This window comes from Panicum virgatum, chromosome 3K (assembly GCF_016808335.1).
Source record: "Panicum virgatum strain AP13 chromosome 3K, P.virgatum_v5, whole genome shotgun sequence".
Classification (NCBI taxonomy): Eukaryota; Viridiplantae; Streptophyta; class Magnoliopsida; order Poales; family Poaceae; genus Panicum; species Panicum virgatum.
This window is the reverse complement of record NC_053138.1, coordinates 48,438,973-48,507,824: the sequence shown is the minus strand read 5'-3', so window position 1 is coordinate 48,507,824 and position 68,852 is coordinate 48,438,973. Positions and strand designations below refer to the sequence as shown.

Below are 68,852 nucleotides of genomic sequence, written 5' to 3'. Positions count from 1 at the left end.
CAATGCAAGCATAGAATGATAACGCAACCATGACAGGAAGCATATACTTGATAACTCAGAATATACTTCAAGCAGATATCGGTAACCATAGTCTAATTCTATTACAAACGACCGAATATTACAAGAGAGAGCTAGAGATAAACCCATACCAGACTCTCGAGCAATTCCAGCGACTCGATGACTCCTAGACTTCTCATAAACTCCACTAAGCCTAAAGACTATGCAAGAAGGAACTTGAGAGGTGAGTGAAGTGAGGTGTGTGGTGTGTGTGTGTGTCCTATTCTCTACCCCCTCCCTTGTATTTATAGGAGGGAGCCACCGGCCGCAGCACCCTAAATCGACCTAAAGGAGCAACAGGGAGGTGCCACGTGGCAAATTTGAGGCGGTGGGGCCCATGGGCCTGGTCGGCCGACCTATAGGTCGGCCGGCCTGCCCTGGCCGCCAACCGCCCCCAACTGCTGGGGGTTGGGCTTGTCTGGGCCTCCTTGTCTGATCCACACTGGGGTTGGCCTGTCTTGACTTGTTTTGCTTCGGTTCTTGGGCTACACTTGGTCCATTTGAGCCTGAATCGGTACTCTGATATTTTCTGTGATTTTTTGCGGGGCCAAAGTGTGCTTGCAACCAGCATATTAACTCAAAAACACAACTTGCATATTCTAGAAGGTAAAGTGTTGTTTAGGGACTTTATTGAATATAAGTACGTGTAACAAATGCAAACTCTCATGATTTTCTGATCAAGTTGACGCCTGAAAATGGTCGTTAGTGAGCGTCAACACCTAGTAACCAATTGGCCCGGCAAGTGGACTTTACCCCACTCTCTCTTAGGGATAGGATGAATAAAATGGATGTGGGACGAGGTTGGTTCCCTAGTAAACAATGTAACGCTACAACTACGACTATGAGGGACGAGGTTGGTGCCCTATAGTCAGGGAGAGTGGCCCTGATCCACGAACCGGTAAGAAAGGCAAACAGTTGCTTTGGGGTGACTCAACAGTGCTCCAAGCGTGTGTGTTAGGTTTACCTTGCAAGGATTGAAATTCGGTTCGAACTGTTCCGCCGCTCACGGATATTGAGCCTGCTTAACCTCTTTGCCACATAGAGTAAAAAGTGGAACAAAGACGATGGTTAATCTTGTTGGATGCAAATAATTTCTCTAAATATTTATATAAATAGGTACAAATCTAGAATGGTTAATGAAACTAGAACTTGAAAGCTAAAATTTCAAATTAAGGACCTACTCTTTATTGCTTTTCAGCAAAATAAACCCCAGTGCCTTCACAAACCTTGCATGTCTAGTTAAAGGGATGTTATACCCTTAGTCGGGTAAGCCTTGCTGAGTATTAGTATACTCAGTCTTGCTTTTGACTTTATTTTCAGGAAATCTTGGGAATACTTGGTGAGATTGACGTCATGTACGGGCTTCATCATGATGTCATATATCGACGCTAGTTATCATTTTCTTTCCGCTTTTTATAAACTCTGAAGAACTTATCTACTTTCAAATTCTAAGGTACCTATTTGAATCCTCAAACTCAGTTTGCAATAACTTTTACTATTGAAGTTTGTATTGTAATCTCTGGGCTCACTTTCGAGTGAGGTATGTTATTTCGATCCGAAATACAATGGTGTTATCGGGATTTTACCCGACAGACTATCAAATTTCTCCGTTTGACGTGCGTGTTAACCATTTCAGCAGTAATAGTGATGGTTATCACACTTAAATCGGATTAATTTTGGCGGTTCTGCCACATCATCAAAGAAGTTTACCACCCCGAGTGGCTGGCGAATCCAGTAATCGTCCTCAAAAAGAACAACAACGAGTGGAGGATGTGCGTCGACTACACAGACCTCAACAAGCACTGCCCAAAGGATCCCTTCGGGCTCCCTCGCATCGATCAAGTCATCGACTCGACGGCCAGATGCGTACTACTATCCTTCCTGGATTGCTACTCGGGCTATCATCAGATAGCTCTCAAGGAAGAAGACCAGATCAAAACTGCATTCTTCACTCCATTTGGCGCATACGCTTACATGACCATGTCCTTCAGACTGAAGAACGCTGGTGCATCATATCAGCGTGCCATACAGTTATGCTTCATCAACCAGCTCCATCGCAACGTGGAGGCCTATGTCGATGACGTGGTCGTAAAAACAAAGGAATTCGATTCCTTTATCCCTGACCTGAAAGAAACCTTCAACAATTTGCGAAGCTTCAGGAGGAAATTGAATCCAACTAAATGTATTTTTGGCGTACCGTCTGGAAAACTACTCGGCTTCATTGTCAGCCACAGAGGAATTGAAAAAAATCCAGAAAAGATCAACGCCATCATGAACATGGAGACTCCGACCTCTATCAAAGACGTTCAGAAGCTCACTGGGTGCATGGCTGCCCTAAATAGATTTCTATCGAGACTCAGCGAAAGAGGACTCCCTTTCTTTAAACTACTAAAGAAACAAGACAAGTTCAAATGGTCCCAAGAGGCAGCCCAGGCACTCGAAGACCTGAAAGAGCACCTCCAGTCACCTACTATCTTAATGGCTCCAATGCCGGGAGAAGAGATGCTCCTTTACATCGCAGCTACCACACATGTTGTCAGCACAGTAATTGTGGTAGAACGAAAAGAAGAAGGCCACGCCTACGGTGTCCAAAGACTAGTTTACTTCATAAGCAAAGTACATTCTGAATCAAAGTTGAGATACCCTCCAATTTAGAAACTACTCTATGCAATACTGATCACATCAAGAAAGCTGCGACATTACTTCGACGAGTACAAGATATCAGTCGTCACAGATTTCCCACTGGGAGATATCTTACACAACCGAGATGCGACTGGTCGCATCTCAAAGTGGGCAGTCGAACTAGGGGCTCTCGAACTAAAATTCACACCAAGAACAGCAATCAAGTCCCAGGCTCTAGTCGACTTCATGGCTAAATGGAGAGAAAACCAAGTACCTACCCCACTATCCATATCAGATCACTGGACCATGTACTTTGACGGCTCTCTGAAATTGGTTGGAGGAGGAGCTACCGTCTTTTTCATCTCTCCAAAAGGCGAGCAACTCAAGTATGTTTTTCAAATTCTCTTCAAAGTATCCAACAACGAAGCAGAATATGAAGCTCTCCTACATGGCCTCCGACTGGCCATCTCACTCGGCATCAAGCGACTACTCGTCTACGGGGACTCCCTCCTTGTGGTCCAACAAGTGAACAAGGAATGGGATATCAACAAAAAAAACCATGGATGCCTACGTCGCAGAAATCAGGAAACTTGAAAACAAATTTTCAGGATTGGAAATCCACCACATCGTCCACGACAACAATGTGGCAGCAGATATCCTTTCCAAACTCGGATCTGACCGAGCAGAGGTTCCCCCAGGAATTTTCGTCCATGAGCTTCATTACCCCTCAATCAATACCTCCACCCCAATGGAACTCGACTCAATTCCTCGGGAAACGAGTCGAGAGGTAATGATGATTGAAACCGATTGGCGCATGGCGTTTATCAATTACATCAAGGACAAGGTACTCCCACCAGGAGTCAAGAAAGACGATACAGAAGCAGTACGCATCATGCGTCGCAGCAAGAACTATGTCCTCGTTGACAACAAACTTTACAAACGAGGTGCGGGATCAGGAATCCTCATGAAATGTGTCACAACTGAAGAAGGAAAAGATATCCTACAAGAAGCTCATAAAGGCACATGCGGAAACCATGCAGCTTCTCGCACCCTAGTTGGCAAAGTCTTCAGATTAGGTTTCTACTGGCCAACAGCATTATCAGACGCAGAGCTACTCGTCAAATGATGTCCAGGATGCCAGTACTTTGCCAAACAAAGTCACTTGCCTACTCACAACTTAATCACCATACCTTCGTCCTGGCCGTTCGCCTGTTGGAGCCTTGACATGATAGGACCACTTCCAACAGCACCCGGAGGTTTCACACACGTATTGGTGGCAGTCGACAAGTTTACTAAATGGATTGAAGTCAAGCCAATCAAGAAATTATCATCAGATCGAGCAGTTGAGTTCATAAGTGAAATCCTCCACAGATTTGGTTTCCCAAATACGATCATAACTGATCTAGGATCAAACTTCACTTCGTAACAATTTTAGGATTACTGCGAGAACTCCAGCATTGAGATCAAGTACGTATCCGTTGCACACCCAAGAGCCAACGGCCAAGTGGAATGCATCAACGGACTGATAATTGATAGCTTAAAGAAAAGAATCTTTGATTCTACTAGCAAGAAAGGAGGCAAATGGCTAGCAGAACTACCAATGGTAATCTGGGGGCTATGCACCCAACCTAGCGAAGCCACTGGTTAAACACCTTTCTTCCTAGTATATGGCTCCGAAGCAATACTGCCGGCAGATATCATGTGGAAGTCACCTCGACTAGAGATGTATGACTCAGCAGAAGCCGATGGAAGCCAACAGCTAGAACTGGACTCACTCGATGAGATGAGATGCAATGCACTGTTCCGATCAACCCGATATCTCCAAAACATGCGAAGATATCACGATCGCAACATCCAATCAAGATCTTTCAACGTCGAAGACATGGTCCTCCGCAGAATCCAAGATGAGACAGGCCTCCACAAACTCAACTCAAGATGGGAAGGACCTTTCATCGTCACCAAAGTCACAGGACCAGGATCCTATCGACTGATCTACGCGGACGGACTAGAAGTCCCCAACTCTTGGAACATTAAACATCTTCAGAAGTTCTACCCTTAAGCTGTCAGAGGCTACCTCCCGGATTTCAAATTTCAATAAAGAAACATGGTCCTTCGGAGTTCAATTCAAGCACCCAAGACAGCTTCAGGAGTCGTAACTCCATTGGCTACCTCGAATACCAACCTTTCTTTGTTCACTCAAAGTCAAAGGCATGGCGAATCGAGTAGTCGGGGCTAAGGGCCATGTGCCTTGCGGCCATAGAGACAAGTTCTCTACCCTCTTCAGGAGTCGTAACTCCATCGACTGCCTCGAATACTAACCTTTCTTTGTTCACTCAAAGTCAAAGGCACGTCGAATCGAGTAGTCGGGGCTAAGGACCATGAGCCTTGCGGCCCTAGAGACAAGTTCTCTACTCTCTTCAGGAGTCATAACTCCATCGAATACCTCGAATACCAACCTTTTTGTGTTCACTCAAAGTCAAAGGCACGGCAAATCGAGTAGTCGGTGCTAAGGGCGATGTGCCTTGCGGCCCTAGAGACAAGTTCTCTACCCTCTTTAGAAGTCGTAACTCCATTGGCTACTTCGAATACCAACCTTTCTTTGTTCACTCAAAGTCAAAGGCACGGCGAATCGAGTAGTTGGGGCTAAGGGCCATGTGCCTTGCGGCCCTAGAGACAAGTTCTCTACCCTCTTCAGGAGTCGTAACTCCATCGACTACCTCGAATACCAACCTTTCTTTGTTCACTCAAAGTCAAAGGCACGGCGAATCGAGTAGTCGGGGCTAAGGGCCATGAGCCTTGCGGCCCTAGAGACAAGTTCTCTAACCTCTTCAGGAGTCGTAACTCCATCGACTACCTCGAATACCAACCTTTCTTTATTCACTCAAAGTCAAAGGCACGGCGAATCGAGTAGTCGGGACTAAGGGCCATGAGCCTTGTGGTCCTAGAGACAAGTTCTCTACCTTCTTCAGGAGTCGTAACTCCATAGACTACCTCGAATACCAACCTTTCTTTGCTCACTCAAAGTCAAAGGCACGGCGAATCGAGTAGTCGGGGCTAAGGGCCACGTTCCTTGCGGCCCTAGAGATAAGTTCTCTACAACCACCAGGAGTCATGACTCCACAAAAACTAACTCGTCCATGAGACGACAACTACTTCGACTACCTCGGTACTCGATCCTCGGATGGGACATGTTCCCTATCTTCTAAAAGGACCTGATCGTCCACGAGATGTGAATTAATCGACTACTACGGTACTTGACCTAAAAAGAGAAGAGAGCTACTCGTCCACAAGATGGAAGAGACACAATCTCTACACCCACACAAGATGGACAATCAAGAAAAGCTCCTACAAAAAGAACTCGTCAACTCGTCATATCTACATGGCAAAAAGAAGATACAGTACATCCTACTGGTCTATCAGCTTTACAATCTGGTCGGCCACAGGTTCAGCCTCCTCTACAAATTTGGCAAATTGGCCATGGTCACAAGTCGAACACATGCCATCGCCAAGAATACCTATCTTGGCCCAAGGCCAGTAAGATTTGACAAGACCAAGAGCCTGTGCTACACAATTCCTAGAAGCTTCAACCAAGTACTTGGCAAACTTCTATGGAACTTTCTGCAACCGGGCAGCCAAACTGCCATCAGACTCTCCGGCAGAACCTACGGACTCGACAACAGTCTGCGTCGCCACCCGAAGCTCTTGCAACTCCTTCTGGTGTTCCTTAGCACCGTCCGCAGCAACAACAAAAAGTCATAAGCACCTGTACAGTCAAAAAGGAAAGCATCCGAACCCAGGACAAGAGGTCACCTCGATTCTTCTAGATCACCTCCTTCAGCATCCTGACCCTCTGCTCGAGCACGGCTTTGTCCTTCTTCAAAGCAGCATTCTCTGCCTCCAGCAGAGCGATCTTCTGGCGATCCGCTTCAGTCGCTTTCAGCTTCTGAGACTTCAAATATGACCGATTGGCCATTTGCTACAAAAACACAGTCAATATACAGACAATTCCACAAAAGGAAAAAGTACTCGACGATAGTATTCACTACAGAAAACTTGGTGAATTCCCGCACAACGGCCTGCAACTTCTTCATGTTCTCTGCCGTCAACTGCGGATCATCCTCAAGCTGCTCGCCACGATAATACTCAAAAGGAGGAGAAGATGCCCTAATCTCCTCCAGGGGACTATCACTCGACTCCTCGTCAACTCCTGGCGAAGCACCTGCTGTCCAATCCTCGTGAAGCAGTCGAGCAAATGGAATAACCTTCGAACCATTGTAAGGAGGTATGATGGGCTCACCAACAGGGACCTCCCCCGAAGGCTGCGATCCCTCCCCACCAGCCCTCCTTGACGACTCCACCATATCAGGAATGGCAGCAGGAGGAGCCCCCCCTCCACCACTCGCCTTTGCTTGAGCACAGGACCAGGGCTACAGACAAAAAGCAAGGACATCAGACAGTCAGCTCAGAACGGGATAAAAACCACTCGACGAGCTACCTGACATCGCCACTAGCCCTCCTCTTCCGCACAGCTGTCCTCGGTTTTTTAGGACAACTAGTGCCAACTTCAGCCTCAGGATTCTCGCCCCAAACCAGAGACCCGACCGCCTTACCCTTCACATCTTCTGCAAGGGCAGCACCACCATCAGAATCATCACCCGATAATCTATCGAACTCAACTGACTCCGGATGAGAATAAACAAAGGGTCGATAGACACTTGGAGTTTGGTGAGGTGGACAAGGCACTTCAGGCAGCGGAGCATCACTCCAGAACACAAGCACATCATTCTATAAGCAAAAGCAATTGTGAGTGACAAACACAAAAGGACAAATCGGCAAGACAATTTCCGAAAAACTACTCGAAGAATCAGAAAGTTACCGGATTCGGTGGGTGCTTACGACGATATAACTTAGGGAGCTCCGGCACGGAGTTGACTCCCTCAAAAAGGTCATTCAGAATCGCCATAGCCTCATTCGGATGAATCACTTCCAAGGAAAATCGAGAGGGGTCATCTAAGCCAGAATATTCGAACCCAGCATGGCAGCGCTTCTGCAAAGACTGAATTTGTCTTCCAAGCCAAGAAAAAGCAACCATCGCACCAGTCACCCCCTTATCCTTCAGAACAGCAATCCGTTGCAATAGCTCTTCCTCCTGAACTTGGATATATCCATGATGGAACCATTCATGACAGTGCTTGGGCGGGCCAGGAACTCTGTCTGGCAGCGATGGCGCATGATTGTCTATATAAAACCAACCAGGCCTCCAGTCACCAATCTGACGACGAGGAGTATACGAAATATACTTCCCCACCATCTTAGATCGAAGCTCAAGATTAGCCCACCAACCGTGGTAATATTCGAAAAATTCGGATAGGGGTTCATGAAGAACAGACTCTTGAACAAATCAATGTGCGGGTAGATTCCAAGAAAAGCCTCGCACAAATGAACAAAAATAGAAGTATGGAGAATGGAAGTTGGAGTCAAATGATGAAGCTGGATCCCCCAGAAAAAGAGGAGACCCCGCAAGAAGTCGCAGACGGGAATCCCCAATCAGCATTCGACAAAAGACTTGAACATAACAGTTTCTGCAACCCTATCATATGGTCTATCGTGTCCCTCAGCCGGAAACCACTGAACAACAGACCGAGGACGAAGAAGTCGACGACCTACAAGGGATGAGATCGTGGATTCTGACAACTTACTTTTCCTCCAACCATCCGCAATCGTTGCCTCCCTCTCGGATCTCTGGCGCTTAGACTTCTTCGGCGCCATCCGGAAGGTCACGAGCCTCTTCTCACGCATACGGTCGGGGGCTGGGAATCAAAGGAAGGCAAAACCCGAAGCCCAACAAAGAAGACTAAAGAAACGACCGGGGACAAGAGCAAATGAAAACACAGATCGGATCTCCGCCATTTAAATAATCATGATAGTGGCATTTCTGAAAATATCAAGAAAACCAAAGGTCACAAAAAATGCCTCGGTTTAAGAACCTTAACCCTAAATCGAAGGATTTCAAGTCAAGGCTCGGGGGCTGCGAGACAAGTGTCATAAATGGCAAACTTTTTCAAAAAACAAACCTGAAAACAGAAATGACCCTCAGCCTGATCCATCGGTTCAACCTAAGGCTCGGGGGCTACACCATATGGAGCGTGAGTACATCGCGCACCATATCAGAAGGAGAAAATTGGGGCTTGAGCACCTCACAGCCTCGACGCAGCTAGGGCAGTACTCGAAAGACTACTCGAGGCATTCAAAGGACTCCAAACCTGAGCAATGGATTCCAGAAGCAATCGAAAGCACTCGATGGGCATCTTCAGAAGTACTCAATGCCTGCAGGACTCGACTACGAAGAGCTCGGGGGCTTGTCAGGCCCGGGGCAGCAAGACTGCTCACGGGCATGGAATATTCTAGAGTAGGGAGTATTGCATGGGTACATCTTATCCCTAACTGTAACTACTCGTACAACAGTAGAACAAGCCTACGTACAAGGAAACTACCCGACCTACTCGGAGTAGGACTCTAAACGTACTAGGCTAGGACTTTCCATGTAACCCTGTCCCCCCAAAATATATAAGGGCGCGCAGGGACCCCTCCAAAACATCGAACAATACATGAGGGAATACAAACCACCATACAGGACGTAGGGTATTACGCTCCGGCAGCCCGAACCTGTCTAAATCCTTGTGTTCCTTGCACCATCGCGTTCTGATCTCGGCGAATCCCTACTCATAACCACTCTCATCGGGATACCCCTCAGAGAACCCGACGGTAAAACACCGACACATGAATCTATTGTATGGTGATTTTGCCCACATAAATTTTTAAAATATTTGATGAACAACACTCAACTATATCTACCTGTTGCAATAAATTATCCCATGAATCTTTGGGTATCTAAAAGAGTTTATAAACTACAAAATAACTACAAACTCTTGTGCCTCTTTTAGAAATAAATCCAAACCCAACTATGTCATGTTTTGGTGATTACATCAAATTTTTGGGACTTATATGAACTACACAATTCTATATTTGTTTTGCAGCTCTATGTAGTTGCATAACATGTATTTGTGTTAGAGACCACAAATTGGAACATATATTTATGGGTTCTTGGATTAATCAAAAGCTAGTTCATAGAGCCAAGTCAACAAATACCATGTCACTACACTTCGTTCAAATTTTAACCATAGAATCAAATCCAATGAAACTTTTCCACCATCATGAATATTGTGTAAGATTCTATTGTAGTCATTGAGCAATACTCAACCATATTTGACTGTTGTAGTAAATTATTGTAACTATTTCCAAGAACCGGATACTATTTAACCTCCAACCATAACTGCTCATAGTCATTTAAAACACAATAAAACAAAAGGGCCAACTCCCAACTAAAATCATCAAAATTCATGCTACTTTTATCTACATAAAAAATAAAGCAAAATATCTTCTAGTGTGGCATCTATCTTTATATGGTTCCATGTAATCAATTGCATTGAATTCACTTATTTGTCTTCACTAATAAATACCATGGTTATTTTTTATTTACGAATGACCCCTATGAATTAATGCTCAATGGTTTTTGTTGTACAACCAAACCCAAAAGATTATAAGGTGATCATCAAAGGTGCAAGTCTTTCTTTCTAGAATCAAAACCGAGTAGTACTTGCTCCACAAAATTCTACCATAAATTTCAAAGCTTCTCCTGCAACAACAATAGCAAGAACGACAACAAATCAAACACATAGTTTAAAAGTTTTACATTAGTTTTATAAAAAATACTATGCACATCTAAATCTTTTGTAGGATGTAATACCTTACATCATGTTTTCAAGGATTGAGTAAATGACACTCAACTAATCTTTTCTACCATCATAGATATTTACGAAAGCTTCTATTGAAGTTATTGAGGAAGACTCAACCACATTTGTCGTATATAATAAACTATTGTAAATCTTGTGAAAGAGTCAGCCATTGTTTTACCTCCAACCATAACTTCTCATAGTAATTTCAAAGGCAGCTATAGAAGAGGGCCAACTCCCATCTAAAATCATCAATATTCACACTAATTCTATCTTCACAATGAAGTCAAACTAAATCTCTTCTAATGTCTCTTCTATCCACATGGGATTCTACATAATTAAATAGATAGAACCCACTTGCTTCCATCTTCACTTATAAATATCACAGTAATTTCTAATTATTTATAGAAGAAGATCACAATCAGCCCTTGACAAGTAATTATGCTCATAATGGTTTTGCTATACAACTAAGCCCAAATGATTGTAAGGTTATCAATTGAAGGGCTAAGTTTATTTTTCTCAAATTGAAAGGCCATCGTACGAAAACATATGAAGCATATATAGTTTGAAAATTTGAGATAAGTGTAGAACTCTAATTTTTTTTGTGTGGTGTTTTTGCTCATATCGAGTTTAAAATATTCAGAGAACCACTCAATTGTACCTACCTGTTACTATGCCATACATTTTTGTGTATTTCAAAAATACTCCCTCCATCTCAGTATATATGGTGTAACCACCTCTGGTTCAAAAATCAAAGAACGTATTTAATTCTTCTTCAACACTAGTATTACTGCATTGATGTATGTGTACCTAGAGAGAGCGCGCCTTATAATATGGAAATTGAGTAAAAAGCAGTTACGCCTTATATAGTAGGGTGGAGGGAGTAGCTAGTGAACTACAACGCTAACCATAAATTCACATGCCAGCTTCAATATCATTTTGCAATAGATATGCACACTTGTAGCAATAGATCCAAACCCAACTATATGCAATGTCTAGGTGATAATTGTTCTCATCATATTTAGGGACTTATATGAACTACACTAAACTATATTTTCTCCTCCGCTCTATTCAGTTGCGCGATATCAAAAAATTTTACATTTGTTTCATCAATAATGATACGCACATTATCTTTCAAGGGCATATAATTATTCATGTCAAGCACTAAAATATTCAATTAACAACACTCACTTGTATCTTTATGCTATAATAAAAGATTCAATAAATTTTTTGGCATTTCAAGGAACTACTCAACTGGAGCCGTAACTATAAATTCGCATGTCTATTACGAAGTCATTTGTAGAATGATAAAAATTGCTACCCATAGTCACAAATACACAACTAGTTTTAACGGTAGGTCCATACCCATTGCCTAGGTGATACTATCGCATAATATTTTAGAGACTCATATGAACTACACTTTATAGAACCTGGTCAACACTTTAGAATCAAACGCCAACTAAACTTTCTCACTACCATAAATATTCACATAAGGTTCTATTGCATTCACTGAGCAATACTCAACTATATTTGTCTTATTTAATAAATAAGTTCAACACTTCCAAAACTTTTCAAAGACCAAGACAAAACTTTACCTACAACCATAATTTCTCATAGTAATTTCAAACTACCCAACTGTATGTGTCTCTAACAATAAATATGCTAGCTAGCTACTTTCAATGCTTTATATCACAAAAAATCCACCCATATCTCTAACACTAAAGATATATATGAATTATATTGGAAACTATTCAATGAGTCAAATCCCTATATTTTCTCGGAATACATAATGATATAAAATTTATATATCGGGAACCATTAATTTGGGTCTCCAACTACTTGTTCACCTAGTTGGCTATAAATAGGACGGCACCCAAGTTCTGTAGACACAATTCCTAGCTTCTCCATCCGTCCTCTAAATTCCATCCATGGAGGTGCATTCCAGTATCCTGTTGACCTCCCTTGTTCTCATAGGCCTCCTATCTCACATCACTCAAACCATCTCCCATGGAAACTGTGAAGGATCTAGCAGGTGCGCATATGTTGTACGTGTGCGCCCTCCTCCCAACTTTTCCATGGACATGAGCCCCATGAACCTTGAGGACTGGTATAGATCATTCCTCCCACCAGGAATGGCTAGATCCAAGCCTCAATCACCATTCATACACACCTATAGAGAAGCCATTCTTGGGTTCGCCGTGAATCTCACAAAAGATGAGGCTGAATACATCAAGACCAATGATGGGGTCCTTATGGTGTACCAAGACAACCTTATTCCGCTCTTGACAACCCACTCACCAGATTTCCTTAGCCTACGGCCAAATGGAGGGGCTTGGAATACCTTAGGCATGGGTGAGGGAATCATCATTGGGCTCCTCGACACTGGCATAGACTTTGCACACACATCCTTTGATGATGCCGGCATGGCCACGCCACCTGCTAAATGGCGTGGATCCTGCAAGTTTGAAAGTGCTCGCTGCAACAAAAAACTTATTGGTGGAAAGTCCTTGATTGGTGGAGAGAATCCTGAGGCACCTGTGGATGATGTTGGCCATGGAACACACACTGCTAGCACAGCTGCCGGCAGGTTTGTACAAGGTGCAAGTGTGCTTGGTAGTGGCAATGGTACGGCGGCTGGCATGGCCCCACGTGCACACCTAGCCATGTATAAGGTGTGCAGTGAGCAGGGCTGCTATGGCTCCGATATACTTGCAGGAATGGAAGCTGCTATTGCTGACGGTGTTGATATCTTGTCGATATCACTCGGTGGTCGTCCACAAGCCTTCCATGAAGACATTATTGCCATTGGATCCTTTTCTGCCATGAAGAAGGGGATATTTGTGAGTTGTTCTGCAGGAAATTCTGGTCCTCTTCCCAGCACACTAAGCAATGAAGAACCATGGGTCCTGACGGTGGGTGCAAGCACAATGGACCGGCAAATGAAAGCCATTGTGAAGCTAGGGGATGGCCGCTCATTTGTTGGTGAGTCAGCCTACCAACCACCTAGTCTTGATTCTTTACCACTGATGTTTGAACTTGATGGTTCTGAAAACATCACCGGAAAAGTTGTTGCCTGCGAACTCGAAGGATCTCAAATTGAAATTGGACGGTCTATCAAGGATAGTGGTGGTTCTGGGATGATAGCGCTGGGATCTGAGGATAGTGGCTACACAACTTTTGCAGCAGCCCATGTCCTACCAGCATCATATCTGAACTCCCCAGATGCTGCTGCGGTCAGGCAGTACATTCAGACATCCAACAAGCCCACAGCTTCGATCATTTTCAATGGCACGTCTCTGGGAACCACTCCAGCTCCTGTAGTTGCTTTCTTCTCATCTCGGGGGCCTAGTACAGCAAGCCCTGGTATTCTGAAGCCTGATATCATCGGACCCGGAGTGAATATTATTGCAGCATGGCCATTCAAAGTAGGACCGAATAGAGTTGATGAACATGATATGGTCTTCAACACCTTATCTGGAACATCCATGTCTACACCTCACCTTAGTGGCATTGCAGCTATTATCAAGAGTGCCCATCATGATTGGTCACCTGCAGCGATTAAATCAGCCATCATGACGACAGCCTATGTCGTATATGATGGCAAGAAGCCTATCCTAGATGAGAAACTAAATCCGGCTGGTCATTTCACTATTGGGGCTGGACATGTTAACCCTTCAGAAGTTATCAATCCAGGCCTGGTCTATGACACTGATGTGGAGCAATACATTCTGTATCTCTGTGGCCTTGGTTACACAGATTCTGAAGTCGAGATAATCACGCATCAGAAGGGTGCCTGCAGCAAAGGAACAAAATTAGCTGAAGCTGAGCTGAACTACCCTTCGATTGCAACAAGGGCAAGTGCTGGGAAACTTGTTGTGAATCGGACTGTCACAAATGTTGGCGATGCCGTGTCATCTTACACCGTTGAGATTGACATGCCCAAGGAAGTTAAGGCGACTGTGTCACCAACAAAACTAGATTTCACCAAGAAGAAGGAGAGTAAAACATTTACTGTCAGATTAAGCTGGGATGCTAGCAAAACTAAGAATGCTGAGGGAAGCTTCAAGTGGGTCTCTAGCAAGCATGTTGTGAGGAGCCCCATTGTAATTTTCTAATGTAAGATCATCAAGGTAGTAGGACTCAGTAGAAGTCCCTACTTGTTCAATAAAAAATTGAGACTATCCTGAAATGTTCTATTCCTAAATACTCTGTCTTCAATCACATACAGCATTATCATGCTTATAACAGCACACTGAATGAAAATAATTATCTAAAATTAGATGTCTCTATAGAAACAAACTTATAACCGCACAACATTAACTGGCAAACTGGCCTTTACTGCTTCAAACAGTGAATTTAAGAGTGAGGACGTGTGCACGTTGAAATCTTGGAAGTCTCTCTGGCTTGACTTCGTGGACTTTTGACCGTTTCAGTTCCTTGCTGATTTCACCCACTGTTTCGTTTTGGTAGCTAGTCTGTAACTTCTGTTCGAATGGAGTCAAGAAAAATAACGTGTCATCACATAACTTTGCACAAAACACAAGGCACTGGTATGACGTGCAAGACAAATTTTCAACTGCTAACATGTTTGCATCTGGAAACTAAATGCAATTGCACATCATTGCTCCCGAAGCAAGGAAACCTCATACAGTTGCAATTCACCTCACAACTCATCTCCTTCTCGACCTAACCTGCCTTACTAACAACCTGATTGGTTGGATGCCAATTCTGCCAAGCCAAAATCAGAGCATGCCAATAAAATTTGGCTACCAATTGGTTCATAACTAAAAGTTGACACTTCAATAATACTTGTGACCAAAACAATAGCAAGTTTAGAAGCTTCTTAAACCTTATAAAATGGAAAATAATATTGGTTGCCATGTTTGGCACTAGACCAGATGAATATCTAAATTTCTTGCCAACACTTTGGTATGTCATGATTTTAGCTTGGGAAAAATTGACATCCAACCAGTCAGACCCTCGTTGTCCAACAACAACTATCCATACAGTCTGAAATGACGCGCCAATGACCCCAACTCTCCTTTCCCTCATTACTTTGTTTATCTCACATACTAATTCTCAAACATGCCCAAACAACTTACTTCACATACCCTCCGTCTCTCTTGCATCCACATGCCCAAAGAGAAAACCATCTAACTTCTTTCATTAATTCCCTTTGCTGTAAAAAATTCTTTGGCCATGTCAACAGTACAGAGCAAAGTATTATTAAGCATTTGTAGAACGGCCACGAGTAACGAACCTTTTGTGATAATGATCCCCCTCCGTGTGAGCCACGGCGGCGCAATGTCCATTGGCGATGATCCTAGCCGCCGCCGTGGGCTCACCAGTCGGCGCTGGCCTGGAATCTCTGTGGTCACGGCCGGTGCTAGCTGTGCCCTGCAGCCGGCGATCTCGACGCAGCCACCGCGCGACAAGCCGACAGCCACAAGTCCGATCAGCCCGACCGACGCCGAAGGGAAGGCGAGCGGTTAGAGCAACAGGGAGATGATTAGTAGACCAGGCCAGTTTCGCATTGGCTCGCACCGGCTTCCAGGCCAAGTAACTGAGAACCTCTGATTTTTTTCAATGATAATTATGATCATCGTTGGCCTTTTCTTTTTAAGGGACATATCTAGTACAAACCACAACTTCGTGAAAACTCATGCAAACTATGATAAAAAAAGTCGTCTAAATTCATAAACAAAATCACACATGTAGATGATATGATGATACCCAACCTTATAAAATATCTTGTCCAAACTCGATTTCGTCTGTGAGATATAAAAAGAACAAATTTCAAGCCAAGAAGTTGTCCAAATGATTTGTTAGAAATTTATTATTTTTTATCTCACAAGCGAAGTCGAGTTTGGACAAGATATTTTACAAAATTGTGTATCATCATATCATCTACATGTGTGATTTTTTTGGTAAATTTAGATGACTTTTTTATTAGAATTTATCAGTTACAAGATGGGGAACATATGCTAAGTGGCGATGAGGAATTAAAGAAATACATCACCACATATTATAAAGGTCTCTTCGGTCCACCAGATAATAATGATTTTTACCTGTATGAGACTCGAACAGAGGATATTCCCCAAGTAACAGATAAAGAAAATGAGATTCTAATTTCAGAGTTCACAGAAGCAGAGGTGAGAGAGGCTATTTTTCAAATGGAACGTAATAAAGCCTATGGGCCTGATGGTTTCCCGGCTTGATTTTATCAGACATTTTGGGATACGATTAAGGGTGATCTCATGGCGATGTTGTCAGAATTCCATAAAGGAGAATTACCTCTCTACAGCCTAAACTTTGGAACAATTATCTTACTACCAAAGTATAAAGAAGCTATCAAAATTCAACAATACAGACCCATCTGTTTGCTTAATGTTAGCTTTAAAATCTTTACAAAAGTGTCTACTAATAGGATCTCAGTGGTGGCACAGAAGGTTATTAGTCCTACACAGACTGCATTTCTTCCTGGTAGGAATATCATGGAGGGGGTCGTCGTTTTACATGAAACCATTCATGAACTACATAGGAAAAAACATAGTGGAGTCATTTTAAAAATTGATTTTGAGAAAGCTTATCACAAAGTAAAATGGAATTTCATCCAACAAACACTAAGAATGAAAGGTTTCTCACAAAAATGGTGTGAATGTGTCGGTACCCCAGGACTGGGGTACCCCCTCTTGCTGTGTCTAGGCAAGGGCCTTTGTAGTTATCCTTGACTACATCCAAACAGCTGGACCCCTGCGGTCCGAAGTCCTGTTCTCCCGACAACAATCCGGAACCGTTCCACGACTGGGGAAGGTCCGGAGACGCCACATGTCCCGGGAGAGGCAGGCACTCAGACGCAAGTAGCTGGGGCTTCGGACCTCCTGAGGAGTCCGGACCCCCGCGGAGTCCCGGACCCCTCATGGGGTCCTGGACCACCTGTATAGTGACCGGACCCCTCTCTGAGGGAAGAAGTCGACGCCCTGCCTCGGGGCGGTCCGGGGCCGACACGTGTCTACAGGCACGAGGCCGCTTACTAAGCCTCACCCACCGCTGCATTCATTGTGGTAGGTGGACGTCCGCATTGATGCAGCAGAAGCCGAGGCGATTCCTTAACCAGGGGGCTATTGATCGCGTATTACCAAGACGCGTAGTGGAGCCGCTGGCGCCGCCCACTCCGCGCCTGCCAGTCTGCCATGACAGAAGGATGTGACTGCTCGGCTTCACCCATTATGACGCCTACATAATAGCCCCAGCAGGCCACGCCGTAAGCTACGTTACTCCAACGGGCACCTAGCTGACGGGACAAGAGAAGACCCCCCTGAGTCAGAAGAGCAACAGTGTGCGGAAGCATATCGGAGGAAAGATTCGCGACTACTGTAGCCGTTCGAGTACTCTGCGCAGTATGCTGCACAGTCACGTTGGGCCCACCTGTCGGGGCCCCAACGTCCAATGTATCCGCTCCCCCCTTGGTCTATAAAAGGAGGGGGCGCCGCTAGAAAACCTCAGGCTGGGTGAGAGCCAAGGCGGGCAGAGGATAGGTTCATACACACCACCAAGAACAATACATCTCCCAGTGGACGTAGGGTATTACGCTCCGGCGGCCCGAACCACTCTAAATCGTGTGTTCTTGAGTCCTTGTCTCGGTGAAGATTCAGCCCCATCGCCTAGTACTTCCCCGAGTATTCCCTCACTGGGAATAGGCTGGTACCAGGTCCAGGTCTCTAGATGCGCAGGTCCGGGCAGCTCAGTGCTTGCTACAGAGTGGTGGAGTGCGTAGGCTTAGGGTATGGAACCAGGCTAAGGCGCTACACAGGACTCCGGACCACTCCAGGAAACAGCACGATCTTTCCGGACCTGGCTTCATCGTCCCAGACCCTTCGCAGTAGTGGGTGCGGTCAGGAATGAGCCCCGCGGGTCTGCTACTAAGCTATAACTTTGAAGTGGTACACAGGTTAAAACCTGGCTAGTGGTAGTCAGTCTCAAACCATTGAGCCTACCTACCAGGGGGTCCGAGTATCTGCTTTAAAGCTTTCATGCAGGATAAGAGCCAGTCTCGATGGAAGACAGACTCAAGCTCTTGCAACCTTCTCACTCTCGTGGGAAGGCAATACAACACACAGTGGATGTAGGGTATTACGCTCCGGCGGCCCGAACCACTCTAAATCCTGTTGTGTTCATCGTGTTCTTGAGTGAGATCGATCTAAGACCAGCTAACCCCCGAGTACACACCCTCAGGGCTAGGGCGGGTGCCATCCGCCACCCGGCTGTGGTCTGCAGCACCACGACATTTGGCGCGCCAGGTAGGGGCTTTAGCTGGTCGCAGTTCATCTCTTCTTCGTCCCCATGGTTCGCGTGGACGACGTGGAGATGACGGAGGGTGTGGCGTCCTCCACGCCACATGCCTCTCGTGTTCCTGCTCCAGGGGCAACTGTGCCTGCGGAGCAGCCACCGGCGGCGGCAGCGCGCGCTGCTCGCCGGCAACAGTCAGGGCGCCCATCAAGGGCCCCCTCACAAGCTGCGAGCGGCGGAGCGCTGGCAGCGGCTAGGGAGTTGCTTCGCAACCCCCCGGCTGAGGCAGCCTCGCCAGATGCCCTGAAGCAGTGGCGGGACGACGTTGACCGTCTCCTCCACCTGGTTCAGGCCTCCCCCAGTTCTGCAAGGACTGGGCAACGACCTCCGCCCGGCAACGCGGTGGTACCTTACTACCAGCGTCAGGGCGGTGCGTTGGCGTCCGTGCGCTCCTCTACTGTGAGGGGTGCACGAACAGAAGACCTGCGGGTGGAGCTCAACCGCCGGCGCGCGGGAGAGGATGCCCGTGTCTCCGTTGAGAGGGCGCGAGAGCGCCATCTTAACATTGAGGGCCGTAACCTCAACGCCGACTTGGACGTGGTGGCACCCAAGCCCCCGGTGAACGCCCGGATACAGCCAGGCGCACCAGTTGCTAGGGTGGGCAGCACTGCGCTGGCGGACCACCTCCGAGCAGTGGCATGGCCATCCAAGTTCCGCCCCCACCTGCCGGAAAAGTACGACGGTACCACTAACCCGTCGGAGTTCCTGCAGGTGTACGTTACTGCCATCACAGCGGCTGGTGGTAACGCAGCCGTCATGGCAAGCTACTTTCATGTAGCCTTGTCTGGGCCAGCCCGGACCTGGCTCATGAACCTCACACCTGGGACGATCCAGTCCTGGGAAGAGCTCTGTGCGAGGTTCACAGCGAACTTCGCCAGTGCGTACCAGCAGCATGGTGTGGAGGCACACCTCCACGCCGTGAGGCAAAAACCCGGAGAAACGCTCCGGGCCTTCATCTCGCGCTTCACCAAGGTACGAGGTACCATTCCTCGTATCTCAGATGCATCTATTATCACTGCTTTCCGTCAGGGGGTACGTGACGAGAAGAAGCTCGAGAAGGACTTCGACGCCTTGGAACTACAACATGTTCCCCGCGAGCACAACTCAGCAGCAGATGATCTCTCTACGAGAGCATCTACCTGGGCACCCGTGCCCGAGGGTGTCTTCGAAAGACGGCTGCTGAGACCTACCGCCCAGCCTGCCGACCTGGGTGAAGGGGATCAAGCTAGCACCTCAAAGCCAGCGGTCCCGGCAACACTCCTCCTGTGGTGCCCAACCTGGGCCGTGTGCCCTGTTGAGGATCCTGGTGACCTCGCAGGGCTACACCCACCTGCTCAGGGAGCTCCCGATGCATGGATCTCCGAGATCCGGGACTACCTGAAGGGTAACATCCTCCCTGATGACGATGTGTCCGCTGAGCGCATAGTCCGATTGGCTAAACGCTACGCGATGGTAGAAGGGGATCTCTACCGCCGTGGCACCAACGGTGTCCTCATGCGGTGCATTTCCCAGGATGAGGGCCGCGAGTTGCTCGCGGAGATCCATGGAGGTGAGTGCGGAAGTCATTCCTCCTCTCGCACGCTTGTTGGCAAGGCCTTTCGGCATGGTTTCTACTGGCCGACAGCACTCCAGGATGCGGCTGAGCTGGTGAGGTCCTGCAAAGCATGCCAATTCCATGCAAAGCAAATACACACCCCGGCTCAAGCTCTGCAGATGATTCCGCCCTCATGGCCATTCGCTGTGTGGGGTGTGGATATCCTGGGACCATTCCCCCGGGCTGTTGGCGGGTACCGGTTCCTCTATGTCGCCATCGATAAGTTCACCAAGTGGCCGGAAGTTACTCCTGTGGTGAATATCACTAAGAAATCGGCAGTCGCATTCCTCAGGTCCATTGTATGCAGATTTGGCGTCCCAAACCGCATTATCGCGGACAACGGGACCCAATTCAAAAGCAGGCTCTTCCAAGAGTACTGTGAGGACATTGGCATCCAGCTATGCTTCGCGTCCGTAGCACATCCTCGCAGCAATGGACATGTTGAGAGAGCGAATGCAGAGATCCTCAGGGGACTCAAGACCCGCACCTACAACTGCTTGAAGAAGCATGGTGCCAAATGGGTTGATGAGCTTCCATGTGTGCTATGGGGCAACCGGACCACACCCAGCCGAGCCACCGGGGAGACTCCGTTCTTCCTGGTCTACGGGGCTGAAGCATGCCTTCCCCCAGAAATCCACCTGGGCTCACCACGAGTCCAGGCCTTTGACGAATCCATGCAGGAGCAGCTGCGGTGCGACGACGTGGATCTCGTTGACGAGCGAAGGTGGCGAGCAGCAATCCGAAACGCACGCTACAACCAGGCGCTCCGGCGCTATCATCAACGGTTCGTGCACAGCAGGGAGCTCCGGGCTAGCGACCTCGTCCTCAGACGGATCCTGAGCCGAGCAGGGCTCCACAAACTCTCCCCCAGCTGGGAGGGGCCCTTCAGGGTTACAGAGGTATGCCGGCCCGGATGCGTTCGCCTCGCCACAGAAGATGGAGTGCCGCTGCCCAACCCATGGAATATAGAGCATCTGCGTAAGTTTTACACCTAGGCAGAGCAGGGAAATAAACCTTTCCTTTGTAATAAGATAGAGTTAGCGTGCGGCCCAGAGCGGTTGGGGGCCACCCTCGTAAACCCGACCTCTGGCATCCATCGCACCACCGGCTAACGCGCGGCTCAGAGCGGTAGAGGTCCAACCTCGTAAACCCGGCCTCTGACATCCATCGCGCAAGCCATGTACATCAAGATTGCAAAGGAAAGATTTTCTCCTAGTTCTGTCTTTGTGTCAAAGTTAAATTACGCATTTCGATTCTCGGAGTTCTCACCTTTCTAACCCCCGCGGGAACCTCTACTCTTGTTGCTACAACTAAGATCTGCATTGAGCTGCTGGACTGCCATACAGATCTGGACCCTCTTGCTGCTGGAGGGGGGTCCGGACCCCTAGGGACCTACTCTGGGGAGCGGGTACTTGTTTCCAGGGGTGGTCCGGAGCCTGTGTAGCCGCTTAGCTGGTTCCGTACCCAAAAGCCTACACACTCCACCACCCTGTAATGAGCGCTCTAGTACCTGGAGCCGGGTAATTGGGGGCCCGGACCTCATTCCAGCTCAAGAGTTGGCTTCCTAAGTCCAACACGGCATGTCCAGCTCTATATCTCAAAGGATCAAGTACAGCCCTATTCCCAGTGAGGGAGTACTCGGGGAAGTACTAGGCGATGGGAATAGGCGGGTGCGCTCCGCCACCCGACTGCGGGTACCCCTAGAAACCCCCGCGACAGAATGGATCGAAGCTTTCATTCAAGGGGGTCATGGGGGTATCAAAATCAATGATCAGATAGGACAAAACTTTCAAACTTTAAAAGGCCTAAGACAAGGGGACCCGCTATCACCCATTTTATTTAATATTGTTGTCGATATGTTAGCTATCCTAATAAATTGAGCTAAGGATGAGAGTCAGGTAATGGGGATTGTTCCTCATCTTGTAGATGGCGGCTTGTCTATCTTACAGTATGCTGACGACACCATTCTTTTCATGGACCATGATATTGAAAAAGCTACTAACATGAAAATGTTATTATGCGCTTTTGAGCAATTATCAGCATGTCTTAAGATCAACTTTCATAAGAGTGAAATATTTTGTTTTGGACAAGCTAAAGAGATGGAACAACAATACTCGCAATTATTTGGTTGTCAATCTGGGATGTATCCTTTTAGATATCTTGGCATTCCAATGCACTTCAGAAAGCTTAGCAATGTAGACTGGAGGATCGTAGAGGAGAAGTTTGAGAAAAAAAACTAAGTAGTTGGAAAGGGAAGCACATGTCGGTAGGAGGATGGTTGGTACTAATAAACTCAGTCTTAACTAGCTTAGCCATGTTTATGTTATCTTTTTTTTGAAGTCTCGAAAGGGGTACTTGAAAAATTGGACTACTATCGGTCAAGGTTTTTTTAACAATCGGATGAACATAAGAAAAAATATCGTTTAGCCAAATGGAGTATTCTATGCCAACCGCAAGGAATTGGGGGGTTAGGCATTAAAAACCTTGATATAAAAAATAGGTGCTTGTAAAGTAAATGGATTTTTAAACTGATCAATGAAGAGGGTATTTGGCAAAGTTTATTAAAGAACAAGTACTTAAAGAACCAAACTATTGCTCAAGTGAAAAAGAAAGCGGGGGATTCTCATTTTTGGGTGGGTCTCATGAAAGTTAAAGATACATTCCTGAGCTATGGCTCTTTTCATTTAAATGATGGTAATCAGATAAGATTTTGAGAGGACAAGTGGTTGGTACAGAAAAAGCATGCGACTGTAGCATCAGTATTTGATAGAGTACCTCTCAATGTGTCCTTTAGAAGAACTTTGACAGGTCATACACTTACTTTATGGAATGATTTGGTTGCTCGCATTAGTCATGTCCATTTAAATGATAATGCTGATGTCTTCTGATGGAATTTGAATCAATCTGGTATGTTTACCGTTAACTCAATGTACAGTGCACTTATTAGCAATGGTAATGTATAGTTTGACAAACATTTGTGGAAATTAAAAATGCCCCTGAAGATTAAAATATTTATGTGGTACTTAAAGAGAGATGTTATTCTTACTAAAGACAATCTAGCAAGACGGAATTGGAATGGTAACAAACAGTGTTGCTTTTGTTCTAGTGATGAAACTATTCAACACCTCTTTATTGATTGTCATATAGCCAAGTTTCTATGGAGAGCCGTATAGTTTGCCTTTGATTTAAATCCGCCTCGTACTATTACTCATCTGTTTGGTAATTGGCTTAGAGGGGTTAGAACCAAGTTAAAAAGACAGCTGTTAGTAGGAGCATCTGCTTTGTGTTGGGCTATTTGGCAAAGTAGGAATGATGTGGTTTTTGACAAATCTCCAACTAAAACTTATTTACAGGTACTATATCGAGGAACCCATTGGCTCAGATTCTGAGCACAGCTACAAAGGCGTGACGAAGACAAGGAGGCAGTACAGAAGGCATGTCGAACCATAGAGGTCTTGGTCATGCAGTTATTTGTCAATCATGGATGGAGGTTTAGTAATAGGACAGGTCCTCAATAAGCATCTTCATCGAACTTTTGAGTTGGCTTTGTTGCCTTTTTCTTACTTTTGTCATTGTGTTCGCAGACGGAAGAGCTACAAGTTTTGTAATAAGCGGTTGTAGCCTCTTTTGAGGTCAAAGCCAGGTACTCTTTCCCATTGTCTAAAAAATTATTCGCACATATTCCAAACGTCATTCCATCATGTAAAAAGTAATAATCAGAGAATTATATATCCCAATTTATATTAATGAAAAAAATTATATTGGTTAAATAGAAACGCACAACAAATTGATGATCCCGCTATCGTGTTTCTTCTTTTTTCTGAAGTACGAAAGAAATCACAAGTAGTTATATGTGTCACCGAGGATAGCTTATGCTCACGTGCAACGCGGATACTAGTTTTCACATAATTTGTTGTTATAGGAGACTCCACACCGTAATGACCTTTCAAAGAATCCATTGTGAGCACAGTGGTAACTGTCTTATAAACAGAAAACTCCAAAAGGCTAGTAAAGGCGGGCTAACCCATGGGGAAAAAAAGCAAAACGAAAACCATTTATCGGCCCAGAACAATTCTAATTAGCAACTCAAAGTTAAAACCGCAAATTACTTTAGCCTTCAATATATCATACTCCCTCTTTTCTCGTTCATAAGGCACACACGCATATCAAAATTCAAACCTTTCTATATTTGACCAATAATTTGACTATTAATTTTTTTATTTTTATATTATAAATTTTGTATGATTAGATTTGTAATAAAAATGGTTTACAGTTATAAATTTATAATTATAAGTGATATAATAAATGATAAATAAATGGTCAAAGTATCTTTTCAAAGACTGTGCCATGTTCCACTGTGCCTTATAAACAAGTAAGGAGGGAGTTTTTCTCATCATGTTGTAAGGTTCTTATAGTTGCCAAAGCGAGTGATAGTCACTCTAGTGGTTTTGTTGTTATGTACCTAACCACCCACCCACAAGTAGTGGCTGATGGAAGAGTTGGACTTGGGGGGCTTATTTCTTCTTCCAACCTCCTCTTTTTTATTTCTTCTTCTATGGATTAGATGAAAAATACTGGAGGGACTTTAGGGGCCCATGGAATTACGTAACACCCAAAAATTTATTTATTTTCAAATGATCTTTTATCTTTGTTTAGAAAGAGTTTTTATTTTTCTTTCCTCTCTCTCTTTACCTCGTTTTTTTTTATTTTTTTTAATTTTAATTCTTTTTAATCTAAAATTTTAATAATAACCTACGTGGATCTAAATTTCTAAGAACTAACCCTTTTAGTCATGCCAAAACTCGTGGCGCGACTCACTAAAGGGTCGCGCCACATGCTTTGGCGCAACCAACCTGCCACGCTGGCAACTCAGCTGGCCTGGTAAGCCTGAGTCGCGCCACATGTTTTGGCGTGACTCTTCAGCGAGTCGTGCCGTGCGGCGTGGCGCGACTCTTAAAGGAGTCGCCATTCGGCGTGGCGCGACTCTTCAAGGAGTCGCGCCGTGTGGCGTGGCGCGACTCAACTTAATAAACGATCACCTCTTCTTCCTCCGTTTCTTCCCCCGGTCCTCCCACCCAAATTCTCTATGGCACCGCCCCTCCCCCTCTAAATCCACTCTATCCTCCACCTCCATGGCACGAACATTGGCATCGTAAACTTTTCAACATAAAGAAAAATTATGTGGCATGTTTGGTTTGGGGTGAAAAAAAATTCGCGAAAACTTTTTGCACCTTTGACCACCAATTTAGAGTATTAAATAAAGTCTAATTACAAAACCACCTTCAGAACTCCTGCTAAATTCGCGAGACCAATCTAATAAGATCTTTGACCGCACGATTAGAGCATAGTCACTGTAGCATCACTGTAGCAAATCATGAATTAATTACCATCATTAGATTCATCGCGAATAGTTACACCCTGTCAGACCCGGGACAGCGGGACTGCCCACGGGCACGGAATATTCTAGAGTAGGGAGTAGCACGTGGGTATGGCCTATCTTTTTTGTATCTACCCGAATAGGAGTAGAACTAGTCGACGTACTCGGAAACCAGCCAAACCCCTAGGACTAGGATCCTAACATAACTCGACTAGGACTTTCCATGTAACCCTGTTCCCCCGGATTATATAAGGGCGAACAGGGACTCCCTCAAAAGGAACGAGACACATCGAACAATACCTAAGGAAATACAAACCACCACACATGACGTAGGGTATTACGCTCCAGCGGCCTGAACCTGTCTAAATTCTTGTGTTCCTTGCACCATCGCGTTCTGATCTCGGCGAGTCCCTACTCATAATCACTCTCCTCGAGATACCCCTCGGAGAACCCGACGGTAAAACACCGACAGCTGGGCACCAAGGCAGTGTTCGTTGCTGCCAAATGATCAAAGATATTGGAGAATTAGAGACTCAAACTTGGAGCCGCAGCAATCACAGGATCCAAGAACTACTGACTTATAACAAGCAAGCTCATGATAACCTGATGCGATGCCCAGTGGAGGTCCTGGTCAGGCTTACGTTGAAATCGCATGTGTAGCGGCGCGTAGACCGTAGGCCGTGACCTCTTTTTCTTTCCCTTTCTGCAAACTTCATGTTCATTATCAAATCATAAGTTTCTCTGATAACCAATAGAATCGCGAAAACAAAATTTTATGACCAAAACACACTTGACATGTTAAAGATAATCCTGATGCCCAAATTCATTTAGCTAATCACATTGAAGAAAAACTGCTAGTGGCTCTCAGCCTACATGCTGGAAGGGGAAACTAAGAAAAATGATAACTGGCTCTAATTTTCTATCTATAGCGGACATTTTTGCAAGCATATTAAATCATCACTTAACATAATTTATGGTGAAAAATCTAATTCAGCTTGCTCATGAACACCATTTTTTAGAAGAGAAACTTTCTAAGAAAAAAAATCATTCAATTATGTCGAAGTACCACCTGAATTTCTGCATTTCTTAAGAACAATTACTTGAAAGAGAAACTTTCTAAGAAATGGAGGAGGAAGAAGAGGTGATCGTTTATTAAGTTGAGTCGCGCCACGCCGCATGGCGCGAACTCCCTGAAGAGTCGCGCCACGCCAGACAGCACGACCCGCACGGCGCGAACTCCCTGAAGAGTCGCGCCACGCCAGACAGCACGACTCGCTGAAGAGTCACGGCAAAGCATGTGGTGCGACTCAGCCTTGTCAGGTCAGCTCAGCTGAGCTGTCAGCGTGGCAGGTTGGTCGCGCCAAAGCATGTGGCGCGACCCATCAGTGAGTCGCGCCATGAGTTTTGGCGTGACCAAAAGGGCTAGTTTTTGAAAATTTAAATCCAGACAGGTTATTATTAAAATTTTAGATTAAAAAGGATTAAAATTAAAAAAAATCGTTTTTTCCGGCCCGGCTCACCTCCCTCACTTCTTTTCTTCCATTTTCCCTCCCCTTCCTGCGCTCGGCCCAACTCCCTCCTGGCCCATGCACACCCCCTCTCCTCCGCTCCCCTTCTTTTTCTTTTCCCACGCAGCCCAAACCCAGGCCCAGCATGCCTCTCAGATTGGCCCACCTCGCTCCTCTCTCCCTCTTGCTGACGGGCGGGCCCCACCTGTTAGGGGCTTCTCCTACCTCCGGTCATCCACCTTCTCCTCCCGTCCCGCGTTACACCAGGCTGTTACCCCCTCCATCCTTCCCTCCCTCTATCTCTGGCCGCCTTGAATGCCCGCACTACTACCGCCGCCCCCTCGCCTCCCTTCTGTTTCCCCTTCCTCCCTCACTGCAACGACCCACCCTTTCCCTTCCTTCCTCTATAAAGGGCAAGCCGAGCCCTCTGGCCACTCTTCTAGCTCCCCCTCCCTTGCTCCCTCGCTTGCTCAATCGTAGCACAGCGTCGCCGCGATCCCAAGCTCACGCCGCCTTTGATCTCCCTCGCCGCTTGCTCCCTGGCTCTGGAGCTGAACTCTAGCAGCTCCAAACAATTTTGTAGTCAAATAGCCCAACTCTAAAACTCCATGGAGCTCTAATACTCTGGAAGGGTAGTTCAAATTTCCTAGAATTTTGGAGCACCTATTTTGCAACTCCAAGAAGCTCGAATATGAACCTAGATGTGGAGTTGTGGGGCAATTACCCACCACTGCTACTGATCACACAAAAAATGTTTCAATCTTTCCTTTCTTTCTTCCTCGACCCGCCCGATCCACGCTTCCTGCCCACCCCTTCCAACCTTCCCCACATCTTGACGCTTTCTCCTCCCCTCCCTGCACCTCGCCAGCGCCGCCGTCGGCAGCCCCTTCCTCCTCGGCCGCACCACCCTGCCCTCCCCACCCCGCATATCGCCAGCACCACCGCCACAAGCCCCTGCACTCCAGGGCCATGCCACTCCGCCCTCCCCTTCCCGTATCTCGCTGCTAATGCTGCCGGTGTCCCCTTCCTCCTCGGCTGTGCCACCCCTCCCTCACCACCCTGCAGCTCACCATTGCTGCCGCCACCGGCCCCTCTTCTCTAGGGCCGCGCCACCCCCACCCTCCCCTTCCCATCGCTCGGCGCCAACGGTCCCTTCCCCGTAGCCAATCGCTGGCTTCATTAGCACGCCACCTCCACCATCCATGAGAAAGAGGAGGAACACAATTGCGTGTGAGAGAATGACGTGTGTGGCCACTAATAAGGGAAATAATGCCAATCCAATTTGTAAAACCTCTTTTCTGGAGCTAGAAGCACTATTGTAGCCAAACACCTCATTCCAACAGCTCCAACTCCATCTGAAGTCAGCTCCAGCTGGAGTTCTGGAGTGGAGCAACACCACTGGAGTTGGATCCATGCCAAATAGGCCCTTATTTTAGAAGTCATGTAAAGCCTAGCATTGGGCCTGCACACTCGCTGGCGCCATCTTGAAGTAATGGCCCCAAGCATACTGGAAGGTGACGGACTCAGAGCTCGGGATCCGCCGGCCGCCGCCGAGGAGGTAGGCGGACCCGTTCCGCCGGAAGAGCTTTGGGTCGATAGGGGTGAAGCTAGAGAAGCCGTTGGACCGAAGGTAGACGTTGCTCACGGCACACCGGCACCGGTTGGTCACCGTCACCTGAAACACCATGTCAATCCCGTCCACCTTCTTCCCGGTGTTGGTCTGCTCGACGCTGACGCTCGACGGCGTACACCCCTGGCATTCCGCTGCCGATACGGTTTCAAGAGCAGAACGGTGTGACAAGTTTCAGAAAACAAAACAGACTGACAGAAAACTAAATGAAAGGCTGCTGCTCTTATATACCGAAGTGCCAGCTTGCAGCTGCAGAATTTGAACTTGCTCCTTACAAAAATACAGGGCTGCTGTTTTTTTCCTAGCATGACAATTTCTTTTTGGTGATTGTTGATCGAAAGTGTATACCTTGCGCAACCAGGAGCAGCAGAAAGATTGCAGCGGTGATCTTGATAGACCGCGACATGTTTTTGGCTTGCAGCAGAGCTCGCTTTGATCCTTTGAACACAGCGGATCTTTTCATGCATGGGATGGAATGGCGTGAGCATGGTTTGGTATTTATAGAAGGGCGCTTGTGAAAGATGGATGTCCCCAGTGGAAGAACGAGACAGATGTTTGGCACTAACGATGATGATGGAAACGGATCGGATTCCTAAGGAAACGGATTTTGATAGGACTTTTTACAGTATTTTAATTTAGAATCTGATTGGTTGAGTGCCAAAATGTGCTCTGCCAAAATATGGGTATGCCTATAAATTTGACATTCATTTGATTGATTCCAAAAAAATTGGCATGACTTAAATTGGCAACATTCACATGGCCCCACATTTTTGCAGTTTGTGCCAATTCCCTCTTCTGGTACTTCTATTTTGGCATCAAACCAATAGATGGCTCAAATTTGTCCATCATATTCTGGCACCCAACCAATTGTTATTCTTGCTCATATTTTGGCAAATAAATTTTGCATGCACATATTTTTGCATACCAATGATTTGATAGGGTAAATTTTGGAACCTAACAAATGGGGTTTTGGATTCGCATTATGAGAACATTTAGCTAGTTTATTTATTGCTACTTCTAGAATACAAAATTATTATACATGTACAGAATAAAGTATAGTAATATAATAAAGATAGCGAGTAAAAATAGTACATTTATCAAAAAACATTAATAAATAAATACATAACAATAAAACTAGAAAATAAAAATATATTTTGCTAAATATATCAATAATTTATTAATATATAATTATAAAACTATAAAAGTAATTTCACCCATAAATTGATAAAATAAGAATATTTAAAAGTAAACTTATTATCTTCTTATATATTTAATATAAAAATTTATAACATTGGTTATGGGAAATGGAAATTATTTTTCAAAATAGTTTCAATGAATATGGATATTGTAACACCCCGCCCCTCATCACCGCACAGCCTAGCCCTTTCGAAGGGTGGACCTGCTTATACATAGCACCTCACTTATGCTTTTGTCCTCGCATCGTGTAAAAGGGTTAACCCAAAGGTGCTGTGTCTGGAGGACAAAGGCTTATAAGTTGGCTCCACCCTTGCTCAACTAGCAAGGTGGTACTAAACATGTGCACGCAGCACTCATGGGCCACAACTGGGTCACATCCAAATTGGGCATGATGTCACCCCCACCCTCAAAGAACCCGACATCCTCGTCAGTCCAACTCATCCACACTGGGCAAATGTCTAAGAAATGTTTTCCCTTGGCGCACGCCTGCACGTCCAGTGCTGACGCCATATGCCATGCCGTGTGTCCCTAACCGGGCACACACATGCCATGCACCATATGCCCACACACTGAATCATACGCGCAACCGCGAGGGTTGGCTCTGATACCATTTGTAACACCTCGCCGTCCAACACCGCGCAACCTAGCCCTTTCGAGGGGCGGGCCCTCTTACATATAGCACCTCACTTACGCGTTCGTCCTCGCTTCGCGTAAAAGGGTTAACCCGAAGGTGCTATGACTGGAGGACAAAGGCTTATAAGTTGGCTTCACCCTTGCTCAACTAGCAAAATGGTACTAAACATGTGCACGCAGCACTCATGGGCCACAACTGGGCCACATCTAAATTGGGCCGGATGTCACTGATATGGGTAGTGTCGAATATTATCGAATACGGTAATGGAATCGGATAGAGCAAACAAATAAAAACTGGATTCGGATGTATCCACTGTACTACCATATTAAATTTGAATACAGATACGGATATCTATATTGATATGTAAGGAGAGATACGAATATGGTATCCACATTCCCATTTCCATCCCTAAGGCACCGTGTAATAGCAGAGCAACAGTATGAGGTGCTCTTTTGGACCAAGGGATTTTGACATCCTGATCCGTTAGTATCATGATCTTGATATGTCTTACTAGAGTAATTTAGATAGGCTGGAGTGGAGTGTAACGCCATGAAATCGTATTTTCTATATGGAAATGGAAGATGAATAACGCGGTAATAATGCAATGCTGCACCTAAAGGTAAACTTGACTGCATGGACCAAAGCCGTTGACACAAAAGCTAGCAGAGTCCAGCCCGGAGATGGCTTTCCTCGAGTAACAAACTCCTAAGACAACAACTAAAGTTCAGACCGTAATTTCCGTGAACCAGTATGAAGTTAAAAGGCATTATACTTTGGTCTAAGAAAAACACAGAAGAAATTCTTTCCGCGTACATATTTTCTATGAAATGATCCACACTCATAGTGGTCGGCAAAGTATACAAACAATGAAGTCAACCAAGAGTGAAGTCATTGCCGTCATGTGAACGGTCACTCTATAGCAGCTTCATCTTTTTAGATTAAGGATAAATTTGGCCTTCTATATCCGCCTTGAGGATATATACAGCCAATGGTAACAAAGAGTTCTTAGACTCTAATCCTCAACAATTAGGAGCTTAAAAACGCAAGAAGGAAAACTCCAAGACAAAGAAAAATTAGAAGAAGCTTCCATCTTCTTCTTTGTAAAAATTAGAAGACTAAGTTTCCATCTTCTTCTTCATCCATGTGTCAATCTTCATTGTCATGATTCATCTTCTGTTCATTTCATCTGTCGTCTACTTAGAAACTTGATGTTGAACTTAGCTGCTTTCTACTCCCTCGGTCCCAAAATACAAGTCACTCTAGAAATTCTAGGACAAATTAACAAGAAGTTAAAATGACCATGTTTGCCCCTATTTATTATCCATATTTGACAATAATTGATTCTTGCATGCACATGCACTTTCTAAATAGGGTACGATGACTTGTTTTTTGAGACAAGTTTTGAATCCTAGAATAACTAGTTTTTTTGGACGGAGGGAGTATATCTCACAACAGACTCCGCCTTGGGTAACTAATGTCGAGCCAAAGGACTTCCAAGGTGACGCCTTCAAGAAGGACACGACATCGAGGACACCATCGTCGCCCATCCGACGAGCTGGAATAGAGTATTTCACCTAGAAGATCCATGACCTTGCAGAAAGCAACACAACCAACGCCCTAAGAGAGGGAAATGACACCTAACGGCATCACCATTGCAAGAAACCTGTCTACATCCCGCCTCATAGCATGAAGGGGTATCAAGACATCAGCCTCTCGAAACCCCCCCCCCCCCCCCCGTCAGCACCATGGTCACCTGAGCACGTAGGCACCATCTGTCTCACTACTGACAGTCTTACCAGCTTGGTGCAGCCCTTGCAGACCGGCTCCGCCGCAAGGCGTTGATGAGGGAGGGGGTACCACCATAAGGCCCGCTGCATCGGCAACTAGTGCAACATAGATGAACGCCATCTCCCCGTCGCTGAATCACTACCGGCAGCAGAGTAGGCCATGTAGGGAGCTGGGCGACGGTGTGCTCACATACTGAGCTCTAGCCAATACGGTGAAGCACTCTGTTACTTTGCACCCTCGTTGTTGTCGCCCTCTATTTCGTCTGGCTCATTTGTGGCAGCCACCATCACCACCCCCACGCCGCCAGTGGAAGGGCCAGTCACCGCCACCGTGTCAAGAGGCAGATCTAACTGTGAGGCAACTAGATCGGCAGTAGGGGCGAATCCGGGTGGTGACGCCGCTCCAAACGACCTAGGTTTTTGGGATGGAGGTGGTGTTTTTGGGATTCGCTTTCTTGGGTTCAGCTTCCATCAGAACCATCACAGGTTCTCGAATGTTTCTTGTAGATCATTGATGAAGTCGTTTGAATGTCTGGTTTTAACAACCACATCATCCTCGTACGCTTCGATGTTGTGATGTAGTTGATTTGTGAAGCAGAGTTGTATCGCTCTTTGGTATGTGGCACTTGCGTTCTTCAGTCCAAAAGATATGGTCTTATAGCAATATGCGTCGTATGGGGTGATGAATGCAATCTTGATCTGGTCTTCCTCTTTGAGGGAGATCTGATGGTACCTTGAATAGTAGTCGAGGAAGGATAATAGAGTGCAGCTAGTGGTGGAGTCGATGACTTGTTCTATCCGAGGTAGCCCAAAGGTATCCTATGGACAGTGCTTATTGAGATCTGTGTAATCAACACACATTCTCTACTCGTTGTTGTTTTTCTTTTTCACGAGTATAGGGTTGGCTAGCCACTCTTGACGGTAGACTTCTTTGATGAACCTTGCCGTGAGTAGTTTTGCTAACTCCTTTTTGATAGCTTCTCTTTTGTTCTGGGCGAATTGCTAGAGGAGTTGCTTCTTTGGGGTAGCTTTTGGGTCGACTTTGAAGGTGTGCTCTATCAATTCCCAGAGTACACCCAGCATATCCACTGGTTTCCACGCAAAGATATCTCGGTTTGCCCTAAGAAAACTGGCGAGTGAATTATCTTATTTGTCGTCTAGCCCCACTCCAATCAGGGCTGTCTTGGAAGGGTCGCCCTCTTGTAGCTGGATGGCCATTGTGCTGACCTCAAGGGGTGGTTTGACCTGCCCCGACTTCTTGGTCAGGATTTCCATCCTTGATTCAGAAAGTTGCTGAGCAGTGGCGAGTACTTTGATGCATACTCGATGGCTTTCCAATCGCAGTCATATGACTTTTTCAGGTCGCCACGTAGGGCGTTGGGTCCTGACATCTTGAGCAGGAGGTATATGCAACGCGCTACTGCCATGAACCTGACCATGGTCGGCCTATCCAAGATGGCGTGATAAGATGCCTCGATATACGTGACTTCGAACTTGATGTATTCGGTGTGGTAGTTCTGGCGAGTTCCAAAGGTAACTAGAAAAGATACAGTGCCGAGTAGCATTTCCATGTTACCCGGGACAATCCCATAGAATGAGGCTTTGTTTGGGGGTTATGGAGTTGATGTCAAGCCCCATCTTGTGCAGGGTACTCACAAAAAGCATTTCACTCCACTGCCACCGTCGATGAGTACTTTGGTGAGCTTTACGCCTGCCACCATGGGGTCCAGACGAGAGGAAATTTTTCTGTTTCAGAAAAGCTGGTCCATTGATCTTCCCTAGAGAAAGAGATCTCGACCTCGCTATATTTTAAGTACCGTGGTGTGGCTGGTTCTATGGATAGGATTTCCCAGAGCGTTACCTTTTGGGCTCGCTTGGATAGGAATCCTGTTCTCCGCCGATAATGACATTGACTACTCGGTTTGCATCTTGGTAGTCCTTTGCCTTTTCTAGGTCTTTTTTATCTTCCTCCTCTTCTTCATCCTTTTTCTTATTGTTGTTGTAGTTAGGGAGGAAGTTGCTGACTGCCTGCTTCAGATTTCGGCAATCTTTGGCCGAGTGCTTGCCATCTGGTTGGAATGGGCATTTCTTCGGCAAGAGTTTTTTGAACTGCTCCTGGGTAGAAGGTTTCTTGCCGCGTGGAGGGCGGTCAAGTGTCGCGATGTGATCGTCTAGCCTTTGCTTCTTTCCTGAGTCTGATTGATCTCTAGGGCCCTTATTGCGGTTGTGGTTGCATTTGGCATGCCTATTGCCATTGTTCTCATCGCCACATTTTGGGAAGTGGTCATTTTCCTGCTCTTCATTGTCAGCCCATGTTGTCATCATGTCGTGAAGTTCTGCGATAGTCTTGGGGCGTTGCCGAACGAAATCTCTGAAGATAAACGGCCGGCCAGGCCTTGGTGGAAGCAGTTGATGATGTCTTGTTCAGTGATGTTGGCGATGGTGGCACGCTTCTCAAAGAAACGTTCGAAACTTCGAATCCGACATAGACAACATAACTAAAGATTAAAAGGAATCTAAAGCCTGCGTCAGATTTTTTATGACTGGAGAGCCACACATTGGTTTGGTGTCAACAAATAAAGTCATGCAGGAAATTAAGGAGCATGCATTGCATATGCTGCCAGTGCCAGATCGATATGCTCAGACCAAAACAAGATTAGTTCATAGTCATTCAACTGACGGGTCACTATAAATTCTGATATGACGGTGGTCCCATCTTATACATTCCATCCGTCGAAAAAAATTCTTGTTGAACTCTTCCTTGAGTGTAGCAGATGAGGAAACATTGTTGTTCATACGCATTAATCGCTGGCTGCTGGCGAACAGGAGTGCAAAGATAGAGGAGAATTACACTGGACACAGGCACACAGCTTTGCTCTTCGGAAAAAAAAAGAAATGACTCAAAATTAAGCAACGTGACACTTACTCTTTAGTAACTCTTACTCTTTACTTGGCTACTGTAGGTAGCTCGCACATACAAGGCATGCCTACATACAACAATCATAGCATATATATATATATATATATATATAAAAGGCACGTTTAATTTGATAGAGCTTCACTCCAAAGTCACCTCTACAACTTCAGAAATTTTGGATTGCGAGTATTTAATCGAGCTGTCTGTTCTTAATTTGGATTAAAAATATAGATTTAAACCTTTTTATCCTAACCTGCAAACTCTAAAGTCTAAACCCATGATCCAAACAAGCCCTTATTTTTGAAGCCACATAAAGCCTAGCACTGGGCCTGCACACTCGCTGGCGCCATCTTGAAGTAATGGTCCCAAGCATACTGGAAGGTGACGGACTTGGAGCCCGGGATCCGCCGGCCATCGCCGAGGAGGTAACTGGACCCGGCCCGGCGGAAGAGCTTCGGGTCGACAGGGGTGGAGCTCGAGAAGCCGTTGGACTGGAGGTAAACGTTGTTCACGGCGCACCGGCACCGGTTGGTAACCGTCACTTGAAACACCGTGTCGATCCCGCCTGCCTTCTTCCCGGTGTTGGTCTGCTCGACGCTGATGCTCGATGGCATACACCCCTGGCATTCCGCTGTCGATTTCAATAGTAGGACGATGTCAAAAGTTTCAGAAAATAAAATAGTCTGACAGGACACAAAATGAAACGTCGCTGCTCTTGTACCCAAAGTGCCAGCTTGCGGCTACAGAATTTGAACTTGCTCAGCACCAAAATTCAGGGGAACTGTGTTTTTTTTTGGCGTTGATCAACACTCTGAATGTTTATTCTTACCTTGCGCGGCCAGGAGCAGCAGAAAGATTGCAGCGGTGAGCTTGATGGACGGCGACATGTCGTGGGCTTTAGCAGAGCTCGCTTCAATCTTTAGAACACAGCGAGTCTGTCTAATGCATGGGATGGAATGGTGTGAGAAAGCTTAGGTATTTATAGGAGGGCGCTTGTGAAAGATGGGAGTCCTCAATACAAGTACGGAACAGATGTTAGGCACTGCGTAGTAGCAGAGCAACAGTATGAAGTGTTCTTTTGGACAAAGGAAATTTCTCGTCATTCATCATGTAACATCCTGATCCATTACAACCATGATTGTGACCAATCTGACTATAGTAATTTAGATAAGCTGGAGCCATGTGCAATCCAAATCTAGCGCCTCAGGGTTAACGCTTCTAACCGAGCCAGTGGAGGTACTAAGAGAATATTAAAGGGGACTAGACAAACATATACCTTCATGTAGAAAGTTATTTTAGATTTTGCATTGATTTCCTACACAAATTTAGTCCAATTTCATTAACAAATCATATACTATGCATTGTTTTTTTGGTTGGGGGTGACCATGGCCCCTACCAGTCACCCTCAGTCCCTTCACTGAACCGAGCTAGAATACATATGCAAAGGAATTAGTACTTCCTCCGTTACAAATTATTAGTCATTTGACTTTTTTAAGTTCAAGTTTGACCACTCGTCTTATTCAAAATTTTGTGCAAAATATCACTTCTTTTATTGTGGCTTGCTTTATCAATACAAGTTCTTCAAAAATAACTTAAATTTGACTATATTTGCACAAGTTTTTTTGAATAAGACGAGCGTCAAACTTAGTGTCAAAAAGTCAAACGACCTATAATTTGAAACGGAGGGAGTAGTTGCTAAAGCATGAAGCAACCTAATCATGTTGAATAACTTTGTTCTATACGCGAAGAAAAATACCCTGATGAGTGTAACATGGTCGTCCATGAAATTGTATCTTCTATATATCAAATTGCATGGAGGGATTTTCGTTGTGGGTGGATCACTTGGACAAACGCAGCACCACGAAATTCTGCACCACGAGGAAAAGTTGACTACATGGACCCAAGCCTTTGACCCAAAAGCTAGCAGAGTCGAGCCGATGGTTTTCCACCCATAACAAACTCCCAACGCAACAAGTAAAGTTCCGAACGTAATTTCCGTGAACCTGTCTCTGTCTGGACTTAAAAAGTTAAAAGGCAATATGCTTCTTGGTTTAAGAAAGACAAAAGATATCGGATATGTATTGGTGTCCGTGTGTTAATTTTTAGGGATCTAAGTGATCAAGTCGTGGACAGAGAGGTTTGATCCGACTCGCATACGGGGTGGACTAAGGCCCACCGGTCAATAACACAGACAGACCAAACCAACGTATCAAACCAAAAATTTGGATGGAAACCTTACTCGCTTTAGTAATAGATATAAACTAGGTAATTATACCCGGCCCGTGCGTTGCTACGAACATAGTTGGTATAAGTATTGGATACATATTGATGCTCATGTGTTAATTTGTAGAGATCTAGATCGAGTCGTGAACGGAGGGGTTGATCCAACTCACATACGGAATAGACTAAGGCTCACTTGTCAATAACACAGGCGGACCAGACCAACGTACTAAAATCAAAAATTTGGATGGAAATCTTACTCACTTTAGTAATGGGTATAGATATAGATATAGATATAAATTAGATATAGATATACTATGAAATAATCTATGTACACTGGTAGCAGTCGGCAAAGTTTGTTGAAACTAGTCTATAAACAACTAGGAAGGCCTAGATATTACCATATCTAATGTTATATTTTAAATTATTAATTATTTATATTTATTATAAGTTTTTTAAGTATATTTAAGGTTACACTTTTTTAATCGGTTTTCATAAAATAATTTTTTTATTAAAAAAATAAAGATCTATTAAAGCTATTTTGAGGATCAATAATTTGGTTTTATTTCCATACTCCTAGGTTTGAATTGGATATCATTTTGAGATAATTCTAAGTTTGTTCTTGTATACATTGATTAAAAAATATTTAGTTTAACTAAAGTTAAATTTTTAATAGTACTTAAAGTTGTGTTTTGAGGATCACATCAATGGCAAATAAATTATTATTCATTTGGAGGTAGTATTATTTTTGACATAAGAAACTTTTTGAGCATTTTTTGAGGTTTATGTTTTATCATTAATGTTGTAGCGTAATGTTTTTATTTATTTAATTTAGATTCTAAGTCAATGATTTGCTGCAGCTTTTTGGTGTCTTCCAGGTACTCACCTGCTGGTGCTGCTGCTTCTTGTTTGCTATTATCTTCGTTGCTCAAGGGGAGAGACAAAAAGGTGAGGTTTACTCTCTCATTCCCAGCTTAATTCATAGAATCGATAGAGCATGTGAATCCTATTCACCCCCAACCATTCATTTCTTCGTTGTTGCCCCTAATCTAATAATAGTTCCTCTACACTTCACACTTCACTCATTCACGTCGTCCACTCCGTATGCGTGCTGGCTTATGGCATTTCCCTTTTCTCATTTTTTCTTTTTCTTTTTTCTTATTTTTTCTCATCCCCCTTATCATTTCCAATGGAATATAAATTTAGCGCACCTATTTTGTTCCTCTCTTAGCCTTGGGTACTCATTTAATCAATTCAAATATGCTGCAACTGATTTGACTAAGACAGTGAGATAAACAATGGTTGACATAATAAGGTTGTTATGTTAGTAAATAGAACACATATTAACTTTGTTTGTACATGTTTCGATTGTATTCTAAAAATAATATTACAATTATTCAACTAAAATGATAGTATTTTTCAGTAAACTTAGAGGCTACAATTTTTCTACTTTTTCCAGCATGGTGCTGTGGTGTGCAAATATTTTTCTAAAGCTTGTCCGAAATTTTTTTATCAATGTTTATGCCTGTAGAAAAAATAAATTAAAAATTATGATAGTAATTTTAAGAATCTCCTATCTTACACAATGCTAGTTGTTTGAAGTCTTATTACTATGTTACATATTGGAATGGTTTCTTTATAATGGCATGGTGGGCTATATTTAGTCAAACACAGTGATATTTTGGACCGATTTTTATTGTAATGATAGTGGTGGCTAATTTCAATTTCTCTTATTTTCTCTGATTAACGTGGGGATTTTTAGGCCTTGAGATCTAACGTGGAGACTCCATTTGTTGGCTAAATAATAAGATATCTCAGTACACTATGAGGCTACAACTTTTCTACTATTTCCAGCGTGGTGCTATGATGTGCAAATATTTTTCTGAAACTTGTCCGGAATTTTTTTTATCAATGCTTATGCCCGTAGGAAAAATAAATTAAAAATCATGATTGTAATTTTTAAGAATCTCCTAGCTTATCCAATGCTAGTTGTTTGGAGTCTCATTACTATGTTAAATATTGAATTAATTTTTTTATAATAGCGTGGTGGGCTATATTTAGTTAGACACAGGGCTATTTTAGATTGATTTTTATCATAATGGCCATGGTTGGATTAATTTCTTTATAATGACGTGGTGGGCTATATTTAGTCAGACACAAAGGGTATTTTGGGTCGATTTTTACCATAATGACAGTGGTGGGTAATTTATGAATCTCCTAACTTATCCAATGCTTGTTGTTTGGAGTCTCATTACTTAAATATTGAATTAATTTTTTTATAATAGGGTGGTGGGATATATTTAGTTAGGCACAAGGATATTTTAGATTGATTTTTATCATAATGGCAGTGGTTAAATTATTTTTTTATAATGGCGTGGTGGGCTATATTTAGTCAGACACAGAGCTATTTTGGGTCGATTTTTATCATAATGGCAGTGGTGGGTAATTTTAATTTTTCTTATTTTCTCCGATTAACGTGAGAATTTCTAGGCTTTGAGAGTGAACGTGGAGGCTCCGTTTGTTGGCTAAATAATAAGATAACTAGTGAGGTGACCCGCGCATTTGCGCGGCTAGTATTGATATTCTAAATATATCTTACATTTTTTATCTAATTATTATTCATAAATTGAAATCTTTCTCATCACATGCAACTTGCTTCAGTAATCAAGAGTGCTTCTCTAGTGCATTTGGTGCCTCCTTTTTTCTATATCTTTCTTTGTCAGTGATGTGGCCGCATGGCAAGCACACACTAGCTATCGTGCATATCAAGCTACATATCGTGCATATACTAGCTACTACCATTCTCTAGTAGTAGTTGTTGTTGTAGTAGTTGTAGTAGTAGTTGTTGTTGTAGTAACATGTTTCTTATCTGCAAGCCCTTAATGCTGCCCACTGCTCAGTTCAACTGATTCAGTTGTTCCTTTGCCAGCTTTTCTACTTTATGATCCTCTTGGCCGTTTATTGCTACTATGTTTAATTCTGTCGTTTGTTGCATGGCGCCATGCCTCCATGGCCTAGTTTCTGTTGGGGAACAATCGATCCAAGTTTCTTACTTTTTGGAAGCCAACAAATCTCCATAGTGCAGAGTACAAGATTCTGTTTAGAATTTCAGGAACCTATGTTCATGTTCAAGCCTAATGAGCTTACTATACCAATCATGGTCTATTCGATATTGTCCTGGTTCCTGATCTGCTTGTGGTGTTAAATTTTTTTTTGAGCTTGTGGTGTTAATTGTGAGGTGCGGTAGTGTATTGTAGCAACGTCGGCAAGAAAACTTTGGAACAATGTCAAGGACCCTCCCTCGGCAAGGATAGGGATGCAGGAGGATTGCAAAAAAAAAGGTTAGGTTGGACGTGCAGTGGCCTTGTGCTTGCATTGGGTCTGCGGACATGCACGTTCAAATCTCCAGACTTCATGGAGGATGAAGAAGCTTGCGGCGCGGCGATTACTCTTGCTCTTAGCCTCCAACTGTGTAATCCTCATCGCTGGCCTAATTTTGGCCACCATCTCATCATGATCACTGTAGCCCAGGTGGTAGTCTAATATAGCGCAAAGTCTAGAATTATCTTGTTTATTTTGACTAATAATAATATAATCGTGAAGATGCATTTGGGATTTTGGTAATATAATAAGATATACATGTGGTAAAACATATTAATTGTGTGTGTAGCTAGTATATGCACGATATGTAGCTTGATATGCAAAATGATGGATAGATTTATATTTACAAATAGAAATATATTTTAATGGGACTAATGAGTAATTTATAAATATGTATATGGATATTTTAGGCTAATTTTTTCATAATGGCAGTGGTGGGTAATTTTAATTTTTCTTTTTTTAATTAATGTGGAAATTTCTAGACCTTGAAAGCGAACGTGGAGGCTCCGTTTGTTAGCCAAATAATAAGATAATAGATAGATAAGTCAGCCACGACTGAAGTCATTGCCGTGATGTGAACGGTCATTCTTTAGCAGCTTCGTTGTCCAGCCACCGTATCCACTAACAAGTCTACGTGTATTAAAATAACAGCTACAGTGGTTCCAAGAAACTGAGGGTTGAGGACCAACAAATTTAAACCGAATTTAAATTTCAGAAACTCATACGCTGCTTCGTCATAGAGCATTAGAGTAGCTGGCTCCCCAGCTGAATTGTGGTGAAATTTGGAAGTACCAAGGCGATATATAGAGAACACTTTTTTTAAGGTAACAGGAGGGGTGTAATCCCGTACTGGTTATGTATTAATAAAAAAGTAAAAGGGGATAGGTTCGAAAGTTTTCTCGACCTACAAATTTCATCTTCTTAACATAATGCCCGGAGGCCGTCATACCTTGAGGTCTGAGTTTTCTTTTTCCTTTTGAATTGTTTCCTTGTATCTTTGTGCCAAGGCACCATTTTATCCCAGATTTACGACCAGATTTGTTCTTCAGTTAAGGGACAGCTTTGTAACTGCTCATGTATCTGGTGCTATATTCGCGCACTGGCAGGTTTTAGGCTTCGTCTCAACATGAAAATCCTCAAAAGTATGTGGCCTAGACCCCACCAAAAATCTGAAGCATCTTCACAGAAAATAAAAGAAGAAATGGACAGACCACCACCAGAGCATGCCTTATTCATTATCAGGTACACAGCACATTAACATGACAACAGCAGTTTCCAACCAGAGTTCTGTACTTCACCCATTCTATGGGAGCCGATCAAAGTTGATGCTCAAAGAGCCTAGAAGCAAGTTGCACTTCGGGCACCGGACCTCAATCGGTCTTGACGTCGTCGGAGCGCAGTGAAGTTGGGTACAGCAGCTGCTTCCCACCAGCCTCAGCCATCGTCTTGCTCAGGGCGTCGGTTTGCCTCGCGCCATGACCGTGCATGTACAGGAGGCGGTAGCAGGTCTCGACGATCTCCGGCGCAAACACCCTCCACAGGTACATCGCCCTGAACCATGCCGGCACGGTGAGGTAGCGCTCACCCTGGCAGGCCGCCTGCACCATGGCCCTGGCGCAGTTCTTCGCGTACTCCACTGGGAACAAACCAATTTGAGCCTGAAACATTGTCATGTTGAGTACATATTTTGAATGTGTTAGTTCCAACATCCAGCCAAATAGCAGATCACATCAATTGAGAGTAGCAGTGTTCTCACATCGCGCATTTCTTGATCAACCTCCATTTCTCCTTGATCCTTGAGGTATTTCCCTTTGGACATCTCGGACTCGATCCACCCAGGCGTTACTATTGTGATCCCAATTTCGCTTCCGAGCTCGGTTCGCAGCGTCTCAAAGAAGTTTATCAGGGCAGCATTGGCAGCCTGAGCACAAATATAGGCAAAACTGTCATCAGTTGCAACTCTCAACATACTGCAATTCAGTGGAACGGATGAATAAAATTTGTACATTATAGAAGCTCATTCTCGGGACAGGATTCCATCCTGTTGCAGAAGCCGTGACAACTATTCTCCCTCGGCTCCTTTTCAGATATGGAAGTGCAGCAAAGGTTGTCTGAACTGAACCCCAGAAGTTCACATCCTGAAAAAGCATTACAGGCTTATCAGTTCAGTATCTATGGATACCATGCATGCATGGACAAACAATCAAGCAAAGGAACTGAAATTCAGTAAATATTACAAGCTGGGAACTGTAGTTTTTGACATATGGAATCTCCTGAAACGCCCCCACGCTCGCGATGCCAGCATTGCACACAAGATGGTCCACTGAATATGAGCAATGTTAGACAGCAGAGATTCAGAAGCGACATCGCCTGAATTTGTTTGATAGTCGCGCTTACATCGGTCGTAGTGACTGATCGCGGTCTGAACAAATCTCTTGCAGTCATCAGGGTTAGCGACATCGCCCGGTAGAACGATCACGTCACGTGCACCAAGCTCGATTGCTGTGTCGGCAACCTGACGGAGGCTCGACTCCCTTCGTGCGACTAGGACTAGGGAGGCCCGCTTCATGGCGTACTGGTAGGCCAGTTGCTGCAGAGAAAACATCATCAAGCGTAAGTGAAGCTAAGAGTTCATCTTCCTCATGGGTTTCATAAATGTTCTGAACTACAGCAAACAGCCAAGTAATTCAAGATGAACAGAGTAGTAGTCTACTGGTAGACAGATAATCTCAGTTATTCTAAGCTCTTACTCCAAGGCTGATGCAAATAGTATAAAAAAGTAATTTCGAAGCTACTTAACATTTTCAAGAAATTAGTACTATTCGAAGCACCTTAACATTTTCAAGAAATTAGTACTATCTAGCAACCATGATGAGTAGTACAGTACAGTACTCTGGACATGGAAAGCAGAGCATCTCGCATGTTGTTAAGACTCAGTCAGCGAGTCACCTCGCCGATGCCGGAGGAGGCGCCGGTGATGAGGACCACCTTGCCGGCGACGTCCTCAGGGAAGAGCCAGGAGAGGAAGGAGTAGCAGGTCTTGAAGAGGTAGTACGGCGGGTAGAAGAGCAGCAGGCTGGCCACCATGGCCGGCGTCCCCACCCAGTTGAGCACCCCGTTCACCAGATCCATGGCGCCCCACCCCACACACGGCCTCCTCCTGGCTCCTCAAATCTGTTGTCCCGCTGGGAGCTCAGGAAGACGAGACTCTGTTGTATGGATGTGTCAGCTGTGAGTGCAGAACGGAGAGCGAGGCCGGGATGTTCTTGCAATAATCCTGCGAGCCCAGAAGCCCTGCCGTGTGCTTGCGTGGATTGGGGGAAGCTCTGCTCGGCGACACGTAGCTGCGGGGGTGGAGACGTGGCGGCGGAGGGCGGCGGGGCCCTGGAGAGCGGTGGAGAGTTGCTGGCTGTGGCTGGACGTGGCGAGCTCTTTCGTTTCTTGGTCTGGGTGAAGGGACACGTCGCGGGGGATCTCGCGTGCACCGCGCTGACAAATTGGCTGGACCAGAAATGCTACGCCGCTGGAACCGGGCCAGAAGGAATGTGGCATGAGATGGAAACTGCAGCCGGGCCCGGCTCTAAATTTTGTAACTAATATCTTCCCGGAAGAAATGGGCTGAGATGGCCCACTTGCTGTAATTCCTTACTGCCAAGATATAAAAAAAGGCCCTCTCCAAAAAAAAGATATAAAAAAGGCTTACAAAATGTTGGCCGGAGATACAACAACACGAGGTCCAATTGGCAGGTGTTTTTCTTTTTTGCTCTTTTGTTGACGCCAATCACATTTTTGCCTCCCTGAACTTTGGGCCGAGTCTGTTTTTCTCCCTAAACTTTGAAACCGGCCGACCAGCCTCCTCGGACTCCCAAAACCGGTTGCAGGACCTTCTTGAGCGGGTTTGAAGGCGGTTTTACTATTTTTCTTTTATATTTATTTTAACTAAATCTTTAAAAAAATCATAGTAAATTACAAAAAATCATAAAATAGAAAATCCAATTTTGTTGGACTCCACATGAGTAGATATACGCAATGAACATATTATATGGTACACTTTATTACAATTTTTTTGCTATATCTTTATATATATACTTTTCTATAATTAATTTATAGCTACAGTTTTCGTCATCCAATTACTATAACATTTTTATGGTGGGATAATCATTATATGTTTTTATTACAGTTTTCTATAATTAAAATTTTTATCTAGGTTTATCTATAGATTCATCTAGATTTTTATATAGATTTATCTAGTTTATATAGATAAATCTATAGGTCAGTCAAACATTATCCAATAATTATAAAATTTTTACTACAGCTCAATCACATAATGATTAATCCACCATAAAAATTTCACCATAGTTGGACGAAGAAAACTATAGCTATAAATTAATTACAGAAAAGTATATATCTAAAGATATAGAAAAAACATTATACTAAAATATATCATATAATATGTTCACTGCGTATATCTACTCATGTGAAATCCAACAAAATTAAATTTTCAATTTTATGATTTTTTTGTGATTTATTATAATTTTTTAAATATTCAGTTAAAATAAACATAAAAGAAAAATAATAAAACCACCCTCAAACCCGCTCAAGGAGGTCCTGCGACCGGTTTCGGGAGTTTGAGGAAGCTGGTCGTCCGATTTTAAAGTTCAGGGAGGAAAAGAGGATTCGGCCGAAAGTTTAGGAAGACAAAAAGAACTTTTTCCATTGCAGAAGTGGTTCGCTTGGTGGGCCGCTCACTTCTTTGTTTTCACCCCGGCCCAAGTTATAGGGTTGTCTTACATCTTCTTCCCATAAATCTTATACATTTTCTGAAAGTATTTTTCTTACGTTCCAATGTTGGAGATTCGTGTAGATTGTATCATATGACACGAATTTAACAAATCAACCGTCCGTGCGGTCCATAGTATCCGGCTGTGTGCTTCTCCGCACAACGGATGAGTCGGGATGGGCTCGCAAAGTACCAAGTGAGACTGTGCGCGAGGGTGGCCTTTTGGATTTCAATCTTCAAATGTATTTTTCTTTCAAACAGTGAATTTACTTTTTCAATCCATTTGAACCACTAGGTTATTGAGAATTAATCCAACGCAATGAGATCCAATATGAATATGTTCTGATTTTTTTAAAAAATTAATATTTTGAATGAAGTAGTTTAATATTTTTTTATTTTATTTCAACAGTTTCATATCAAATGTTGAACTAGTTTATCTGAAGTGTTGATTTACCTTTTATGGATTATTGAACCAAGCTTTTAAAATGTTGAAATATGATATGTATGAAATATCAAACTAGTTTATCTATAATAGTAATATAGTGATATCAAAATGTTGTACCAGGTCAATATTTTCTTATGAAATATTTTAATTAGATTAAAAGGTTTTAATAAAATGTTTCAAAATTTATCGAGTCCCTTTAAAATGCATGAAACCATGAAATGTGTATTATAGTACACTATATGGATTATGAAAGGCAGAAATAAAAATATGTTATCCTGTGTGTATACATTTTTCAAATGAAACTAAAAACTACTCTGTACCTGATCCTCCAACAGATGGTGGCAGCGGGGTGGGAAGGAAAAGCAAGCGTCATCGTTTGGGGCTTTGGGCAGTAGGAGATCGGAACTCAACTAGCGGGCTGTCATAATTTGGACTAGGTCGGTTGTTGGGCCTAAAGATACATAGACTAACTATCTTCCACAAGACAGATAGGAGGCCCCTCCTCTTTGCTTCATTTCAGTTCTATAAAAGTTCGGCCGCTGTGACGGATTCCATGCGGACAGAGACGCCTCACGCCATTCGCCAGTTGGGATTTCTGCGCCGACTTCCACGAGGAGACCATTCACTAGTGAGGATTTCTGTGTAGGAGGTTTTAGAAGAGGCGACGGCTTCCGCGAGAGAGACCATTAACTGGCTATAGTTTCATCATAGGGGAGGGGATCTTCGATTGACCTCTTTGTTTCGCTGGTGGATTAGTTTGTGCGGTTTGCTGATCCCTCTCTTAATGCCCTACTGTGATGTTTCCTTCATTCCTTCCACGATGTATGCAAATCGATAGGTGTGCATTGGAGATGTGTAGATGCAACTATCTGCAGATGGTACTGTTTATCCCATTTTGGTTCCTTATTTAATTCCTTTTCAATTGTAGTATGCATATTCCCATTAGTATGTCTAACCATGTATTTAAAGAATTGTCTATGCATTACATAAATTGTATGCTTCTACCAAAAGATTTTGCTTAAACCATAGCTAGTCCTTTGCTTATCGATGATGTGGTTGATGGATGCATTTAAAGCCAACCATACTATTCTGTGAAGTTCACAATCATATTTCTCTATGCTGAATTTACTTGAAGCTTTGTGATCTCTTCCACCAGTTCATAACTTTTGTTCTACAAATTCAATAAACTTTCTCATGGGTCAAATATTTTTTTGTTCCATGCAGAACGAGCATTTTTGTTCCATGTGATTTCCGTATATGTTCCAGTAGTTCACAATTTTTGCTCCACAAGTTCAATAAATTTGTTTCCCTAATCAAATCTTTTAGATCCATGTCGAGTTGAGAATATTCATTCCATTGCTCAGTACATTTGTTCTTTTTTATCAGAACTTTTGTTCTATTTATTGACTCAGGCTTTTGATCTATCATCTATGTTATATATGTCTACATTTGTTCTACTAGTTCAAAATATTTTTTCGACGTGTTTAGATCATTTGTTCCATGAGTTAATCATATTTGTTCCCAATGGATTGATATTTTGTTTCCTGTGATACATATAACTATTCATTCAATAGAAAATTTAGTAACTAATATCTTCACGGAAGAATGCGCTGGAGGTGCACCTAAGCAAACATATGTGCACCTAAGGGTCACCAATTTATACCCCTATCAAAGCAAACATCCGTGCCAACTCATATTTTGAATCACTATGGTGAATGCCTATAGTCCATGAACATCGCAATAAATAGATTTTGCATTTGATACTTTCTGATTGTTTGTGTGCTCTTTTCCCTTATTTATGTAATCTTCAGTATGTCTGAAAGAAAATACGCTGGCTCTTGCACAGGCAGGATATATTTCTTTTTTTCTAAAGAAATTGCCTAGGGACATCTCGTAAAGATTGGCTTACTAATAATGATTGGTATAGAGGATTTTGAAAACTTGCCCCTATTCTTTGTTGTATGTCATACTTCTTTTCACGAATAAAAAGTATGTCATACTTGTGTGGTACCACAACATAAGACATGCTTTAAATCAGGCACTCGAGGTTTATATTGATGACCAAACTAAAAGGTATTATTTGTCCCGTTCGAGATCATCTTTTTAATACTATTGTTTTGGAGTCATGCCTTTGTCGTACTCCAATATATTTCAGCATTATGAAAAAGAGTGCCTGTATTTAGAAAAAATCAGTAACACAAGTGAAATAGCCTCCAAAATTTATATTTAACACAATAAGATAAAATCCATTAAAAAAACTTATGTAAATTTTACATGTGCCAATTTAGTTACACATCGATCTCATTAATCTGCAACCTCTCTCCACCTTTGCATATGCCATTTTCTTAGTGTCTCATCAGCCCTCGTCTGAAAGATCAATGAGATAGGTGAAAGGGAAACCAAGTGAAGGAACAAAATATCTTACAGATGTGTCTTTGACCTAATTTACTTAATTTTTTGCGAGTAGACCTAACTTACTTAATTTTTTGCTACGGTACTCCGAAATAACTGTGGACTGTAGATCTTGAAGGTGAAAATAAAATATTACCTCCTAGGAGGTAATAGTATCTATATATATTTAATTCTAAAAATAGAGAAAATATAGGAACTAGCTTTCCATTAGATCTAACCTCTAAAATATCTAACGGGACAGATAAAGTTTCATTGTTTTAACGTGACACAATTTCTTGTTCATGATGAGAGTGCGTACGAAAGAATTTCGTTTTTCAATGTGAACGTCAAAACGTGTCAGGTCACTACATGGGTGCGTCAGCCACCAAGAAAAAGATTTGAGGCACCTGATTGACATACGCATCCCAATTGCCACTTCTTCCATCAAATGGCCATTTATTTTTTTCCCCATAACTAAACATGATATGGTTAATGGGTTGACACTTTAGAGAATAATAATGGCATGTGACGTTTTAATTCAAAAAATAGGAAAAATATCTTCTTATTAGATCAAGTTATACAAGCATGAGTGTATCAGATCAAACGATTACTTTTTCCTAACATGAATGGTGAACGTGCGTGACATGGATTTGTTCATAACAAAAACGTGACATGGGAGACATGTGAAGGAACACTTGAAGATTTGGTTATTTTTATGGCACATACCAAACAACTAGTTATAAGATGAAATTTGTTCCTTCTGTAGGTTTGATTTGAATCATACAATACCTGGTTGTGTTGAGATGGCTGGCATTTTTTTTCATGATGCGTACGTGAGGAGCTGGCTCTCCGCGCATGAAAGCTTATAGGAAACGGAAGCTGCATGATTTGCAGGATATTGTTGGGATTTTAATCCTATTTAATTCCAAAAATCAACGGCTGTGGTTTCTTTTGACTCTCTTATGTCTTAGGAGGTAATCTATTATCTTATTATTTGGCCAACAAACGGAGCCTCCACGTTCGCTCTCAAGACCTAGGAATTCCCACAATAATCGAAGAAAAAATAAAAATTACCCACCACTGCCATTACGATAAAAATTAGCTCAAAATACCCGTATGCCTAATTAAAAATTACCCACCAATGCTATTATGAAAAATTAAATATAAAATAGCATTTAGCTATGTATTCGTTACAAACATATATTATTAATAAAAACTAAAGCTAACAACAATCAATCAAAATAAAAAGAAAATAAGAATAATTCTGCCATTACGACAAAAATTAGCCTAAAATACCCGTGTGCCTAATTAAAAATTACCCACCAATGCCATTATGAAAAATTAAATACAAAATAGCATTTAGCTATGTATCCGTTACAAACATATATTATTAGTAAAAACTAAAACTAACAACAATCAATCAAAACAAAAAGAAAATAAGAATAATTATATGCATAATATTATTAAAGCTCAATAAATCAAATTGTTATTATAGGTAGATCATATTTGAATTGTTTTAACAAAAAATAAGACATAATTTACGATAATGAATAGGGTGATGTATGGTAACAAATAGTATAATATTTAAAAAATAGTAAGAATACAACAACATATAAATTTTTTAATTTTCAATACTAGCCACGCAAATACGCGGGTCATATGCCTAGTTGGAGTACCATAGCAAAGCCCTTAACTAGCTTCTTCACATCCCGTGTACAACAACTGCAAGTTTTTTGAAAAATGTAGCAAGCCATCTTAGCAATACGTGGTGCTATCAGGCGTGGAGAATATTCCCAGCAGCAACATAATTAAAGGATGGTGGTCCTCGATCACACCACAAAAGAAGAACCGAGCAACATGCAGAGCACTGAATGAAGAAGTTCCTTCCTTACATGCAAAGAAAACCGATGTCTTGCAGTCGCAGAATCTTTTGCATTCGCGACCTGATTTCAGAGCTCCGAGTGACGCAGAATTTCATCTCCAGAATGCAACAAGGAACAGGCCACGTGGAGTAACGCTACAACCACTTAGAGGCTTCACTTGCGAAGAAATGTCACTTAGAGGCTTCACTTGCGAAGGAACAGGCCACGTGGAGTAACGCTACAACCACAGGTCGCAAAAGCATGCACATCTCCTTTTTCACGGGAACATATTCTTGCACAAAAAAGCAGCATTACTACAGTGGCTGGCAAAGTAGAATATTGGCTTTCGTCGTTTTCTTGTTGGTCCTGCTTTGGTACACGAAACTAATCCGGTTTTATGATTCCAGGATCCTGTAAAAAAATACTAATAACATGGATATTCACAAAACATTTGATTCTCTACTCTTTTTTAGGATATATCTGTTAGTAGCAGTGGCGGAGCGTCGTTGGGGCCATACGGAGCTCCGGCCCCCCTTGCCATGGAAAATCTCCACTAGTTGAACACTAATTCATTAGATTAGCAGTTTAATTAACAAGGCTGCCCCCCCCCCCCCCCCCCCCCCCCCCTTGATTCATTGTTCAGGCTCCGCCATGGTTAGTAGATAGCCCGAGAAATGTCAACTCTTGTAAACAAGAAAAAAATTAAATGCATCTAGGTTAACAACAAGCACTACTGTGATGCTAGTTTACCTAGCATGATTGTTTGACAGTCGTTCCTTTGTACACATATATATAGTGGAGTTCAAAAGGTAGCAAGCCTTCCTAATTGCCATTTGACATGAACAAATCATTTTCTGGGCTTGTTTGGTTGCACATGGGTTCATTCCAAGCCGGGAATGATAGAAATAATAAGAGACGTAACAAGAGACAGGGTTTCATTCCATGTTAGAACCCGGTCTCTTCTTACGTCTCTTATTATTTCTATCATTCTTGGCTTGGAATGGATCTATGTGCAACCGAACAAGCCCTTACTAGGGATTCAGTACAAATATGCTCGCCTTGAAGTTTCAAGCATGAAACTGAACGTACTGGTTGGAAATTCTGGAAAGAAAAATGCCGGATCGGAGATGGTACGGTACGGTCTTGTACTTTCACAAAGAACCAACTCAGCTTAATCAGCATATCACAGCTTAATCAGCATATCAGCATAGGACACATAAAAAGGACAGAGAACTGGGCGTGCCCCTGGTAGAATGGGGAATGAACTAGCCAGGGCTCGAACTCCGATACCCACGCTATGTTTTTCTTGGTGTGGCTGGAGATTAATCTGCCTTCTGACCTCTAAAAAATAAATAAAAAGGACACATTAAAAACATTGTCCACATCATACTTAATTAACTTATTTACATTCATGTAACATCTATTCGATTACACGTAAGAAAGTTCTAAAGCACGAAGACGTCCTCGGAAAATGATCAGTAGCAGCACAAGGGCATCCTTGCCTCCTCTAGCTGCCTCTCCATATTGAACCTCGCGATGAAGTCCTCCACACGACGGTTCAGCTCGTCGGCCGTCGGCAGGTCCCACTCCTCGCTTTCCTCTTCCATTGCGCGCTCTTGTTGCACATCTCCACTCACATCCTCTCCTAGCTCGAACTCAAGGTCTCCTCCCTCTTCCTCTTCTTCCTGCAATTCATCGATGTTTTGCAGAAGTAACCGATTAACTTTCTCCTTGCACTGATTCACCCTCACACCATCCTTTCCAACAGAGGTTTCCCGTTTTTCAGGTACCACAATTAGCATCTGCACATCCTTTTCTTCGTCTACTACCATTGCCATCTTGTTTTCTTGTTCTTGCTTGCTCACCCCGGTGATCGTTGGAAGAAACACCTTTGTTAGTATGATATCTTCATGCTTCTGAATATCTTGTTGCATATCCTCGTCATTTGCAGCAGCGATATCGCCAGTCTTCATCAGCTTGCTTCTGCGACGTGAGAGCTTCGACTCACTTACAAGGTACACAACGATGATGTTGGAGAAGATGAAGAGGCACTTCGGCGCAATGATAGCCGAGACAACAGAAGGGAGAGACTCCATGAAATTCTTTATGCAAGAGTACAAGTGGGACAGCCAAGTTACCACGGACAGGATGATTATCGCAAGAAGAGTGGCCTTCATGCAGCTTCGGACGTCCATGACTATGGTCATGGGAGTTGTACAGCTGCAGCTTGTGTAATCTGTAGCTGTGCTCAAGCGTGGAAGAAGATGAGAAGAAACACATGAGAGCACAAAAGCAGCTATGGAACGGATGGGGTGTATTTATAGTAGTAGTGTGGAGGTGTTGGAACTCTTCATTGGTTAAGTTATTCCCGTCCGGAATTCTTCTTTGCTTGAGTTATTCCCTCAAAGAAAATGATATCTCTCTTTTCCACGTGTGATGTTCTTCTGCTTTTTCACAAATGCACGCTTAGGATGTGACGGCTTCTATCTTATTGTTGCCTTGAGATTTCATTTCAAGCCATCCTCCGTGGTCTCCATCCGTTACAAATTATAGGTCCTTTAGCTTTTTAACCTAAAGTTTGACCACTCATCTTATTCAATTTTTTTTGCAAAATAACACTTCTTTTGTTGTGTCTTGATTTATCAATACAATTTATTTAAGAATGATTTGAATTAACTATGTTTGCATAAATTTTTTGAATAACACAAGCGGTCAAACTTGAGGTAAAAAGTCAAACGACCTATAATTTAGAACGGAGTAAGTACCATCGATCCGAAAAACATCTAGCAAATTGGCATATGTCTATCCTTACTTTCACTGTCGCAGGGACTTATGGTTGTAAGGGCAAAGTTATCTTCTGAGAGGTCAAGTTAACAAGTACCTTGACCTCATATATTATGATGAGTGATTATCGTGATGACTTGGAGGTTTTGGCGTGTTAGCTTGATTTTGTCTTGTGTTTGTGTCAGGCTAACTGCTGTGTGTGCGTTTTATTTATTTTCTTGTGTTTCCTTCTTCAGTGCCCGTGTTGAGCGTTAAGTGTTGACGGGTGGTCAACACGTGGAGTGGACTAACCGTGATGTAGTCGCGACTCTGTGGAGATTGCGCCGTGTGCTTGGTCTTTGGTTGCAGGTACATGGGCGTCAAGTGTCGACGGAGAGCTGCCGTGGAGGTGCTGTGGCCGATGGACTGTGTGGTGGACGGCGGTGAAGGGCAGCCGGGACCGGAGCTCGGGCCGGGCGGCAGCTGTGGCGTCCACTCCTGGATCGAGGGCGCAAGCGACGACGGAAGGCGGGTTTCTTGGTTTGCGCCACAAAACCAAGGAGGCGGACGTCGGTTGAAGACGCAAAGTCATGGAGGCACGGGCGTCGGTCTCGGGACTGGCAGAGGCGACGGGCGTCGACGGCGTCTAGGTCCTCGCTGCGGGCGAGGAGGTGACGAGTGTCGGGCGGCGTCTAGGGCCGTCAGGAGGCCGAGGCGGGAATGGCATCTATGGCCACGGCGTGGAGGCGGGAATCTTCCCGCGCGTGGAGTTTTGGCGGTTTACTCAAAACCGGCCATCTACCCTGGTTTCACGGACATTCCAAAACCGTGGACCAGATCTCAAGATGGCCGCATCGTGGAGAAGACTTCGTTGCGAAGAAAGAACCTCAGCCGTCAGATGAGATCGTGTACAGGGAGAATCTGCAGACCAACCGGTCCCTGGCACCGGTCTGACCGGTCTAACCAACCGGTCTGACTGGTCCATGGAACCAGTCTGACCGGTCTCCGCGGGTATAAATACCCCTTCACTTGTATTAGGTTAGTGTGGCTTTTGTATCTTGTCCGTGGATTGTTCTGTTCCTCCCAGGCCGCCGCCCCTGTATCTCTCTCCCAGTTCTTCTCTTTAGAGTAGGATTTGATCATGGATTTGTGAGACTTTGTATTGGATTTGATTGGGAAAGGAGGCCCCATCCTCCATGTACCCTTTGGGCTTTTGAATCAATCCAATCCCGTCCCTCTTGTACTCTTTTGTGATGGATTTTCGTTTCGTTTTTGATGCACATGATTGCGACGGTTCGTAGAGCTCTTTGTAGTGATTCCCGTGCCCCTATCCTCGTGCCAAACCCTCTGGATTCACGAGTTCCTTCGAATTGAAGTTTTTGAGTTCTTGAGAAAACCCCAATCTTTCTTGATTTTCCCTCAAATTCTTAAGTTTCATTGATCTTTTGGGAAAGATCTCTTGGGGATATGTTCGCAGGTTAGTTGCGGAGGTATCCTCCAAATTGCGCTGGATTTGGACTTCATTTGCTCGAGATTCCTCTTTTGAAGTCTTGTTCACGGGTTTTTCTAGGTGGCACCTGTCAGACCGGACGACAAGACCAGTCAAAACCTGTTCAGGCCATGACTGGTCAGACCGGTCCGTTGCACCGGTCAGACCGGTCCAAGCAGTCGAGTTCTGCGATTTGCATCGTATTGACTCTTTTGCTTCCGCGTAGCTTCCTAGGGCTTTTCGCAAGGAGATAGTTTATCCATAGCTACTCTCTCATATACTAGGTTCGAGGGATTGTGGTGATTTTTGGGATATAGGCCGACGGATTGATTTCGAAAGAAATTTTGATCGGCTCTCGTTCACCCCGCTCTGGTCGCCAGTTTCGGTCCCTCATCTTCGATAGAATGAAATAATGTTTGTTACAATTCTATAGTATTGCCGTTGAATGTTTTACAGTTTTAAAAATCTGTGTTCGATTTTTTTTCTTTTTTGCTTAAATCTAGTTTGTCTGGGCTATTTTCGTATGTCTAGATGCGCCAATAATTTGTTCGCCATCGGATGCAAGCTAATTTAGTAACGAGTAAGTGTCCCGTCGCTAGAGTCTAGAGTGCATGCCACTGATGAGCTAAATCTAGCAGACAATGCCAACCAAGTTTTTGTTCCAACCCATGGATGCATTGCACTTGTCCAGAGGTACCAGCTGGCTTGCAATGGATTTCTATGGTCTGCCGTGAGCTAGATTCCATTGGAAATTATATTGTGTGCCCCATAAATAGCCACCATGCCTTCGCACAACTTGCAAATAGATATGCATGCGTTTTTGTTGAAATATGAAAAGTGTGAGATTATACTATGAAGAAGAACTAGGGGATAGGTTCCAAGGGCCGCTTTTGGCTGATAACCGGAGTTTACTGATACTTGTTGAGATATCTGCAATGCAATGAAAATACTGCTAAGCATTCTGAATTTCAATAGGACGAATCACCCAATCCAAGATAGAAACCTGTGCTATGCGATGTTAAGGAAAAATTCTCAAGAGGAATAAAACACGGGTTCAAGTCCTAGTGCTTTTCATGTTCGACAGTTCACTTTTCAAAAGTGAAAGCCAAATTTTATTTACAAGATAAAGGATGAAGCCAAGGAGCTCATGGCGCAGTGGAAAGGCCACTGGCCGGAAGGCTCCCGCCCAGGGTTTGAACCCTAGGTGTGGCACCTTAAACTGACCCCTTGGGGTATCCCTTTCAAAAAAAAAAGATAAAGGATGAAATCTCCAGATGGCAAATTATTTCTGATTACTGTAAACTGTAACGGTTTTTATCTCATTGTTTGGCACATACTTATAGGATCGATGCTATGGTTGCTGAATTTTTGGATGGTATCTGTTGAACCTTCGTAGGCATGTGTAAGAACACAGCTGTATGCAATCATACATGAAAGTTTCTAGTTCAACAGTTCATCCTGAACAAGATGTAGGTAGAAAAAAACATAGGACAAGTTATAGACGCAACTGTGACATAAAAAATCTGCTTCCTTGATTCTCATGCTTCCGGCGTGCAAAAGTGATGTGAGCCATGACATATCCAACATGTACTGTACACCACAGTTCATCAGTAGTAATGCAATAAACTGCACACACTCTTTTGCCAAGAAGCTAAGGTCGTGACTTTTCAATTGCCCATCAAAATCATAATTATCATCTTTGCAATGATCTACCTAGCAGAGTTGCATTTAGCTAGTCAGGAATCTTTCATTGTCTCTCTAGTTATATAAGAAATTATTACAGTAAACACAGCAAAAAGCAAATGAGATGACTTTAAGCTGAGTGTCAGTTCCAAATACATAATAATGTGAAAAAGTCAGTGGATGCAGACTACAGAATGTATTGTTTTCTACTTTTACTTTATTCTCCAACCACCAAAAACCTCAGGCCTACAAATGAAGGAAGGTTTCTAGATGGTGCAATGAATAATTCAGATAGCTTCCTGGTATAGCTGTACTTCTGCCGAATGTTCTGATTATTGTTGCTGTAACTGAGACAGGATTAGATAAGCTATTTCAAACACAATTATTTACAACTAATAAACAATACTATTGAATTTTGCAGAGGTTTTTTATTTGATCCTGTTTACAAAACCAGTATATGGATAAACAGATAACCCAAACATCATGGTTGCAGCATTATTCAAATCTGCTGGAGCTTCTGAGAGTGCGTGAAAACTCCTGATCATTTAAATGTGCGCTAGTGCAAGAAGATGGACTAGTTCTGTTAAGTTAATGGCAGTTCTAGAATGAGCGAGTATGAGTTTTACTTAAGCTGAAGATATAGTAGTGAGAGTAAACATGGGAGCATAAGTAAGAAGCTGTGTTTAAGCTTATGTTGTGTTTGCAACTGGGGAGCTAAGAAAGTGTTCTCGTCGACCTTATCCAATGTTTTCCTGGCTGGCTAAGATATTCTCTTCTCTGAAATTATTGGCTCCTTTTCAATATTCTATTTGAGGGACCGAAGCCGGCGACCAGAGGGAGGGGGTGAATGGGAGCCGATCAAAATTTCTTCGAAATTCGAACCATCGGCCTATATCCCGAAAATCACCCAAGTCCTCAAGCGTTCTAATCAGAGTTTGGAATAGCTATTGAAAAGCTAAACCAACACAAAAGGCCTCGAACGAGCGAGCAAAACCACGAAGCAAATCGGAAGCGAATCGGAAAAACTGCAGAATTGATCTGCCAGGACCGGTCTGACCGGTGCACTGGACCGGTCCGACCGGTTGCGACTGTTCAACAACTAGCAGACCGGTCTGACCGGTGGCACCTAGAAAACCCCCGAAAACTTGGATTCAAACGATGAATCTCAACCAAATGACCACGAAAATCGATGAAACTTGGGGGATAGCTTCGCCCCTACCCCGTGAACATATCCCCAAGAGATCTCGTCCTAAAGATCAAAGAATCTTGAGAATTCGAGGGGAGATCAAGAAGGATTGGGGTTTTCTCAAGAACTCAAGAAATTCAATTCAAAAGAGCTCGTGATTCCAGAGGGTTTAGGACAGGGCTAGAAGCACGGGAATCGCAGCAAAGAACTCGTAGAATTCTCGCAATCATGTGCACCAAAAGCGAAATCGAAATCCATCACACAAGAGCAAAAAAACGAGGGGATTGAATCAATTCAAAAGCCTAGAGGGCACGAGGAGGATAGTGCCTCCTTTCCCAATCAAATCCCACACAAGGTCTCAACAATCCATGGACAAAATCTACTCTAAAGAGAGGAACAGAGGGAGAGGAACACAGGGGCGGCGGCCTGGGAGATAGAACAATTCACGGACACAATACAAAAGCCGCACTTAACCTAACACAAGTGAAGGGGTATTTATACCCGCGGGACCGGTCAGACCGGTGCCAGGGACCGGTCAGACCGGTTGGCCTGCAGCACCCCCTGTACACGATCTCATCCGACGGCCGAGGTTTTTTCTTCGAAACGAAGTCTTCTCCGCGATGCCGCCATCTTGATGAAGATCAGGTCCGCGAAACCCGGGTAGGTGGCCGGTTTTGAGAAAACCACCAAAACCTCACGCGCGGGAAGATTCCCGCCTCCACGCCGTGGCCCTAGACGCCGTTCCCGCCTCGGCCTTCTGACGGCCCTAGACGCCGCCCGACGCCCGTCACCTCCTCACCCGCAGCGAGGCCATAGACGCCGTCGACGCCCGTCGCCTCCGTCAGTCCAGAGACCGACGCCCGTGCCTCCACGACTCGGCGTCTTCACCGCCGTCCGCCTCCTTGGTTTTGTGGAACAAAACAAGAAACCCGCCTTCCATCGCCGCTTCCGCCCTCGATCCAGGAGTGGACGCCACAGCTGCCACCCGGTCCGAGCTCCGGTCCCGGCTGCCCTTCACCGCCGTCCACCGCACGGTCCATCGACAACAGCACCTCCACGGCAGCTCCCCATCGACACTCGACGCCCGTGTACCTGCAATCCAAAGACCAAGTGCACGATCACACCGCACGGTTGACAATTCACTCATCACAGGCAGGATAGAGTACTCACATTCCTCAGATGTTCTTCTGCTTTTGCACAAATGCACGCTTAGGATGTGACGGCTTCTATCTTATTGTTGCCTTGAGATTTCATTTCAAGCCATCCTCCATGGTCTCCCTCCGTTACAAATTATAGGTCCTTTAGCTTTTCAACCTAAAGTTTGACCACTCATCTTATTCAATTTTTTTTGCAAAATAACACTTCTTTTGTTGTGTCTTGATTTATCAATACAATTTATTTAAGAATGATTTGAATTAACTATGTTTGCATAAATTTTTTGAATAACACAAGCGGTCAAACTTGAGGTAAAAAAGTCAAACGACCTATAATTTGGAACGAAGTGATTACCATCGATCCAAAAAACATCTAGCAAATTGGCATCTGTCTATCCTTACTTTCACTGTCGCAGGGACTTATGGTTGTAAGGGCAAAGTTATCTTCTGAGAGGTCAAGTTGACAAGTACCTTGACCTCATATATTGTGATGAGTGATTGTCGTGATGACTTGGAGGTTTTGGCGTGTTAGCTTGATTTTGGCTTGTGTTTGTGTCAGGGTAACTGCTGTGTGTGCGTTTTATTTATGTTCTTGTGTTTCCTTCTTCAGTGCCCGTGCTGAGCGTTAAGTGTTGACGGGTGGTCAACACGTGGGGTGGACTAACCGTGGTGTAGTCGCGACTCTGTGGAGATTGCGCCGTGTGCTTGGTCTTTGGTTGCAGGTACATGGGCGTCAAGTGTCGACGGAGAGCTGCCGTGGAGGTGCTGTGGCCGATGGACCATGCGGTGGACGGCGGTGAAGAGCAGCCGCGACCGGAGCTCGGGCCGGGCGGTAGCTGTGGCGTCCACTCCTGGATCGAAGGCGCAAGCGACGATTGAAGGCGGGTTTCTTGGTTTGCGCCACAAAACCAAGCAGGCGGACGTCGGTTGAAGACACCAAGTCATGGAGGCACGGGCGTCGGTCTCGGGACTGGCAGAGGCGACGGGCGTCGACGGCGTCTAGGTCCTCGCTGCGGGCGAGGAGGTGACGAGTGTCGGGCGGCGTCTAGGGCCGTCAGGAGGCCGAGGCGGGAATGACGTCTAGGGCCACGGCGTGGAGGCGGGAATCTTCCCGCGCGTGGAGTTTTGGCGGTTTACTCAAAACCGGCCATCTACCCGGGTTTCACGGACCTTCCAAAACCGTGGACCAGATCTCAAGATGGCGGCATCGTGGAGAAGACTTCGTTGCGAAGAAAGAACCTCAGCCGTCAGATGAGATCGTGTACAGGGGGAATCTGCAGACCAACCGGTCCCTGGCACCGGTCTGACCGGTCTAACCAACCGGTCTGACCGGTCCATGGAACCAGTCTGACCGGTCTCCGCGGGTATAAATACCCCTTCACTTGTATTAGGTTAGTGTAGCTTTTGTATCTTGTCCGTGGATTGTTCTGTTCCTCCCAAGCCGCCGCCCCTGTGTCTCTCTCCCCGTTCTTCTCTTTAGAGTAGGATTTGATCATGGATTTGTGAGACTTTGTATTGGATTTGATTGGGAAAGGAGGCCCCATCCTCCTTGTGCCCTTTGGGCTTTTGAATCAATCCAATCCCGTCCCTCTTGTGCTCTTTTGTGATGGATTTTCGTTTCGTTTTTGATGCACATGATTGCGACGGTTCGTAGAGCTCTTTGTAGTGATTCCCGTGCCCCTATCCTCGTGCCAAACCCTATGGATTCACGAGTTCCTACGAATTGAAGTTTTTGAGTTCTTGAAAAAATCCCAATCCTTCTTGATCTTCCCTCAAATTCTCAAGTTTCATTGATCTTTTGGGAAAGATCTCTTGGGGATATGTTCGCAGGTTAGTTGCGGAGGTATCCTCCAAGTTTCACTGGATTTGGACTTCATTTGCTCGAGATTCCTCTTTTGACGTCTTGTTCACGGGTTTTCCTGGGTGGCACCGGTCAGACCGGACGAAAAGACCGGTCAGACCGGTCACAACCTGTTCAGGCCACGACTGGTCAGACCGGTCCGTTGCACCGGTCAGACCGGTCCAGGCAGTCGAGTTCTGCGATTTGCATCGTATTGACTCTTTTGCTTCCGCGTAGCTTTCTAGGGCTTTTCGCAAGGAGATAGCTTATCCATAGCTACTCTCTCATATCCTAGGTTATAGGGCTTGTGGTGATTTTTGGGATATAGGCCGACGGATTGATTTCGAAAGAAATTTTGATCGGCTCACATTCACCCCCTCTGGTCGCCAGTTTCGGTCCCTAATCTTCGATAGAAGGAAATAATGTTTGTTACAATTCTATAGTATTGCCGTTGAATGTTTTACAGTTTTAAAAATCTGTGTTCGATTTTTTTTCTTTTTTGCTTAAATCTAGTTTGTCTGGGCTATTTTCGTATGTCTAGATGCGCCAATAATTTGTTGGCCATCGGATGCAAGCTAATTTAGTAACGAGTAAGTGTCCCGTCGCTAGAGTCTGGAGTGCATGCCACTGATGAGCTAAATCTAGCAGACAATGCCAACCAAGTTTTTGTTCCAACCCATGGATGCACTGCACTTGTCCAGAGGTACCAGCTGGCTTGCAATGGATTTCTATGGTCTGCCGTGAGCTAGATTCCATTGGAAATTATATTGTGTGCCCCATAAATAGCCACGCCTTCGCACAACTTGCAAATAGATATGCATGCGTTTTTGTTGAAATATGAAAAGTGTGAGATTATACTATGAAGAAGAACTAGGGGAAAGGTTCCAAGGGCCGCTTTTGGCTGATAACCGGAGTTTACTGATACTTGTTGAGATATCTGCAATGCAATGAAAATACTGCTAAGCATTCTGAATTTCAATAGGACGAATCACCCAATCCAAGATAGAAACCTGTGCTGATGCGATGTTAAGGAAAAATTCTCAAGAGGAATACAACACGGGTTCAAGTCCTAGTGCTTTTCTTTATGTTCCACAGTTCACTTTCAAAAGTGAAAGCCAAATTTTATTTACAAGATAAAGGATGAAGCCAAGGAGCTCATGGCGCAGTGGAAAGGCCACTGGCCGGAGGCTCCCGCCCAGGGTTCGAACCCTAGGTGTGGCACCTTAAACTGACCCCTTGGGGTATCCCTTTCAAAAAAAAAAGATAAAGGATGAAATTTCCAGATGGCAAATTATTTCTGATTACTGTAAACTGTAACGGTTTTTATCTCATTGTTTGGCACATACTTATAGGATCGATGCTATGGTTGCTGAATTTTTGGATGGTATCTGTTGAACCTTCGTAGGCATGTGTAAGAACACAGCTGTATGCAATCATACATGAAAGTTTCTAGTTCAACAGTGAAGGACCGAAGCCGGCGACCAGATGGGGGTGAATGGGAGCCGATCAAAATTTCTTCGAAATTCGAATCGTCGGCCTATGTCCCAAAATCGCCCAAGCCCTCAAGCGTTCTGACCAAAGTTTGGAGTAGCTATTGAAAAGCTAACCCAACACAAAAAGCCTCGAACGAGCGAGCGAAACCACGAAGCAAATCGGAAGCGAATCGGAAAACTGCAGAACCGATCTGCCTGGACCGGTCTGACCGGTACACAAGACCGGTCTGACCGGTCACATTTGTTCAAGAACTAGCAGACCGGTCTGACCGGTCTTGCCTACTGGTCTGACCGGTGGCACCTAGAAAACCCCGAAAAACTTTGATTCAAACGGTGAATCTCGACCAAATGACCACGAAAATCGATGAAACTTGGGGAATTGCTTCGCCCTACCCCGTGAACATATCCAAAAGATCTCGTCCCAAAGATCAATGAATCTTGAGAATTATGGGGGAGATCAAAAGGGATTGGGGTTTTCTCAAGAACTCAAGAAATCGAATTCGAACACGCCAGTGATTCCAGAAGGTTTAGGACAGGGTTAGAAGCACGGGGATCACAGCAAAGAACTCGTATCCTCCTCGCAATCAAGTGCACCATAAACGAAATCGAAATCCATCACACAAGGGCACAAAACGAGGAGATGGGATTGATTCAAAAAACCCAGAGGGCACTATGAGGTTAGGGCCTCCTTTCCCAATCAAATCCACACAAGGTTTCTCAAATCCATCATCCAAATCTATTCTAAAGAGAAGAACAGAGGGAGAGGAACACAGGGGCGGCGGCCTGGGGAAACAAAGAATTCACGGACACAATACAAAAGCCGCTAATAACCTAACACAAGTGAAGGGGTATTTATACCCGCGGGACCGGTCAGACCTGTTGGTTAGACCGATCAGACCGGTGTCAGGAACCGGTCAGACCGGTTGGCCTGCAGCACCCCCTGTACACGATCTCATCCGACGGCCGAGGTTCTTTCTTCGAAACAAAGTCTTCTCCGCGATGCCGCCGTCTTGATGAAGATCCAGTCCGCGGTTTTGGAGGGTCCGCGAAACCCGAGTAGGTGGCCGGTTTTGAGAAAACCGCAAAAACCTCACGCGCGGGAAGATTCCCGCCTCCACGCCGTGGCCCTAGACGCCGTTCCCACCTCGGCCTTCTGACGGCCCTAGACGCCGCCCGACGCCCGTCACCTCCTCGCCCGCAGCGAGGCCATAGACGCCGTCGATGCCCGTCGCCTCCGTCAGTCCCGAGACCGACGCCCGTCACCTCCACGACTTGGCATCTTCAACCGCCGTCCGCCTTCTTGATTTTGTGGCGCAAACCAAGAAACCCTCCTTCTGTCGCCGCTTGCGCCCTCGATCCAGGAGTGGACGCCACAGCTGCCGCCCGGTCCGAGGTCTGGTCCCGGCTGCCCTTCACCGCCGTCCACCGCACGGTCCATCGGCCACAGCACCTCCACGGCAGCTCCCCGTCAACACTCGACGCCCGTGTACCTGCAATCCAAAGACCAAGCTCACGATCACACCGCACGGTTGACAATTCACTCATCACAAGCAGGATAGAGTACTCAACATTTCTCAATCTCCCCCTTGATGAGTGCATTGTCAACACACCACCTGAAAGCAGAGAAGTGATAAAAATAGAAGCAAGAAAGTGAAGAACTCAAGCAAGTGACACAAAGCTCAGAAAAGCAGAAACCGTCACTTACTCAAGCAGAGATCGATCCCCTAAGACAAGTGCAACGGCTCGACGCAATCGATCAAAAGCCAAAACATGACTCCTCAAAGACAGAGGTAACGCTCGACGCAGTCATGCTGAAAGAGAAGGGAAAACGAGGAAACCAGGTGCCAAATCAAAGCAGAAACTCCCAAACCAAAGTTTTTCCCTCTCACATGTGCAACTCTCCCAAAATGATGCACTCTCAAAGCCCTGTGCACAACAAGTTTTTCAAAAATCAAACAAGTCTCCCCCTTGTTCGATCACTTCTCTAAAAAATTCTCCCCCTTGTTGGCACATGCACACATCAAGCCTCAAAAAGACCTAAAGCTCCCCCTGAAGCTGAAACTCCCCCTGAACAGATGCTATGCAATGAATGCAATGCAGGAGGTGTAAGTGAAAGCATTCAGGGATACAAAGATATGAGCAACATCTAGTGACAAACACGTGTGCATCCATAAACAAGACCTGCATCTAGCTCAATAGGGTATATCAAATCAGTCTAGAGCTAGGCAAGTTCAGTTTAGGAGAAATAAAAGCATCACACATGATCTAGCACTAACAGGTAAGAAATGGAAAGCAGTGCTACTCAAACTCATACAGGTGAGCCAAACCAGCCAGAAGCATATTGCACACATTCATTTTTTAACCAAATTTATCTCAATCAATTCTTAATGCCAGGGGTTGAAAGCTTGTCATGCTTTACTTAGCAACGAGGCCAAGCCTATGCTAAAAGACAATCAGAAGCTTAAAGCACTCGTTTCAGTCATGCACAGCCTTGCCCGGGTTCTCACAAGTGCAAAGTGAGCCGTCCCGAAAGCTCGATCAGTGCGACAAGCAATCCCACCTGGATCTTTTCAAACCATTTCAAGAACAGTTCAAGCAATTTTATCAGATTTAGATCATTTCAGTATGAATTGCTGAACGAAAGTCTATACTAGCATGAATAAGATAGCAAAGCATATCAACACGTCCTAACATGCTAGTAGCCAAGACAGGGTGATCATGTTTTCAGATTTTCAAATCAAAATAGCTTAACTCAGATGATGTCATATACACAGTGGAGCAAACTATACATGATCAGATTTATCAACTCACACTAGCAGGCACTAGAAGATCATAGCAAAGTATACAAGAATGCTAGTGCAAGTGAGACAATGCAAAATGCAAACATGTACAATGCATATGCACAATGAAACTACCAAACCTAGAAAACAAAAGGAAGAGCAAACAAGACCTACAAAACTAACCAAAGAAAAGTCAGCAATCAAAAGGGGTAACAAACCCCAAACTCCCCTCGCAAGCGAGCAAAGGTGTCCTGCTCTAGCGGTTTGGTGAGGATATCTGCGGTTTGCCTCTCTGAAGGGACATGGACCAAGTCTATGTGGCCTCTCTCATGGTTATCTCGCAGGAAATGGAATCTGATATCTATGTGCTTGGTTCTGGAGTGTAGGACAGGGTTCTTTGCAATGCTAATGGCTGACATGTTGTCTACAAAGATGGGAACCCTACCAAAACTCAATCCATAATCCTGCAAGGTTTGTTTCATCCAAAGTATCTGGGAGCAGCAGCTAGCAGCGGCAACATACTCAGCTTCTGTGGAAGAAAGCGCTACGCTAGCCTGCTTGCGAGAGGACCAAGACACCAAAGATGTACCGAGAAATTGAGAAGTGCCGGATGTCGACTTGCTATCCAACCGACACCCACCGAAATCGGCATCAGAAAAGCCTACCAAAACCAGAGAAGAGTCCGCAGAGTACCAAAGACCAAATTCAAGGGTGAATTTTAGATACCTGAAGATGCGTTTCACCACCTGCCTGTGGGAGGTGCGCGGCGAAGCCTGATACCGCACGTAGAGGCAGACGACGAACTGGATGTCCGGTCGCGTCGCCGTCAGGTACAGGAGAGAGCCGATCGTGCTCATGTACTCCTTCTGGTCCACCGCAACGCCGTCCAAGTCCTCATCAAGCGCCGTCGATGTGCTGATCGGAGTCGGCTGAGGAGACAAGTCACTCATGTTGAACTTCCGCAGTAAGTCCCTAGTGTACTTGGCTTGATGGACAAAAGTGCCCTGAGGAGTTTGCTTGATCTGCAGCCCGAGGAAGAACTGCAACTCACCCATCATGCTCATCTCGAACTCCCTGGACATCTACTTAGAAAACTTGGAGACAAGAGCGTGAGAAGAGCCACCAAAGATAATATCATCCACGTATATCTGGACTAAAAGAAAATCAGTGCTAGATCGCATGAGAAACAAAGTTGTATCAACACATCCCATTTTAAAGCCCTGAGCCAGCAAAAAGGTTTTCAATCTATCATACCAAGCTCTTGGTGCCTGTTTCTAACCGTAAAGAGCTTTCTGAAGTTTATAAACACGGTTTGGAAACTTGGGATTTTCGAAACCAGGGGGTTGCTTCACATAAACCTCTTCTTCGATAAAACCATTCAAGAAGTCAGATTTAACATCCATTTGGAAAACCTTAAAACCCTTGGAAGCAGCAAATGCAAGAAAGAATCGAATAGCTTCCAAATGAGCAACAGGGGCAAAAGTTTCCTCAAAATCAATACCCTCTTTTTGGCAAAACCCTTGGGCAACAAGACGAGCATTGTTTCGAACAACCAAACCATCCTCACCCTGCTTGTTTTTGAAAATCCACTTCGTTCCGATGGGATTTCAAGCAGGTGGAGGCTCGACCAAAACCCAAACTTGGTTTCTTTCAAAATTTTCAAGTTCCTCATGCATGGCATTGACCCAATTAGAATCAGAAAGAGCGTGTCTAATATCTTTGGGCTCAAAAGAGGCAACAAATGCTGAATGAGCAAAGCCAGCGATACTTGTTACCTTGGACCTGGTGACTCGCTCGTTGAGATCACCTAGCATCTGTTGAGGTGGATGGTGGCGCTGAATGTGTCGTGGTGCTTACATTGTCGAAGTCGCCTCCTCCTCAACCACAGCTGGTGCCTCCTCAGGTGCAGCTGGTGAAGCCTGAGTCACCTCCTCGATCAGCCCCCGAGAAGTAGACGTAGTCGGATCGGGGCCGTCGTCATCGTCCGAGCTCGTGGCAGAGACGGCTGGGTCCACAGCACGCGTGGTAGCCTCAGCCTCGCCATCTGCAGCTTCTTCCTCCTCATCTTCAAAGATGGAGGTGCCGAGCTCATCATCTCTTGCAACTTCAAAGACAGAAGAATTGCACGGTGCAGTCTCGTCGAAAGTGACTTCACAAGTCTCTCTGACGATGTTAGTATCAATAATCAGCACACGGTACGCCCTAGAGTGAGAAGCATAACCGAGAAAAACAGCGTCAGACGACCGAGACTCAAACTTATCAAGATTTCCATCTTTCAGCACAAAGCACCGGCAACCGAAAACTCTGAGATGGTCAACACGGGGCTGGCGTCCAAACCGTAACTCATAAGAAGTCCTGTGCATGAAAGCACGCAAGAAAATGTGGTTGGACACGTAACAAGCGGTGTTTACCGCCTCAGCCCAGTATTTGCGAGGAGTCCTATGCTCATCGAGCATCGTCCTCGCCATCTCAACCAACGTCCGATTCTTCCGCTCTACAACTCCATTCTGCTGTGGAGTGTAGGGAGAAGAGTACTGGTGTTCAAGCCCTTGATCACTGCAAAAGGCGTCAAAATGAGCGTTTTTGAATTCTGTACCATTGTCACTGCGGATCGCTCTCATGGCCTGGGGTAACTCGTTTTTCAACCTCAAGATCAAGTCTCGAATAAACTCGAAAGCCTCATCCTTGGTTCTCATGAAAAAGACCCAAGAATAGCGAGAAAAATCGTCCACGATCACAAGAATGTACCACTTCCCACCAACAGACATCACCCGAGAAGGACCGACAGTGTCCATGTGTAGCAACTCTCCAGGGTGAGAGGTCATCACCTGATTAACAGGCGGATGTGAAGTGGCAATCATCTTCCCGCGGCGACACAGATGGCAAACAAGGTCCTTTTCAAACTTCAATTTGGGCAATCCTCGGATCAGGCCAAGTGAGCTCAGTTTCGACAACAAATCGAAGCTCAAATGTCCAAGTCTCCTATGCCACTTCCACAAATCAGAAGAAGGACCAGCCATCAAGCAATGAAAAGGGCCAAAAGGAGTTCCAGAGAAGTCAACCAAGAAAACTCGATCGCGAGGTGTAATCCGGCAAACCAAATCTCCCCTGGAATCCAAAACATGCGAACAGCCCTCCTTAAAGCGAACCTCAAACCCCTCATCAAGAAGTTGCGAAACAGAGAGCAAATTAAAGTCAAGATTCGAAACCAAAGCAACTTCTCTCAGGGTAAAGCGATCAGAAACTCGAACAGTGCCAAGTCCACGTACCTTTCCTCTTCCATTATCCCTGAACACAATGTACTCCTTTGAGCGCATCGGGGTGAGGCTGGAGAACTATTTGTCATTTCCGGTCATGTGGCGCGAACAACCGGAGTCCATGATCCACCTGTTCTCCAAGCCTCCGACCTGCACATCAGTAGTGAGACAAAGGGTGAGCAAATGTCTTAACACTGGGGTTAGCAAAGTGAGAAGCAAACCAGTGTCGAGCCATTTGCTCTACAGAAGGGTTAGCAAAACCAGACAAAGCATATCCCCCGTCCCGTCTACCGCGTGACTGACGAACACCACCACGAGGAAAGCGTGGAGCCTCAAAACCTCCTCCAAAGCCTCGGTCCCGTGGTCCATAGCCGTACTGAAAACGACCAGGAGCATGGCCGGCAAAGCGACCACCCGCTGGAGCATGGTAACCACCACCGTCTCCCTGACCTCCACCTACACGGCGCGCCCTAGCATCTCGACTATCACCACATCGAGGAGGACCATGCACCCGAGCAGAGTACATGTCCGCGTTCCGTCTCTCCTGCTCTCTCCTCACAGCCCGCTTTCTCCTGAATCAAAACTCCTCCAGGTGACCTTCCATGTCACAGAACTCGCAGTGGTACCTCACCTCACGCTTGGGAGGTGGAGGCCTAGACTGCG

The 68,852-nt window shown here is 44.6% G+C and overlaps 5 protein-coding genes across 5 annotated transcripts; 1 reads left to right on the top strand and 4 right to left on the bottom strand.

Annotated features, from left to right (window-relative positions):
- The first annotated feature begins 12,379 nt into the window (after nt 1-12,379).
- On the top strand, nt 12,380-14,676 carry LOC120699419 (subtilisin-like protease 3). The gene has a single exon (XM_039983405.1). The coding sequence runs from the start codon at nt 12,401-12,403 to the stop codon at nt 14,585-14,587; it is 2,187 nt and encodes a 728-aa protein (XP_039839339.1). The 5' UTR covers nt 12,380-12,400; the 3' UTR covers nt 14,588-14,676.
- Nucleotides 14,677-28,750: 14,074 nt separating this feature from the next.
- LOC120700991 (TPD1 protein homolog 1A-like) lies at nt 28,751-29,336 on the bottom strand. Its single transcript, XM_039985169.1, has 2 exons — nt 29,279-29,336; nt 28,751-29,064 (listed from the first exon to the last, which is right to left on the bottom strand). The coding sequence occupies exons 1-2, from the start codon at nt 29,334-29,336 to the stop codon at nt 28,751-28,753; spliced, it is 372 nt and encodes a 123-aa protein (XP_039841103.1).
- A 6,146-nt stretch (nt 29,337-35,482) lies between these two features.
- On the bottom strand, nt 35,483-36,401 carry LOC120701505 (TPD1 protein homolog 1A-like). Its single transcript, XM_039985525.1, has 2 exons — nt 36,295-36,401; nt 35,483-36,096 (listed from the first exon to the last, which is right to left on the bottom strand). Exons 1-2 carry the CDS (start codon nt 36,350-36,352, stop codon nt 35,783-35,785), a joined length of 372 nt encoding a protein of 123 aa, XP_039841459.1. The 5' UTR covers nt 36,353-36,401; the 3' UTR covers nt 35,483-35,782.
- A 5,853-nt stretch (nt 36,402-42,254) lies between these two features.
- LOC120699417 (11-beta-hydroxysteroid dehydrogenase A-like) lies at nt 42,255-44,449 on the bottom strand. Its single transcript, XM_039983404.1, has 6 exons — nt 44,016-44,449; nt 43,464-43,656; nt 43,304-43,389; nt 43,073-43,204; nt 42,823-42,987; nt 42,255-42,724 (listed from the first exon to the last, which is right to left on the bottom strand). Exons 1-6 carry the CDS (start codon nt 44,196-44,198, stop codon nt 42,437-42,439), a joined length of 1,047 nt encoding a protein of 348 aa, XP_039839338.1. The 5' UTR covers nt 44,199-44,449; the 3' UTR covers nt 42,255-42,436.
- A 7,266-nt stretch (nt 44,450-51,715) lies between these two features.
- LOC120699416 lies at nt 51,716-52,839 on the bottom strand. The gene has a single exon (XM_039983403.1). The coding sequence runs from the start codon at nt 52,749-52,751 to the stop codon at nt 52,020-52,022; it is 732 nt and encodes a 243-aa protein (XP_039839337.1). The 5' UTR covers nt 52,752-52,839; the 3' UTR covers nt 51,716-52,019.
- Between the last annotated feature and the right edge of the window lie 16,013 nt (nt 52,840-68,852).

Coding starts and splice junctions, on each gene's coding strand:
- LOC120699419 (XM_039983405.1), top strand. CDS start 12,401: ATGGAGGTGCATTCCAGTATCCTGTTGACCTCCCTTGTTCTCATAGGC.
- LOC120701505 (XM_039985525.1), bottom strand. CDS start 36,352: ATGTCGCCGTCCATCAAGCTCACCGCTGCAATCTTTCTGCTGCTCCTG. Junction 36,097..36,294: donor GCTGCTCCTGGCCGCGCAAG/GTAAGAATAAAC, acceptor TGAAATCGACAG/CGGAATGCCAGGGGTGTATG.
- LOC120699417 (XM_039983404.1), bottom strand. CDS start 44,198: ATGGATCTGGTGAACGGGGTGCTCAACTGGGTGGGGACGCCGGCCATG. Junction 43,657..44,015: donor CCTCCTCCGGCATCGGCGAG/GTGACTCGCTGA, acceptor TTTTCTCTGCAG/CAACTGGCCTACCAGTACGC. Junction 42,988..43,072: donor CGAGAATGAGCTTCTATAAT/GTACAAATTTTA, acceptor ATTTGTGCTCAG/GCTGCCAATGCTGCCCTGAT.
- LOC120700991 (XM_039985169.1), bottom strand. CDS start 29,336: ATGTCGCGGTCTATCAAGATCACCGCTGCAATCTTTCTGCTGCTCCTG. Junction 29,065..29,278: donor GCTGCTCCTGGTTGCGCAAG/GTATACACTTTC, acceptor CCGTATCGGCAG/CGGAATGCCAGGGGTGTACG.
- LOC120699416 (XM_039983403.1), bottom strand. CDS start 52,751: ATGACCATAGTCATGGACGTCCGAAGCTGCATGAAGGCCACTCTTCTT.